This window comes from Cheilinus undulatus, linkage group 21 (assembly GCF_018320785.1).
Source record: "Cheilinus undulatus linkage group 21, ASM1832078v1, whole genome shotgun sequence".
NCBI classification, from domain to species: Eukaryota; Metazoa; Chordata; class Actinopteri; order Labriformes; family Labridae; genus Cheilinus; species Cheilinus undulatus.
This window is the reverse complement of record NC_054885.1, coordinates 30684516-30751929: the sequence shown is the minus strand read 5'-3', so window position 1 is coordinate 30751929 and position 67414 is coordinate 30684516. Positions and strand designations below refer to the sequence as shown.

The 67414-nt window shown below is 39.2% G+C and overlaps 6 protein-coding genes and 1 pseudogene across 9 annotated transcripts; 3 read left to right on the top strand and 4 right to left on the bottom strand.

The window, feature by feature from the left end:
- Positions 1-1739: 1739 nt before the first annotated feature.
- LOC121529487 (galectin-3-binding protein A-like) lies at positions 1740-12885 on the bottom strand. Of its 2 annotated transcripts, none has more exons than XM_041817387.1 (6): positions 12808-12885; positions 12571-12678; positions 10031-10243; positions 8793-8927; positions 8421-8712; positions 1740-4579 (listed from the first exon to the last, which is right to left on the bottom strand). In XM_041817387.1, the coding sequence occupies exons 2-6, from the start codon at positions 12653-12655 to the stop codon at positions 3535-3537; spliced, it is 1770 nt and encodes a 589-aa protein (XP_041673321.1). In that variant the 5' UTR covers positions 12656-12678; positions 12808-12885; the 3' UTR covers positions 1740-3534. The 2 variants fall into 2 exon arrangements, with proteins under 2 accessions (XP_041673321.1, XP_041673322.1); XM_041817388.1 differs by having other exon boundaries at positions 8796-8927.
- A 2240-nt stretch (positions 12886-15125) lies between these two features.
- LOC121529489 lies at positions 15126-22873 on the bottom strand (annotated as a pseudogene).
- Positions 22874-23005: 132 nt separating this feature from the next.
- Positions 23006-34787, bottom strand: cant1a (calcium activated nucleotidase 1a). Of its 2 annotated transcripts, none has more exons than XM_041817390.1 (4): positions 34657-34787; positions 25434-26102; positions 23986-24189; positions 23006-23904 (listed from the first exon to the last, which is right to left on the bottom strand). In XM_041817390.1, exons 2-4 carry the CDS (start codon positions 26077-26079, stop codon positions 23534-23536), a joined length of 1221 nt encoding a protein of 406 aa, XP_041673324.1. In that variant the 5' UTR covers positions 26080-26102; positions 34657-34787; the 3' UTR covers positions 23006-23533. The 2 variants fall into 2 exon arrangements, with proteins under 2 accessions (XP_041673324.1, XP_041673323.1); XM_041817389.1 differs by lacking the exon at positions 34657-34787 and adding an exon at positions 30742-30895.
- Positions 34788-35533: 746 nt separating this feature from the next.
- syngr2a (synaptogyrin 2a) lies at positions 35534-38837 on the bottom strand. The gene is made up of 4 exons (XM_041778619.1): positions 38613-38837; positions 37171-37408; positions 36902-37035; positions 35534-36795 (listed from the first exon to the last, which is right to left on the bottom strand). Exons 1-4 carry the CDS (start codon positions 38709-38711, stop codon positions 36601-36603), a joined length of 666 nt encoding a protein of 221 aa, XP_041634553.1. The 5' UTR covers positions 38712-38837; the 3' UTR covers positions 35534-36600.
- A 1777-nt stretch (positions 38838-40614) lies between these two features.
- On the top strand, positions 40615-56991 carry LOC121503782 (transmembrane channel-like protein 6). 2 transcript variants are annotated; one of them, XM_041778337.1, is made up of 20 exons: positions 40630-40865; positions 42319-42413; positions 43388-43519; positions 43595-43744; positions 43830-43938; positions 44014-44101; positions 44180-44449; positions 46398-46618; positions 46952-47096; positions 47513-47656; positions 47935-48092; positions 51073-51163; positions 51343-51440; positions 51524-51619; positions 51694-51769; positions 51857-51990; positions 53826-54002; positions 54142-54220; positions 56403-56484; positions 56622-56991. In XM_041778337.1, exons 1-19 carry the CDS (start codon positions 40810-40812, stop codon positions 56481-56483), a joined length of 2400 nt encoding a protein of 799 aa, XP_041634271.1. In that variant the 5' UTR covers positions 40630-40809; the 3' UTR covers position 56484; positions 56622-56991. The 2 variants fall into 2 exon arrangements, with proteins under 2 accessions (XP_041634272.1, XP_041634271.1); XM_041778338.1 differs by lacking the exons at positions 54142-54220; positions 56403-56484; positions 56622-56991 and having other exon boundaries at positions 40615-40865; positions 51862-51990; positions 53826-53964.
- A 2472-nt stretch (positions 56992-59463) lies between these two features.
- LOC121503939 (heterogeneous nuclear ribonucleoprotein A0) lies at positions 59464-60209 on the top strand. The gene is made up of 4 exons (XM_041778561.1): positions 59464-59550; positions 59640-59735; positions 59853-59996; positions 60084-60209. The coding sequence occupies exons 1-4, from the start codon at positions 59464-59466 to the stop codon at positions 60207-60209; spliced, it is 453 nt and encodes a 150-aa protein (XP_041634495.1).
- Positions 60210-62041: 1832 nt separating this feature from the next.
- On the top strand, positions 62042-66663 carry cenpx (centromere protein X). The gene is made up of 5 exons (XM_041778014.1): positions 62042-62100; positions 63235-63286; positions 63381-63434; positions 63510-63598; positions 65329-66663. Exons 1-5 carry the CDS (start codon positions 62065-62067, stop codon positions 65341-65343), a joined length of 246 nt encoding a protein of 81 aa, XP_041633948.1. The 5' UTR covers positions 62042-62064; the 3' UTR covers positions 65344-66663.
- Positions 66664-67414: the final 751 nt, after the last annotated feature.

Sequence of the window (67414 nt, the reverse complement as noted above, 5' to 3'; positions counted from 1 at the left end):
TGCAACCCTTGGCGGCAACAACTGCAATCAGATTACTGGCATTGAGTCTTCCGAATCACTGTGGAGGAATTTTGGCCCACTCCCCTTTGCAGGATTGTTTCAGTTCAGCCACATTGGAAGGTTTTTCAGCATGAACGGCCTGTTTAAGGTCATGCAGCATCTCAACTGCTGATGTGTTTGGATCATTGTCCTACTATTTAAACCAAGTGTGCTTGATCTTGTGGTCACGGACTAATGGCCGGACATTCCTGTTCAGGATTTTCCAGTGGAGAGCAGAATTCATGGCATCTAGGTCCAGAAGCACCAAAGCAGCCTAGACCATCACACTCCCTGCACCATGTTTGACTGTTGGTATGATGTTCTCTTCATGAGATACTGTTAGTTTTATGCCAGATTTAACGGGACACCACCTCCCAAACAGTTTAACTTTTGTCACAACAGGCCACAGAATATTTCCCCAAAAGTCATGGGGATCATCAAGATGTCTTTTCTTTTTTGTCAAATTTGAGATGAGCCTTTGTGTTCTTTTTGGTCAGCAGTGGTTTTGGCCTTGGAGCTCTCCTATGGAGTCTTTCTTACTGCTGAATCATGAACACTGACCTTAACTGAGTCAAGTGAGGCCTGCAGGTCTTTAGATGTTGTTCTGGGTTCTTTTGTGACCTCCTGGAAGTGTTGTTGATGCTCCAGGCCACTCCTGGGAAAGTTCACCACTGTTCAGAGTTTTCTCTGTTTGTGGATAATGGCTCTCACCAGTTTCCTGGAATCCCTCAGAAGTTGCTCTGTAACCCTTTCCAGACTGATAGATGTCACTGAGTCTGTTTCTCATCTGTTCTTACATTTCTTAAGATTGCAGCATGAAGTGTTAGTTTCTGAGATCTTCTAGCCTACTTCACTTTGTCAGACAGGTTTTAGTTAAGGGTTTACTTGATTCAGCAGGTCTGGCAGTGATTTAGCAAGGAGGGCAATTCACTTTTTTTTGATGACCTGAAATGTGTAAATGTTACCAATATGTGAAAAAAAATGGAAAAAAGAAAGAAAACAATATAAGAATGTTAATACAATGACATTATGCTAGGATTAAGATAATTATATTATTACAATGTTCAGCTAAAAAAACAGCAATATGGTTAAATTGATATTTTTTAATAGGGGCATAAACCATTATGCCATAATGCTGCTATTCATCCTATCTTTATGTTTTTTAGATCTATTTTGTTTCAAGGTAATCCTGTCAAAATATTAATCTTAGAATTACTTACCTGGAATAATACCACTTTCATATTTTTCAGTGCATTGTTTGGCTGTTAAAGTAGATGTTTAATATAGATTTAGCATAGCTTAGCAAAAATATTGTACGCAAAGGGAAACACCTCTGTCTTCATAACATGCCATACATTTTAATGGGAGACAGGTCTGGGCTGCGTGCAGGCCAGTCTAGTACCTGCACTCTTTTATTGTGCAGCCATGCTGTTGTAACTCAAACAGAACGTGGCTTGACATTATCTTGCTGAAATAAGTCAGGTAAGTCATTTATTTTAAGTGTTCTGTTTTTCTGCCCACAAAATAAATTTTGGTTGTTTTCTCAAGATCTTGATTTAAAATAAATACACTGAGTTATTAAGAAAACAACTGAAATTGACCCCAAAACAGCAAAAAATAAAATGTATAAGTGCATGTCCTTGTAAATGAATATAAAATCAGAAGATTGTAAAAACAAAAATTAAAGCAAACACAAAATATTCTTGAAAGCATCTTTATTATTTGTAAAAGCAGAAACATGGCATGTAAACATGATAATCAACCAGAATTTGGTGTTTTGCTTGCTAAATTGTAAAATTAAGATATCTGCAAAATCTCTGTAAAATTTTAAAAGATCAGGTAGAGCACCTTCACCTAATTTGAGGGTGCTGAGATTAGATTTAGGGATGCTCCAGCACTCCTAAAAAAGGTCTAAAATCACCAATGGTGAGAACTAAAGTAAAGGAGGTGAAACATCTAAAAATGATCTTTATGTCCACACACATGTTGAATCATTAAAGTGAGATAATTCTGTTTAAAACTGATTCCTACTGCAAATGGCTAATATAGGGCAAATGCAACCATGAAGTGAGTTTTGAAATTCATTAAAATTATAAATGCCCCTTTAAAACGGTAAGTCTGTAGCTGGAAGTAATTATTAATCTGATTTTTTTTATCAGTAATATTAAAAAAGTAAATCTAAGGAATTCTACAAAAAGAGCATCTGTAGTTCCTAATGTTGCGATTTTTCAGAGAAGATCTTCATTAAAAAATCAAAGTTGTAGAATTAGTCGGTATGTTTACATGCACAGTTTAGTCGAGCTATTGTTGTGGCTCAATGAAGATATTTTATTGGACGGTTGTCCTTTATGTCAGAGGGCCTAGACAGAAGTCTCACCTCAGTGCAAAGCACACAGAGATTTCTGTAAACTCCGAGCAAGCTTTCATGCATTTTGCAGCGAGGTAGGCTTCTGTCTAGCCACTCTGCCATATAGCCTAGATCAGTGGAGGGCTGCAGGGATGGAACTTTGTCTCATCTCCACACAGGATCTCTGGAGCTCAGTCAGAGCGACTATCAGGTTCTGGGTCACCTCTCTTAAGCCGAGCATACACTGTGAATCCAGTTCAGCCACAGATTTTGAGTCCCACGACTCACTTGGAAGTTGTGTATTGTGCTGTGTACAGAGGGATACAACAGCCAACCATGACCGGACTACGGCCAGACCAGATGCTCCTGTCGGGCCGGATGGATGTCTGGCATGTTTGACATTTTGGTTGTAAGACGCCAGACAACCCCCACAGCGCAGCGAGCAGAATCCTCAACTTTGGAGTATAATTGCAAGGGATGTGTGCAGTTAAATGCTTACATTTGTTGATCAAATTAGCCGGCGCAGTACAACTGAACTAATTGCTCATCATTTTTTATATGCAGGGGCTTGAAATCCCGGTCTAATGCTCTTTAAAAATGTAATGAACCTCCCGCCACTAGAGGCCGCTGTAGCTTTGCATAATGGCTGCTGCCTTCCTGTCCCTTACTGGGCATAAACACGAGAAGTTTAGCAGTTAGTGTGTTGTAGGAACAGCACAGTATTACCATTTTTAAGTTGTAAATGAAAATAAAGTGGTATGTACGCTGACGTGGTTTGAATTCTTGTATAACTACTCAACCGATGTGCAAAGAGGCCACATATCTTCAAAGGGGACCAAAAGCTGGCAGAGCTAATTGCTACTGTTAGCCATGCTCTACAGAGTATATCAGGCTCATATCATACCTGCTGACGGAATGACGCTGCAGGTAATGACATCCCTAATATTTTCCTATTCATACTGCTAGATAGCATCTTCCCTCATCTGACAACAGCATGATTTACTTTAAACTACATTATCTTGGTGTTTTCTGCCAGAATACATAATAACTCGCCTTCTCTACCTGCATGTAAATGTACCGATTGTGATCTATTGGATAATAAGCACATAAATTGATTAGGTGTGATTCATGCCAGCTCTGGTAATGGATCAGATGTACTCTGGTCTCACTACAAAGCGGTATGTGTATTGGTCATCGGGACAGGGATAAGCATTCTCGGTCCCATTCCTGATATAAGCCACATTGTCTTTGAAGTCTTGAACCTGACAGATGTACTTGCCCTGGCACATTAGCAGGAGTCGGTTACGGGAGAGGATTTTGTACTGCTGGAAGTAGTGGTTGTTGTCGTTTACCAGCCGCGCCGCAGGAAATGATGCACACCTCACACCTCTGTTTGAACACTCAGATTGACTCATGAGGACATGCGCATACCAGGTAATCCTGAAGTCCTTGAAAATCAGATTTTGGTGGATAGGTGTGGTGAAGGATGAAGAAAAGTAAGGGTCCCCATAGCTATAGCCATAACGCTGCCTCTCTCTGTACTGAGTTGGATTTGAGGGAGTGAAAGCGGCGCTCCATGTTGGAGAGGTGTAGATTCTGGGTTTGTAATCATCTGCGTCTTGGTTAAAGTTTGGGTTGGACCTAAGTTTGCTCAGACTGAAAACATTAAACTGGAACGCTTTCAACATGTTTTCATGATACAGGTCTTTAAAGGTGCTGTAGAGGGAGGAGTTGACCTCCAGATCATAGAGTTTGTCAGCTGGGATCATTGGAAATCGAATGTGGCTCAAGAGGTCAACCTTGGTTTCCAGACTGGTTGAGTTGCCCTTCTCGTTGATCCAGCTCTCGACAGTCTGAAGAAGGACATACTCGTCTTCAACCACCACGTCTGAGCGAGACAGAATGGCTCTGAGAAGCTTACTAGGGAGGGTGGTCCAAGCAGGGGATGTGGTCAGATTTTCATAGTTCCAGGCCAGATACTGGATACAGTTCTCTTGGAGCACCAGGTCTCCAGTCTCCTCTGCGTATTTGTACAGGGACAGCTGGGTCTGAAATGAGGCGTCTTCTGGGAGGATCTTAGTGAAGACTCGGCCTGCGTCCTCCTTCAGCTGCTTCATCCCAAACTCAGACGCCCACCAGTGGATGCACTGAGCCGAGCTGAAGGTCACACTGATCTTGCGAGTGTAAACGTACCTATGAAGGACCAGATTACAGAATGGGTATTTGACTTCCAGAGATTTTTTTTCTCCAACGGTTTTGCTTTACATTTACTTTTCCAGGAATGCCTGTGCAATACAACCTTGATCCATAAAGACTGGGGCAAATTTAAATAAAAACAGAATGCAATGATTTGCTATTTTAATAATCCCATTCTTCATTCACAGTACAGCACAAACAACATATCAGATGTTAAACTCAGACATTTTTACCATTTTATGAAAAACACTGGCTCATTCTGAATTTGATGGCAGCAACACATCTCAAAAAAGTAGGGACAGGGCCATGAATACCATTGTTGAATCCCCTCTTCTGTAACAACAGTCTGTAAACATCTGGAAAGTCAGGAGACCAGTTCCTGTATATTTTTGGAGGGGAATGTTGTCCCATTCTTGTATGAAGTAAGACTCAAGCTGCTCAACAGTCCTGGGTCTTTTTTGCCAGATTTTTCATTTGTTTAGGCACCAAATGTTTTCTATCGGTGAAAGGTCTGGACTGAAGGAACCCAAACTCTTTTACTGGGAAGCCTTCATTGTCTTGCTGAAATCTGCAAGGCCTACTCTTAAAGAGACTGGATGAGAGCATATGTTGCCCTAAAGCCTCTATATATTCTTCAGCATTGATAGTGTCTTTTCTGATGTGTAAGCTACCCACGCTGTAGGCACTAATGTAACCCCATACCATCAGAGATGCAGGCTTTGAACTGCGTGCTGAACAAGCTGGATGGTCTCCTCTTTAGTCTGCAGGACACAACGTCAACACAAACGTGGTTTCCAAAAAGAATTTCAAATTTTGATTCATCTGACCACAGAACAGTTTTCCATTCTGCCTCATTTTAAATTAGCTTTGGCCCAGTTAAGCCAGTGGCGTTTCAGTATTGTGTTCACATATGGCGTCTTCTTTGCATGACACAGCTTTAACTTGCTTTATTGGATGACACAGCCAAATGTATTGACAGACGATGATTTTGGAAGTGTTCCTGAGCCCATGCAGTTATTTCCAGGACAGAATCCTGCCTGTTTTTAATGCAGTGCCATCCAAGGGTCCAAAGATCATGAGCATCCAGCACTGACCGCCAGCCTTGCCCCTTGCTCACAGAGATTTCTCCAGATTCTCTGAATCTTTCGATGATATTATGAACTATAAGTGGTGGGACATTCAGTCTTCACAATCGCAATTGGCAACACTTTTGAGTATCAGTTTTCCTCAGAAAGGTGAGCCTCTCCAGTGTTTATTTCTGAGAGACTCTGCCTCTCTAAAATGCTATTTTTATACCAAGTGATGTTACTGACCTGTTGCTCATTAACCTAATTAGTTGCAAAATGCTCTTCCAAGCTGTTTTACATCAGTATCACTTACTTTTCCAGCCTGTTGTTGCCTTGTCTTTACTTTTTTTTTTAAGATTTGTCGTTGCCATTTAATTCTAAATGAGCTAATATTTTTCGTGAAATGGTAAAATGTCTCAGGTTCAACATCTGATATGTTATTTATGTTCTACTGTGAATAAAATATGGGTTTATGAGATTTGCAAATCAATGCATTCTGTTTTCATTTACATTTTGCACATTGCCCCAGCTTATTTAGAATAGAGCTTGTACATGTATGACTGAAAAGTGAATAAAAGGGAGAATTTGTGTTTTTGTGTGTATAAATAGGGATACTCCAAAGCAAAAAGTTTCAGGCACAAAAGAGGTTAGTCAGCAAAATAGGAGTTGAACAGACCAGACATGGCAAAGGGCCTAGTTTTGGCAGTTTTTTAAAGAAATTTTTTCAGTTTTCTTGACCTGAAGACCCAAATAGACTCTTCCCATTTCCACTGCGTGGGGTGGTATCTTCCTCATCCAAGACCAGCCCAGTCCCCTCTACAAACAGGGGTAATGCTGACAGTCATCTAGTCTGTGTAGTACGCTTAACATTAATACAGAGCCTGCAAAGAATTACCCCTCTGAATGTTTTACACTTAAAGTGATTTTATACATCGGTCATGGTCAACATAATCTGTTTTTTTCTGACAAAAAAAATACAAAAAGCCCCCCCTCCTTAATGTCAAAGTGAAAACAGATTTCTACAAAGTAATGCCAATTAAATGACTGAAAATTTTTCACCCTCTTCAAGTCAGTAGTAGATGTACTGCAATCACAGCACTGAGTCTGTGTGGACAGGTCTCAATCAGGCTTGCACATCTGGACAATTTTACTCCATTCTTCTTCGGAAAACTCTCATGTTCTGTCAGGTTGCTCAGGGATCAGGCATGAACAGCCCTTTTCAAGTCCAGCCACAAAATCTCTGTTGGATTGTGGTCTGGGCTTCGACTTGGCCACTCCAGAACATTCAGCTTGTGATCTTTAAACCATTTCTGTGTAGCTTTTGCTGTATGCTTCCGGTCATTGTCTTGCTGGAAAATAAATCTCTTGCAGACTGAATAAGATTGTCCTCCAGGATTTCCCTATATTTTGCTGCATTCATTTTACCCTCTACATTTACAAGCCTTTCTCAGGCTGAGAAGCATCCCCACAGCATGATGCTGCCACCACCATGCTTCACAGTGGGGATGGTGGTGTTTTGTGGTGATCAGCAGTGTTTGGTGTCCACATAGCATGGCCACCACACATGATGGCCAAAGCATCATTTTGGTCTCATCAGACCAAAGAACTTTCTTCCACGTGATCATGGAGTGTTCCACATGCCTCTTGGCAAACTCTTGTCCAGATTTAACAAGTTTTCTTCAGCAGTGGCTTTCTCTTTGCCACTCTCCCATAAAGCTTGACTTGTTACAAACCTGGGCAACAGCTGTTGTATGTAGTCTCTCCCATCCAGGGTTGCCAGGTCTGCTGTTTTCCCACAAAACTGGGCAACTTTTATGTACTGCTGCGGGTAGATTTTTTTGTCCACTGGTTAAGCGGACTCTTTTTTGATGTCTTTTGTATGTGTATTTAATATCCAAAGCAGAATAAACTACTTTATTTGCCCTTAAATGGAACTAAATCACCCAGCAGAGAAGCAGGAAAACATCCAAAGATCTGCTGTGCCACACTGGGACATAGACATACACATCACACACAGAAGCAGCACACCTGCAGGCATACAAACAGTATATGTGGTGTGGCAGAGGTTTTACTGACATGTTGAATTTCAGCGCTGGGCTTGGTTTTGGGCTGGTTTTTATTGGCCATTGGGCTACATTTGTCACCCAGTCCTGGCAGCCCTGCTCCAATCTGAGCTGCTGAAGCTTGTAAATCCTTCAGAGTAGTCACAGGTGTCATGGTGGCCTCTCTCACTAGTCTCCTTCTTGTACAGTCACTCCTTTTGTGAGGACGGCCTATTCTAGTCAGATTTGCACATGTGCCATATTCCTTCCATTTCTTTCTGATGGATTTAACTGAACTCTGGGGGTGTTCAGTGCCTTGGAAATGTTTTTGGACCCATCTCCTGACTTATACTTTTCAATTACCATGTCTCTGAGCTGCTTTGTGTGTTCTTTTGTCTTTATGGTGTAATGGTAGCCAGGAATACTGATTAACCACGGAGTAACTTTAAAGGGGGTGAATAGTTATGTAATCACTTATTTTACTTTACATAATTTTGATTTAATAATATCACTATGTAGAAATCTGTTTTCACTTTAACATTTAAAAGGGTTTTTTCTTTTTTTTGGTCAAAAAAGCCAAACTATTTTGGGACCATAACTGATTTTAAAAATCAATTAAAGGGTAAAATATCCAAGGGGGTGAATACTCTTTATAGGCACTGTTAGTACCTGAGACAACCCCCGTCAAAAAGAAGAGCTCTAGTTCTAATAATATGAGTAAAGGTTTACCTGATGAAGGAGGTGAAATATGGCTGGCAGGGTCGGCTGATCCTCACTGTGACATTTGCGGCCTCATCTGAAGCATTGAAGGGAGGAAACTGTGAGAGGATCATTCTGTGTGTACAAATTTGTGTCTCACTTATCTCCAGGGTCCCATCCTCATTTCTGTTTCCAGTGGCACTCTGGACCACCACCAGGAAATCACAGCCCTTCCCACTGTCAAACATTTGGCCGAGCTCATCAGACAAACTCATGCTGTGGTCAAGCGGGTGCGTAGAATCATCGCCAGTTGTATTTGTGTCTACAATCACAAAAAGTTTGAGAAAGTTGTCATCACTGTGTGAGATATCTATCTTCATGGACACGTGTTCAGATACCCACCACCTGTTTCACAAATAACTCCAACGTCCTCCTTGTGAGAGCAGTCAGTTTGTCCCCAGCCACCAAAAGAGCATGATGACAGAGCGTCTTCTGCGCCTCCGCAGCTAAGGTCATCCATCCAAATAGGTCCAGGTGCTGTGGGGTAACATTAAAGTCATGAATGCAATATTTACACGAACAGAGAATTATCTTAGGAGGTATATTTTTCTCATTTCTGGTCAAAAAATTTTATTACATTCTAAGAAGAGCTGTTAGCATTAAAATCTTTAACTACATAGGATTAGTTAAGGAAACTATTGATCATGTTGCTTAGCTAAAGGTCTCACAAACAGATATCAAATATGATAGAGTTGGCTTTAAAGGGTTAACTAAGTAATTTAGATATAGAAAACGCCATTTTGTACTTACCCTCCTGCCCTCCCCAATGTATAAGAGACAGGGATGGAAAGGCTCTAAATACATTTACTCAAATTACTGTAATTGAGTGTTTTTTGGCATACCTTTTGAAATAAGTAACTTTTACTCAAGTAAATTCTTGCCAGAGTTAATGTATTTTTACTTGAACAGTCATGTGCTTTTTTCTACCTCTGATAAGAGCATTAAACACTGTATATCACAGCAAATGCACTTTGAAACTGGCTCTGATCTCTTAGTCAGCTCAACATTAATTCAAATGATAGATCTAAACGTCAAAATCAGTGCATTTCTTTACAGTATGTAATTCAAAAATAAGAAAAACTGATGAGAATTGCTTAACACAGACAGTATGATCTTGAAATTTTTGTTTTAAAGTGCAAGATAAATCAAATCTTGCTTGAAATAGCAATAAATCAGAACTAAACTGCCTTACTTTGATGATTAATTACAGTTAAAATATATAATCATTTTGAAGCCTAAGTTCTTGGTAAAAGTATCTGCCAATATGATTTAATTTGTTGTGCTCTTAATGGGATAGACTGTGAATTTTTTGTCTCATTTCAAGATACTCCACAATTAACTTTGCTTCCTGCATCTTACATGCTTTTACTCATCATATGATATTTAGCCCTTATTTTTTTAGTTCTAGAAATGAGATAGTTTTCTAGACTTTTCAGATGTAATGAGATATTTTAAACTACGAGCTGGAAAAATGCCCTTGCTATGATATGAGTCTTTGCAGTGGAGTTTAAGCAGGTCTCTTCACTCAGTACAAATGTTTCACTGCCCCCTGCTGGAGGTTAAATGGAAGTGGTAGGCACCTTGTCCATAGTCCTTCCCAATAACCACAGATTTGGCCCCGGGGAATTTGAGCTGACGACACACCACCTGGGCCTCAGCTATGTCCCAGCGATCATCACACACTGTTCCCCATCTCCCATCATAGAAGACCTCCACACGGCCCTCTGAGGCGCTCTCTGAGCCAGTCAGCCGCACATCGCCATCCTTCACCTTGTTGTTCTCAGGGGTTAAAACTGTGGGAATAACAACCCAACCAGGGTCAAAATATAGGGGTTATACAAACATTTGGATAAGCTATAGTATGTTTTGAGTAAATCAGTGATAAGGACATGAACAAGACTGTTTCAAAAAAAGATGGGCAATGTGTAAAGTACATTAAAACAGATATATAACATTTGAAATCCTGTATTGAATTAATAACAGCACAAAGACAAAACAGATTATTTTTCATTTATTGACCCCATTTTTTTAGGTTTGAATCATTTCACTTGATATCAGAAGCACATTCTAAAAAAGTTGGGACACGGTCATGTTTACCATCTTGGATGCTTTTCATGAAATAACCACATGTCAAACGTTACAGACTAAAAAGCATTTCATAAATACGTAAAGACCCATTTTAAAAGTAAAAACATAAGGGTTTCTTGCTTTAGTTTCATTAGCTTTAGTTAAAACTAAAATAGCTACATAACTAACCCAACTACATAAGCCAATGTAGCCAAGTTAGCCTAAGCTACAGGAGTTTAAGCAAATATAGCTAAAGCTAACTTTGCTACACAGATAACGTACTGATGTAGCTTACATAGCTTCTTTGTGACCTTAGATTTAGCTACCTTGGCTACTTTAGCTGCATTATCTATAGCAGTTAACTTTAGCAACATGAGCTTGAGCAAATGTAGCTAAAGTTAACTTAGCTACACAGACAACATAGATACATAGCTTATGTAGCTGCTTTGTGAGTTTAGCTTTTGCTCTGTCAGCTATATAGCTCTGGTATCTGCATAGCTTACCTAGCTAACAGAGCTACATGAGCTGTGTTTTCATGGTGGATGAGCTTTTTCCTGTAAGCAGACTGTTTACTTGGCTTTATTAAATGTTCTTTTATTTGGTTTTGCAGGTCATATTTTTCACTTTTAACTTTCGGTATCCTAACCTTGACCTCAACCCTCACCCTAAATGGCAGTTTAATCTGATTTTATCTCTAAAGTCTTAGTGTGTACTTCCTTTCTGAGATTTACAGCATCTCAGATTTATGGTCTGTGAGAGTTTCCATCAGAAATGAACAGTCTGCAGCCAGACTGTCTTTGGAGAACGGGGTGCCTAAGTATTTCAAAACAAAGCTATATTGTGACTCCTAATGCCAAGGATAGTTTTCCACATTGCCTTCCTCCTTTTTGACCTCACTTAGTCTCAGTGAAGGCAGCAGTGTGTCTGGATCTGTTTTACACCATTTTCTCTTTGCACGGACATAGCAGTGAACTGTGTTCACAGATAGAGGCTTCTAAAAGTTTCCCTGAGTCCATGCAGCAACGTCTACTCCAGGGTGATGCGGGGATAGCCTAACCTTGCAAAGCAGATGGAAACGCCCGTTTCCTTATTTGTCACTGGCGAATCCATCTTGCAAAGCTCCCGTCTGAACTGTTTGGGCCCGGTTAGAAAGTGACAGGACCAATCAGCAACAAGGGGCAGTACTTTCAGGCACGGCAGAGTCATGACGTTTGCAAGTAACAACAAGAGGCTGGCAATTATGGAGGAAGAGATTAGCGTGGATGCTGCTAAAGCGCCAGTTTTATCAGAACTTAACATTTCTTCATTGAAAGAAGAACAAAGAACAGCAGCAGTTAGTTGTTCTCTTTTCAGAAACGACAAAAGTCATGTACTAACATGTCTATAGTCGCCATGGTTCACCTTATGCAGTTTTCTATGGAGCTTACTCCTTTGGTATATGCTCAGTAGCAGCAACGAAGTCACATGTTTTGTTTCTCTGATTGGCCCGTAAAGATATGACAGACAGAACGTTCATCCAGACACACTCCAATTTCTTTCAAATCCTCTGCCCTTTCCCAGGCGCTTAGTATTGAAGGTTTTCCAGATGGATGTGTGAAACATGTCCATCTAGTGTGTCAGGGATAGCCATTAATAATGGGAACTGAGGAAAGTTAGAACTTTACATCTCTAGATGGACTTGTACGCTGCAAATTTCATCCAAATTCTACATACATGAAATATGATCCCTACACTTTTCAAAAAAGTGATTTAGTTAATTTACCTGACATGGAGGCAGTCAGTATTACAAAATACTCAGTCCTGCAGACCTTCTATCATTGTCCAGACCAATGAAGGGAGACAATAGTCTTGAGGAGTCTTGTACTGAGTTAAGAGGTTAGGTGAGTCCATTTAACATATACAGTACAAAAGTACAGTACAATCACATCCTGTTTTTATTCTTTTTTACTTTTGACAAAAACGTCCCAACATTTTATGTGTGAGGCGGAGGTTATCATATAAACATTTCTTATACACCAGAAACTATAAAAAAAATGGGCTTCAGATTACTCACGAAACATCTTAAAAGAGCTAGCCCTTCCAGACACATGGAGAAGTAGCAGCAGCCACAGACTGCTTAAGTTTCGATGTGTGAGCATTTCCAAACACCAGGGTCAGGACTCTGTTAAAAAAAGACACAAACAACAATGTGAGACACGATCATGCGCCACTGCATAAAATTCAAGATAAGACTGCTTTGGATGGCATTGAAAATGTGCTAAATTTCCATTACATAAAGTGAAAAAGTTACCTTCTTCTGCTGGTTGTGTTTAAATGTGCTTCTCCGTTGGATAAGCAGTGACAAATATCAGACCCTTCTAAAGGGGGGTGGGGGCTCAGTGTGTGTTCACCTCCCCACATGCTGCTTTCCCTAAGTTTCGTTTCACATAAAAGGCAAAAACAAGGGAAGTTTCACAAGTGTGGGGTCCAGTTGCGACTTGTCTGAGGACAGTGTTTACTTTCTGTTGGACTGGTTCCATGAAGAGGCCCATGTTTAAATGAGGCATCAGGACCTTAGAAACAAGAATCAAGGTTTTACTTAGATAAACATTGCTGGCAAAGAGAAACAGCACCTTTGTCTTTATAATGGGCCACACATTTACAGGGGGGACAGGTCTAAACTGCATGCAGGCCAGTCTGGTACCTGCACTCTTCTACTGACTCCAAAGAGGTTTTCCTGGTAAAATAGAATTAAATAAATAAATAACATAACATGGCTTGACATTATCTTGCTGAAATAATTTAAGTCAGGTTAAGTGTAAATATTTGGATTTCCTGTCAAACATACTCCTAATGACAGGAAAAGAGGGTCAAATATAATGTACTGTATAAATTCATGTCCTTTTAGGGCTAATTGTATCTTAAACAAGAATATTGTAGAAATATTGATTAGTGACATAAAAAAAAAATTAAAGCACACACAAAATATTCTTGAATTCACCTTTAATATTTTATATTTTTGTAAAGCCAGGAAAAGAAATCACCTAGAGGTGTTTTTATGATCAGACCTGGTAACTGAAGTATGTCTTAAGCCCGAAACATGCCGGCCTGTCAACGGTTAAACTCCCCACCAGCCACTGCGTGGTCAGGCGCTTGATACCAGAGCAAAGCCAGCTCATGGATTGCTGCACTAGGTCAGTGAAAAAAACGATAGGAGCAGTGATATTTAGTGTTGCCACCTTTTATGCATAAAATATGAGACGCTCCACACTCTTCGAGGCCACAGCCACCACAGGCCAGTGCCAGGTCTACTATTACTGCTCTCTTTAGCTTTTTCTGTGTAGGCCTACAAGCCCTTTTTCAGTGTTTTCAAAACCACGGATTTTAATCAAGTATTTTTTGAGTGTTGGGGAAATTTCCAATATTCCTTATATTTCTGCACACCTGTGTCTCCACAGAGATTCTGATAAGTTACTTCAGGTCAAAATGTTCTGTCAGGAGTGAAAACTCTAGGCATCTCTCCTCTTCTCCTGGGTTGGTAGTCTAAACTCACATTCTTGAGTTTGATAAAATGCTGTTTATCCCTGCAGTCAACATTATCTCCTCAAAGCTTATGTGTCTGTGAACCTGGAGCAGTCTGGCTCCAGTATGTGTCAAATGTAATTGAAAATGTTTTAATAGTGCGCAGATATTGTTTCTTCTGAAATCAAGTGAATATGTATGATTATTGTATTTAGTGACACACCAGACAAAATGTACACTTAAAACAATATTGGTCCATCAGTACAACTATTTCATGAAACTTTTCACCATCTGCCAGCCTAAAGAGCTTTGCTTTGGCTGTGCTCCAAGAATCACATAAAGATGCAGCCGCTGTGCACTCTTGTGTTGATGTGGATTTGCCCAAAGTTACGACAGAGCGCTTGTATGAAGATACATTGCTATTTTTTGTTTGTGATGATGTGAATGTTCTGGGTAGCTGGCATTAAACTGGTGGCATGAAAGATGCTGAAATGCCCCTTCAGATTCCCTGTCTTGCAAAAAGTCACAGCGTGAGTGCATACCAAGCATGTACATTGGTTTAAAATTGGCATGATCCATCCATGGGGGTCCCAGAGCCTGTACCAGCTGTCACTGGGCAACAAGCGGTACACCCTGGACTGGTTGCCAGTCAATCGCAGGGCTGATATAGAGACAGACAACCAGGCACGCTCACACCTACGGCCAATTCAGAGTCACCCGTTAACCTAATGAGCATGTTTTTGGTGGTGGAAGGAAGCCAGAGTACCTGGAGAGAACCCACGCATGCATGGTGAGCACATGCAGTAAAAGAAAAAACTGCTCAGTCCAGGCAGTTTTACACTGTGTCTGTGGCTTTAAATGTTGATAAGCTGTCTGACTCCACCCCTGATCCGCCCTTCTCAGGAAATGGACATTGCTTAATGAACATGGAAGTGAAAGGTGCAACATTTTTGGATTTTTTGAAAATCTCTGCATATTTATGTTTTTTATGGCACCAGTTTTGAACCAGTTCATCTGAGAAGTCTTCTGAGTGGTATAAAGGATAACTGGATTAATGGTGTGGTGTGCAACTCAAGACAGACACGCTGCTAGTTATAGTAATAACATAAATGCATAAGTCAATCAATCTCCTAGTTTATTATCTTGGTGTTTTCTGCCAGAATAAAAGAAAAATTTATTTTCTAACTCTGTTCTGAGTTGGATTTGAGGGAGTGAAAGCGGTGCTCCATGTTGGAGAGGTATAGATTCTGGGTTTGTAATCATCTGCGTCTTGGTTAAAGTTTGGGTTGGACCTAAGTTTGCTCAGACTGAAAACATTAAACTGCAATGCCCTCAACATGTTTTCATGATACAGGTCTTTAAAGGTCCTATAGAGGGAGGAGTTGTCCTCCAGACCATAGAGTTTGTCAGCTGGGATCATTGGGAATCGAATACAACTCAAGAGGTCAACCTTGGTTTCCAGACTGGTTGAGTTGCCCTTCTCGTTGATCCAGCTCTCGACGGTCTGAAGAAGGACATACTCGTCTTCAACCACCACGTCTGAGCAGGACAGAATAGCTCCGAGAAGCTTACTAGGGAGGGCAGTCCAAGCAGGGGATGTGGTCAGATTTTCATAGTTCCAGGCCAGATACTGGATACAGTTCTCTTGGAGCACCAGGTCTCCAGTCTCCTCTGCGTATTTGTACAGGGACAGCTGGGTCTGAAATGAGGCGTCTTCTGGGAGGATCTTAGTGAAGAGTCGGCCGGCGTCCTCCTTCAGCTGCTTCATCCCAAACTCAGACGCCCACCAGTGGATGCACTGAGCCGAGCTGAAGGTCACACTGATCTTGTGGGTGTAAATGTACCTATGAAGGACCAGATTACAGAATGTTTATTTGACTTTTGAACATGTACTCCCACAGATTTTGCTTCATGTTTACTTTCTAGGAAATGCACTCGTAATGTCTATTTGATAAAATCTGGATAGTTTTATTTCTTGGAGATGATATTAAGTGTACTATACATGAAAAGGTGAAAGTCAGTAAAGCCCTCATTCCAGACACGTGCAGTGATAAACTGTTAATTTCAGATTTTAAAAGTCTCTGTACTTTGAAAGAACTTTCTCAAACATACTAAGGCAGCTTTCAGTTTATCAGCCGACTGATAAACATACAGTGCTATGAAAAGTACTAGTCCCCTCCTTGAGTTCTTTTTTTTTTTTTTTTTTTTTTTTTTTTTTTGGGATATTTGTCACACTTAAAGTAGAGAGTTGGGGGAGACATCAAAAGAAGTCCACTGAAGTGGAAGTGTTCATACATGGCTCCTTGCCCCATAGATAAACAGATGTGCTAAATGTCATGATAAGTTTTGGTTGCATGGGAATTCTGGCAATTACTTCATTAGCGTGAAAAAAATGCTCATTAACCCTTTAAAGCCTACGGGATCGCCGGTGCTTCCATTTGCATATCTATTTGCAACCGTGCGTAGAACTGTAACCAAATGAGATAGAGCAATAACTCTTTTTGCATATAAAACCAGAGGAGTAACACCAACATATCACACATTCAATGTGTTCCAGAGTACCATTTCCTTCTAGAAATATCCTTCCTTCTTTTGCAGAAATAATATAATATGTAATAATCCTGGCTATAAATGTGTTGTTTTCTTGCAGGTTTGAGTCTCACTTGTTAGTGTTTCAGCATGGTCTTCTGCAAACACGTGTATGCAAAAATGTATCTGGCACACTTAGAGATTTGATTTCACTCCTGTAAATAGTTTTTCTTCTAAAATGCTGTCTTTTTTTGCAAATTGTGCACAATTTCATTTTATTTTCGTTTTTGCCACAGTTTATAAAGATAAGTGTGTTTCAAAAATGAGGTTATAACCATGCTTAAAATATTTTTTTTGTGGTTTGAAATGAGCAATATAATTAGTTACTATAGACTTATATCATTAAAACATGGGTTCTAAGGGTTGAATTGATGTAAAGCCAATTAAAATAAATTTAAAGATATGCTCTTGCGGATTTGTTCTATTGTAGGTCATAAAGGGTGAAGGGATGTGATATGTCCTCCTTTTTTTTTTCTTTTCCAGCTTTTTATTTTATTTTATATTTACCAGAACCAAGGAATATATAGGCTCCATAAGAGCAAGATGTCAACATATACAAACACATTTCTGTTGTTCTAGTGTCCAACCCTGACAAAACATACAAGAATTAAGAAAAAAACAACCATGTCCTCTTTTTTAAGACTTGCATCATCTTGCAAGCAATACTGCGGGCATTGTCTTGCCTAATAACTCAATATCATGTAGGATAATAGCATCATATAGTGTAGTTAGATGGTGCAACAGGCATTAAAGAGTGATCCAATGGTATATTTACAAATTTAGTGACATTTTCAAGGTATTAATAGAAAAATACATATATTTCTTAGTAAATGTTCTTACCTTCCAAGAGTTTTATTATACTTATGTGGTCAATATCAGTTTGTCTGCTACTGTGAGCCTTGTTTTTGCTCATATTAATGCAAATATTCAATATTTGTTGGTTTTTAGGTTTTCTCATAGAACTATATGGAAAAATAAACAGTATAAATACAGAAATTCATGTGATGTTAGTGAGTTTTACAGCTGTATAACTGTCTTTTTTAGATTATTGTTTTGGGCTTTTTGCCTTTATTCAACATGACAGCTGAAGAAAGAGAGGAAACATGGGGAAAAAGAGTGGGGAAAGACATCCCGTGATCCTGTGACCAGTGCATCGAGGACTACAGCCTTTGCCTACTGAGCTAAACTGGTGCCCAGTAAAACTTTTTTTATTGAATTGCATATATCCATTTTTTATTTTATTGTGAACCCTATCACTTCTTAAATTCATTCAGTAATTTAACATTTGGGTTTTTTTTTTTTAGATTTCCTGTTGGAATTTAAAAAAAGGTGGTACCACTATCACTTATGCACTATCCTGAAGCCTGTCACGTCTTGCCTGCAAGGGTCTTAGGTTTCCAGAGGCAGCCTAACCAACTCTGAAGCCATGTTGATCCCTCTTAAAAGTTTAATCATGAACCTGAAATATAACTTTATGTATAAAATAAGTATTATGTGTGCCATCTGTGCCTGACCTGCTGTTTTTAGTGGCTGCATCCTGTGCATCCCGCATGTGCAGGACTACAGAGCTTAGTTTCTTTGTAGAAACTCTGTAAAAATACTGTTCTAGCTCTAGTAGTTCAAGTTTACCTGATGAAAGAGGTGAAATATGGCTGGCAGGACCGGCTGATCCTCACAGTGACATGTGTGACCTCATCTGAAGCACTGAAGAGTGGAAACTGTGAGAGGATCATTCTGTGTGTACTAATTTGTGTCTCATTCACCTCCAGGGTCCCATCCTCATTTCTGTTTCCAGTGGCACTCTGGACCACCACCAGGAAATCACAGCCCTTTCCACTGTCAAACATTTGGCCAAACTTATCAGAGAAACTGAAGCTGTGGTCAAGCAGGTGCGTAGACTCATCCATGTCTAGATTTGACAAAACTTGGAATTAGCGGTCTTCACAGACTGAGTTATTCATCTTTATAAAATCACACAAGTTTAGATACCATCTGTTTCACATATAACTCCAGCGTCCTCTTTGTGAGAGCAGTCAGTTTTCCCCCAGCCTCTGAAAGAGCATGATGACAGAGCGGCCTCTGTGCCTCTGCAGTTAAGGTCATCCATCCAAACAGGTCCAGGTGCTGTGGATTAAACTGAAAGTCATAATTTTAATTTTAATTTAATTTAATTTATTTGATCAGGGACAATGCACAAAAAAAACATTAATCAAATACAATGATAATGTGTTATGTGCCAGGTTTTAGCAAAAATGCTAGTTTCCACCTGCAGTCCCTGGACAGGTTGATGTCACATTTACACAAATAAAGAAGCATTTATACTGATTGAACAGTTCAGTTTCATAAAACAATCACTCTTACAATGTTATTTAAAAAGGGGCCACACTGTCTCTCACACACACCTACACATTACCACATGCACTCTGTTTTGACTAGACTGGCTTAAAATGTATGTAATGAGATATTTTAAATGACAAAGTGGAAAATGGTATGATTTTTGCAGTGCAGTGACCATTTTTGTAGCTGAATTTGAAGTCTGCCTATGTTTAAGCAAGTCTCCTCACTCAGTAAAAATGTTTCACTCCCCCCTAGTGGAGATTAAATGGAAGCAGTAGGCACCTTCCATAGTCCTTCCCTATAACCACAGATTTGGCCCTGGTGAATTTGAGCTGATATCCCAGCCATCGTCACACACTGTTCCCCATCTCCCATCATAGAAGACTTCCACACGGCCCTCTGAGGTGCTCTCTGAGCCAGTCAGCCGCACATCACCATCCTTCACACCATTCTTCTAGGGGACTGGTACCGTGTGAAGACAAAGGCATGACGACCCAATCGTGGCCAAAATACAGAGAGATTAAACAAACATTTGCATAAGCTATAGCTTATTTTGAGTAAATCGGTGATCAGAACATGTACAAGACTGTTTCTGAAAAAGGGGGATTATTCTCATAACATTTGAAACCCTGTATTTATTTAATGACAGCACAAAGACAATGAATCAAATCTTGAGAATGAAACCTTTTTTTTGTTGCAGGCTTTAATTGCATTTGATGAAGCCACAGGATGAAGGGCGGGGTTGGTTGTCACAGGGGTTGGTTGTCACACCCATTTTATCCTGCCACCAAAGGACGCTGTTTCTCAAAATTTGGAATGGAAATTTCCAGAATTGGGACCAAAGCTCACCTACATAGTCTTCTCTAGTGTATGACAGCTGTACTTGAGGTGAGAGGACTTTTTGTGTTTTTCATGTCAAATTGTAAAATTTCAGCTCCTCAGATTTTTTTTCTAGGCTTTTGCACAGTGGGTTTATTACAAAACAATTGCTACCCTTAAAAACTGTGAAGGGAAAGCTATAGTTCAGATTGTTGTTAGCTAGCTAACCAGCTGTAAGTCAGCTGTTAGCCTCAATGCTAGCAAGTAATTCCAGTTGGGGTTGGTTGTCACGGCTGTTCAGGGGAGGTATAGGGGAAGTGTTGGATGTGCAACTAGTGGGCACACAAGCTTTGCTTAGTTGGAGTGCATGGACCCTACATTAGCTTTGACTGTAACTCTGATAGTGAATGTGTGTAGCCAAGCAGGCTGTTTATCGTTAGGCCTATATGTTTTGTTCATAAGTTGCAATAGGCTGGCCTAAAGAGTTTCCTGTTCATGTTCTGTGTTCATTTTGTGTTAAGAGGCATTAGGCTATGTATTTTTCAACTTGTCAATGCAACTAAAGTTTCAAATTCAGTTCTTTTCCCATTAAAGTAACATTGTGACATCCAACCTCATAGTGTGTGACAATCATCCCCATGATGGAGTTGGTTGTTACAGTGTGTCAGAGTGTCTTTGTTAATTAATTACCTCTTTGTTTCACATTCCAAGTCAACACCTGAAGCTTCAATTTAATGTAGGAATGACTACTGGCATATGTCTTGATGATGAGCACTTCACACTAGATTAAAAAGTGACAACCAGCCCCGCTCTCTCTTACTTGTAGTAAAGTTAATTTCCTCAGTTTTAATATCTGACTTTGTCTTGGTGCTATTTCAAATGAAATATAGAGTTTCAACATTTCACTGAAAGTCGCATTCTGTTTTTATTTAATTTCAAAAAATGTCTCAACTTTTAAACAATGTGTAAGTGAGGGGGATGGGGAAATAATATAAACATATCTTACACATCAGAAACTAGGTAAGAATTCATAATGACCTTTTTCCTGAATTATTTGTGAAATTCTGAAATCTTCTAATCCTTAACATAGAGTATATGGTTACAATCCCTCACAGAGAATGTTATTGGTGCTAGCCCTTCCAGACACATGGAGAAGTAGCAGAAGCCACAGAGCGCTTAAGTTTTGGTGTGTGAGCATCTCCAAACACCAGGGATTAGACTCTGATAGGAAGACAAAAACCAAAACATAAGAGTTATAATCGCTCCGAAAAATAAAAATTAATGACAAGGATTTTTCTTGCTTTGATGCTAATCAAGAACAGAGTCAAGCATTAGCACTGTTTTCTGCAGGCTTGCTTATCTTACAACAATAATTGGTGGCATGTCTGTAGGTCTTGATGTGCACGCCACACTGATGCTCCACTTGATCTTGGAACATGAGTCTGTTTTTTCTTTTTAACTCAGAGAGAAAGTGACAGAGCTGGATAAAACTGGACTTTGTTGCAATACGCTCACAAGGAAACATATTTGGCACGCCTATATGTGACGATACACCTTCTCCACGATCCCTGATCAAAGTAAGTTCTCTTTAAATCTCCATGCACATATAAAACAAGATAACACATAAGATATGTGTTATAAGAGATAAGAGATATGAGATAAGTTATCTATTTGCTTCAATTTGCCAGCCGTAGTTGGCAGTGCTGCGTAAAAATGTTTGAATATGTGTCCGTCTGCAGTGCATGCTCTAAAACTTGCAAATAAGTCAAAACCTCTTCAAAATCTCAGATTTTTCATGTTGTAGGCCAATCATCGCACATACACACTGGTGTGTAGAGACACTGCGCCATTATGCAGTTGTGCACTAAGTATCTAAGTAATGCACTAAGTATCTAATGATGTGGGTGGTAATAGCATGGCATAAATACAATAAAGATTAGTCTACTGTTTGTGAAAGCTGATGGAAGTGCACTCAGGTTTTTGTGATGCACAGACTTTCCAGAGATCGGAAAACAATTCCACCTCTATATGACTTAAAAATAAATCAGGATAAATTTAGGGTATATACGTTCAGTTGACCTAGCTATTACGAGGTCATAACCAGGAGTTAAATCAGTCTGAGGCTGTCAGCTACAGTTTTTTTATCAACATGTGGCACCTACCTATGACAAAGGATGTGGTTGTATTCTTAGGGTTTCCTTCATCCAAGGAGGAAACTTTGTCAAGGTGGTGCTTAAGTGAACACCTTATATTGACATTCTTTTGATTAAATGCACTGTTAGGTATTCTGAATATTTCACATGGATTTGGATAAGCTATAGCTTATTTTGAGAATCTGTGCGGAATGCAGGCGGGGGTGGACAGCGTGCTCTGCAGGGACGGGAGCACGAAAAGAGTCCCGCACAGGACTCCAATATAAATTAATGCAGATGCTGCCAGCATTTATACTGTGATTTCTCAAAGAATGGCTCTGAAATGCCTCCTTGTGGGCATGTTAGAACAAAGTCCAGTCGTTTCCCAGCTCTGTGGATTACTCTTTTGAGCTTGTAGCAAACGGAACTCATTCAACTTGGGTGTGACACCATTTCCAGTTCCAACATTCAACTTTCAAGGCAAATGAAACAGCAATAGTCCCCGAATGCTGACTAGGAAGAACATCTTGGGATTTTATAGAAACTCTGTACATATTTACAATATTTTTCATGGCACCAGTTTTGAATCAGTACACCCAATAAGTCTTCTGGGAGGTATCAAGGACAATTGGAGCAGCAGTGTGGCATGCCAATTGGTACAGACGTGTTGCCAATTATAGTAGCAAAATAGTAATATTTAAGATATAAGGTCGTGCCCCGGCCTGCGGTTCTTTCACTATGTCTATCCTATGCTCTGTCATCCCTGTTCTAACTCTACCCACTGTCCTATCGCTCCATCCAGGCACAAAAGCTCCAAAATAAATCTTTATTAAAAGAAACTGTGCTAAATGTGCATAATATCATGGAAAAAGTTACCTTCTCCTGCTGGTCGTCTTCAAATGTGCTTCCCCGTTCAGAAGGCAGTAACAAATATCTGCCAAAAGAAGGGAGGGCTGATATCCCAAAAGGGTTGTTTCACATAAAAGGCCAATAAACTTTAAAGTTGCACAAGTGCTGGGTTCAAATGCGACTTGAGGACAATGTCTAATTTCTGCTGGACTAGTGCCACATTGTGGCCCACATTTGAATGAAGCATCAAGACCCAAGAAATAAGAATCAAGGTTTTACTTAGCCATCCCACCAAAAACATACCATACAGAATGATTAGTTGTCACAACATTGTCCTTCAATGATTGCTGAGATTTAGGAAGAATAAAAACAGACCTTTAGTTATTCCGTGTTCAAACATGTTTGGCATGTACAGAGTGATGTTTAAATGGAGCAAACAGGGAAGACCACCTAGCTTTTGAGAGTGTACAGTATGTGCATGAAAATCTATGCCTCAGGAGGAAATAGTCACAGTCTGATAAATCATTTTTGTACATTCATTTTAGAAAAGGCTACAGTGCTGTTGAGAATCACATTGGGAAGGAGATGATCCACCGCAAGATATTGCTGGCATTGATGATTTTGTTCTGCATCCTGAAACCCATATTTTCAAGTCTCAGTTCATACTTCTTTACACAGAAGACAACCCTTAAAATGTTGGAGTTATGTCTCTAGGAGGAAGCAGCAGGTGCTCAACAGTGACTGTATTGTAAACAAAAAGGAGCAGTGCCTCAAGAGCGTTTCTCTCATCTATATGAACTCCAAGCCCTCGTATTTCACGTCCCCGATCTTTGTTTCAGGTAAAAGTATGCGTCCATCAAGTGTAAAAGCCATGATGTACGTGGCAATTTTTCCAGCGTCCTCCTCTGACTTCAGAGCTAGAACGATTTGATCGTCTGTGTTGGGCACAAACTTGAAGGAGGAGAAACCGTGAGTGGGGTTCAGCTCTCCCACTCGGCTTACTCTGATGTCCATAAAATCTGGTGGGCAGGTGAGGATGAGGTTGGTGCCCCGGCGCTCGTCTGCCGTCTCCTCATAGTGCTCCTTGCTGGCGCGACGGGGGAGGAAGAACCAGCGCTGCAGGGTGTCGCTCCAGGCGGCTGATTCATGGATTAAATACCCTGTAAAAATTCAGAGGATTATAGTAGGAAGTAAATAAAGAAACGAGGCAATCCTGAGCAAAGATAGATATCCATTCTCACCTGGAGGCTGTATCCCTGCTGCAGACTTTAAAGATTTGTATTTTGGAACCCAGTTCTCATGTTGTACATCGCCTCTGTGGCCCACCACCTTCACCCACTCTGGATTGTTGTTGACGAAAACGCCTTCTGTTGTGGTCCACTCTTTACCCAGACCGCCGACATACAGGTGCTTGTCCTTCACTGCCATCCATTCAGCTTTAAATCCTGTCAGACCAAAGTACACAGGTGATTCATATTTTAAAGGAATATTTCGGTATTTTTAATTGGATTTGATAAGGTACGAGGAAATAACAGTTACATTAGTCTCCAGATAATTTAGTGTGCAATGACCCTTTAAGAAGAGCTATGAAGCTAGACTACAAAGCCTAACAGACGGGTGCAGTTTCTCCATGTAATGGAGTGAGTTTAAGTTACAAATGGGTCAAAAATGTGGCTCAAATGTACTCTACACTGAAATTTTTTTAAGCGGTATAATCTTCCCTAAAAGCATCTGTGTATGACTCTATTTTGCGATGTATCTTGCAGCTAGGTGTTCCTCCACCTCAGCATGTCGCCGTCTCCTGATCAGCTCTTTTGGTCTGCAGTCTAAACTAAAACAAAACTAAAAATTTGGGTCCTGGAGTACACAGAGGAACGATTTCTGTCAGCAGGCCGACAGAGAGAGAAGAATCTTGGGGACTGGTGGGCAGGAGAGATCCCAAGTTACCTGGTGGTGTAGGGGTTTAAACTGTGAACTAATGCCCAAAAAACATGAAGAGCTTCTGCTGTCAGGAGTGGAACTTAATTACAACACTACTTTAGGACATATCTGATGAGAGAAAAGTGGTTCACATATGCCTGCAGCCTGCATCACTCCCATCCTGAGTTCCCTGCCTTCTTCAATTTCTGACTAAAAATTGGAAAGGAAGAGCTTAAGGGAAAGTTGTAATTCAAGTACAGCGCTGTGAAAAGTACTTGCCCCCATCCTGATATTGGACAATTAGTTGTATTTGATGAAATCATGGGTTCTGAGATGTTGCAGCATGACCTTGCTCAAAAAACCCTCCAATGTGACTGAATTAAAACAATTATGCAAAGAAGAGTGGGCCAAAATTCCTCAACACTCGTTGCTAGTGGCCCAACCAGTTGTTAGGTATAGGTGGCAATTACTTTTTTAGCAAAGGACCAGGTAGGTTTGGATGGCTTTATATCACTTAATAAATACAAATAAAATGTTTATTATGATCTGAAACACTCAGAAGTGACAAAGTGGGTAATACTTCTTTGTGCTTTACTCATATACTTTTATATCTCAGTGTGACAAGCAAATAGTAAAGGGAGGTGTCAAATGAATGCAGTAAATGTATTTTTTTTCTCTTTGACATGCTGAAAGGAGCAGAAAGCAGAATAAAATGGAAGTAATGAATTAAAATGTTAAATTGCAGCTTGTATACCAGGGTAATACCCACCTTTGGCAACACTGCCGTCTCCGTCAGTGAGGATGACCCAGGGCACAGCCTTGTCCCCGTCAATGTGGTAGACGATGCCTGTTCTGTCATCAACGCTGTAGAGCTTCCCATTAAAGACCACCAGTTCAGACAGCTCCATACCCCTGCCCTTCTCCGACAGGTGGCTTTCCAGCACCACTCTGTCCGCATCCCATTCCACTGCCACCTTATCCCCGCTTTGGGACACTAGCAGGTACCCCCGTCGCATGTAGCTGAACCACGTCTGCTTCTTCTCGCTACGAGAGTTTGTGTCCAGATCGGCAATGACCCCAATGCGGTAGCGGGTGCCTTGTGGCGTGCGCTCAGGTGGGCTTAGAGGGTAGGTGTCATTGTAACTTGACTCAAACATCTGGAAGTCATCGCGACTCATTTTCCAGCTGTGGGAGGCGTAAGAATGGGAGCGGATGCCTGAGCCCAAGTGCATGAAGAGCACCAGAAGCAAGGCCAGGGAGATGGCCACCGCTACTATAGGCTTCCATTTAAGGCGGAAACGGGGGTCTGTGGTGTTGGCCATGGAAGCCAACATAGGGAGGCCTCCTACAGAGATACGCAGATTATTCATGGGCTCATCCTGCTCTAGTCGAGTGAAGCCCGAGGTAGCAGGCATGGAGGACGGAGGCCTGGTCTGACCTAGAAAAAGAACAGACAGGCAGTAAATATGTGTGGTTGAACATCATCACAGACAGAGATGGTCGGAGAGACAGATAAAGCATCATTCAAGTTCAACCATGATGATAAACCTTTTGTTTGATTAGGGATGGATTTAAGTTTTTACTAGTCTGGATACTGAAGTCCAACAAGAACCCTACATGGACATATTGTTCTACTGTTGAACATACAGCAAAAACATGATATTTCTGTTATTCAAGACACATAAAAGTTCCTTAGAAGTTCTTTCCCAGTGAAATAAAGAGTTCTAAAGACATACCAGAAAAATATTGACATAAGCATTCAGACCCTTTGAAAAAACACTTGAAATTTAGCTCAGGTTCCTCCAGTTTCTCATGATCTCTGCTGAGATGTTCCTACACTTTGATTGGAGTCCATCTTTTTTGATGTATTTTAAGTCAAAGCAAGTTACGAAGAAATGCTAATCCTCTTCAATGAAGCAGCTGATATCAAATTTGCAATATGAGCAAAAATAATTGCAATTAGATATTTTCTTTATATTGTTTTACCTTACTTCATTCTATTTATTACTGATGAAGCTTAGCGTTAGTTTCGGGTAGTCATACGCCCAGCCATGATCGCCTGACAGCTAGCTGATCCCAACTATTACCTCCCAGTATGCATTAATGCTGATGCACCATGCTGCAGCTGCTGGCAAAGCTTCACCACCTCCACCCCAGCCTCCTCCTTTATAGCTTAAAGTTTGTTGCACCTTCATATTCAGATTTATGCTCCTTTGGATTGTGTGCTTCCGAAATAATTTCGTTGTTTTCAACACAGGATGCCGTAAATGTATCTATCCATGGGGTTTCTAGCCATGGGCACCCTGGAAAGTCAAAGTATGCTGCTTGAATAACTCAGTCAAGTCTTTGAGCAGAGCCTTCACCACCAGGTAAAACTGTATTTGCAATAAAATGTTTAAATATATGATTAGAGTTTTCCTGACTGGATGTAGGTCATTATATAGGCTAGAGTGATTTGTTGCTTGTATTTGTTGAAAAAATAAATACACAAGATGGGAAACATAATAATAATTGCATATTAAATTGCAATAGTGGGGGGAAAAATGCAATTAGATTATTTTTGCAAATCCTTCAGCCCTTTTAGGTATCATGCCAATAACAGTTTGCATCCCTAATATTTTGGTCTCTTATGCCTTTATTGTACAAAGGACAGTGGATGGATGGAGATGGAAACTATGGAGAGAGAGTGGCATGAGGGAAAGGAACCAAAAACTTGAATAATGGCAACACACTGGAAAATATGTTTTGTTTGTAGCCTGATTTTTGATCTTAAAATAGCAGCTGACTTAATATCAGGGTTCCTATTAACAGCATACAAACCAAGCAAGAGCTAGCTCGTAGCTTAGCATTAGATAAACTCAACACTTATCTCCAGCTCCACAATCCTGTCTAAATATTTTCCCCCTAAGGACAAGCAGCAGGGAGCCAAAATGCAAAATTCAAAGCTTCACAACTGACGTCCATTACACAGTTGGTGGTTATATCCACCTATAAGAAGAGTTGTAGTATCATATTACTTCACTCCAGTTTAACAATGTCTTTGGCTCAGTTTCAAAGGTTATCACCACACAAACAAAGACTTTGTTTCTGAAATTTTCCATGAACCCTGTATCACACTTAAGTGAGCCAACTGTATGAACTATGAGGTCTAATGGTTTCCAGCAGTGTATGATACTTCTGTGAAATAAGTGAAAAAGTCTTTCAACATTCTGACAGCAAATCTCAATCCAGACCAACTCACATACTCTCTGAAGCAGACTCAAATCCTCAGAGTAAGTAGGAAGTTCCCTCTGGTTCATTCAGCTTGTTCTTTAATTTCAGGTCAGAGCTCACACAGGTGAGTGTATGTCGGGTTAACCAACATAATAAAAGACACAGGAAGTCCTCCTGCTCTATCAGGTGGACACCCTTGGGCCTTGTCAATGTTGAGTCTGGGTGGAGCATAAAGGGACAATAAAAAGGGGCTGCACCTGTGAGCAGGTAAATCAGGAAATACACAACCAGCAGGCTGATGGAGCTCATACCATTGTGACAGGGACGGCTCTGCTTTGTTACATAAGAATGCTGCAAGGATTTGTCCAGCCAGCAGAACTGTCATCAAACAGCTCTCTGTATTTTTAGCTTTGCATCTTCATCAAATGAAATTTGGCTGTCAGTCAGCCAGTACGGGGTATTTGAAGATGACTGGCTGGATTGTTTTCCTTTTGGTTAGATGTATTTTCAGGGCTTTTTGCTTTTATTCAGGTACAACAGGACAGTAGATTTGAAGAAGGTAGACTGGGGATGACGTGGGAAATGAGCAATCTGCCCCTGTGTTGGATAGTTCGACAACTTTTGACACTTAAAAGAGCAAAAAGTTAATCATTTACTAATAGAATGATCAGCAGATTAATCATTAACTGGATTAAGTGTGTTTCGATCATGAAAGGTCACACCTTTTCAATGTTCGTGAGTATAAACCTTTAAGACCGGAAAGAACACTAGTGTGCCCATACATTTAAGACCTGATGTGACGCCAGTGCCAGTGTTTTAAGGGCATGTGGATGCAGAACTGCAATGTGATTTACTAAAATGCATGCTGGGAGGTGAATAGAATTCAAGGTATTTTGGTTATAGACAACATTTGCAAAAGTTGATGGATGACAAAGGTTTAAAGTTGAGCAGTTACAAACCCTAGCAAGGGGAGTGACACAGAGTCAGGCTACTGCAGCATTTTATTTGCTGGCAATGACAATAAATCAGACGAGACCAACATAATTTAGACCAGTGGTTCTCAACCTTGGGGTCGGGACCCCCTTGGGGGTCGCAGGCACTGAAATGGGGTCTCAAGTTGCCCCCCAAAAAACTGAGACTATTTTTAAAATCACACTATTGCCACTTTACACCAACTTTGTGAAAAGTTTTACCCCTTTTCATCATTTTTCCCACCAATTTTAACATTTTTTTTTACCATTTAACACCTGTTTTTGTCACTTCTAAACCAATTCTTGCCACTTAAGCTTAAAGTTAACTCTGTTGACCTATTATTACTACTACAAACCCCTTTTTACACCAAGTTTTTTCCATGATACCTTTTAATATGCCCATTTCTGCTAGTTTAACCTATTTCTTCCACTATCTGCTTATTTTTTCTTTCTCAGTTCACCCATTTTTGCCAAGTTTAAGCAATATCAGCCACATTTTAACTCCTTTTTACCACTATTTATGCCCATTTTTGCGACTTTAACCCAGTTTTGCCTTTTTTTTGCCATGGTTTTGCTGGCCTCCACGGCCCCCCAGTTTGGCTGGGTGCCAGAAAGCTCTCCCATTTATCCCCCTTTATGGACGGCCTTGTCTGCTCATGACTATTCCAAATTGTGCATGGCTGTGTTCAACCACCTTCAGGTACAGTGGGGGTCCCCGGTCAATGGCCCCTTGATTTCGCAGGCCAGGGGTCGCAGGCCAAAAAGGTTGAGAACCACTGGTTAAGACAATGACCCAAGAGACAAACTAGTCAAGGCTAGATGGATGTGGGACATGTTTCAAGAGGAGGATATTTACATTTTTGATTTGATTGACAGAAGATTTCAATTATTTACAGTTAAAGCCAGGGGATAAAGAAGATTAATACTTTTAGCCAGGGAAAATAAGGTTGGTTTGCAAAAAATGTTTAAGTGGGTGATCTGGTAGCCCAGATGTTACAGAACTGGGCTAGTGTTTACAACATCACAGAGTTTATTAAATCACAGTGAGTCAGACAAAATCAGAGAGGGGTCTGGAGTCCTCCTCCAGGAAATGTAGAACATTCAACACTAAATACCCTGATTAAGGAGACTATTTATGCAACAATTTGTATGGGAAGATAAATAAAGTTGTATAAGGTTAGGTAAAAACAAGGTATGTGCTCTAATTACCTGCTAAAATGTAAAAAAAGAAAAATAAACAGATCTTTTAAAGACTTTTTATGGATTTAAATTTCAAATTTGCAATTTAAGACTAATAAACACTTTTCAAGGATCTACAGGAACCCTGGATAAAGAAGAAAAGAAAACAATAAAATATAAAAAGGTGATCAGAAAAAATACAATTACACCAAAGCAGGTCTCAATAGTAGTGATTTGAGCCTAAGGGAGTATATTTATGTTTAGTACCTGAAATCTGGACTTATCAAACACTTCACAAGCGCATAAATCAGATTTTAAGAATGCTGAACACAGGCTGGTACTGAAAATTTTATCACAACCCTGGATAATAGTGCACTGATGCATGCTTTACCACCCGATGTGACCCTATCTGAATCCACCAGGCTCTTGAATGTAGAGTGTAATCTTCTGCAAACCACATTCCAGGGGGAACCTCTAAATTCGGCCTCAGGAGCGTCACTCTCCAGGGCCTAAACATGGCTGCATTTCTCTGACAGAGGAGCTCAAAGACCCTTTTATAGGAGGGCCTCCAGCCAAACAGCAGTCCATTATGGCACCAACACCAGGGCCGTAATATAGAAACATACTCCCTCTTTACCTGCTCAAAGCTTCTAAATGTAAAAAGCTGATTTTTCCCACAGTAGCAGGTACAAAAAAATAATCAAACAGGCTTACCCCTCCGTCTCCTCCTGCCAGAATTCTGACTTTGCGTCATTAAATGTACGTTTCTGTCCTCATTGTGGACCTGCACAATCACTCCACAGCTCTTTATGTTCTCTCTGATCACACATTAGTAGCTGTGTAACCATGACTAGAGTTTGTTTCAATGAACTTTAACAACACTTGGAGGATTATCATCCAAGTCCAAAGGGTCAAACCTGACAGGAGACCAGTCATAACATTTTCATTCATGAAGCTAACCTTTGAACAGGCAGGTACAATAGGCGAGGGATGCTTTTATTACCTGAACAATAACTCAGGGAAAAGCAGCGAATCCTGCAGGCTTTGTAAATGTTAAAAACAAACATGCAGTCATTTCAAGGGTTTGTATACTGGGGGTGTTCCTGTGATGTAATCAGAGCTCTGTGACTGGACCGAGGCCAGAGATCAGCGTGATTACAACAGCAGAGCAGCTGCTACGTCAACAGGGACGCTACTGTACAGGAGGCTAAAAGGACTTTTAATTGAAGGACAGAAATGTGAGCTCTTTCTGGGCTAAAGAGGAGAGGAGCATTTGAAAGTTCTCTCTAAATTAAGTAGCTTACATTTAGAATAATGCATGAAGAAATAACTTGATATGAGGTATGGGGATATGAAATTACCATCCCTCACAGACTGTAATAAATGTGTCAATATGCTTGATATCCTTGGTTGCGTAACACTTTTATGGGAATGAGTACAGTAACATCTTATCAGAATGTTGTATCTGATAGTTTGTAGAACACTAATAGTTAAGTTCTTTTATTTCTAGGGCTCATAGTATGAGATTTCATTAATATCACCCAACACAGAAATTCATTGAGTACTAATATGACAGCTGATATAGCTATTTCTTTTATGCAAAAAGAAAATTACCCATTTTATAACATGGATTTGGCAGGAATATGGTTTCGCAAACATACTGAGAACATAGAACATGGAACAACATAGAACATGCATTAATGCATTTTATTTACCCTGTTTTCCTGAGGTAATGACTGGATTTTAGCTGTCCTTATCAAGGTTTAAACTTTATTTTCCTCATGTTTCCTTAGAAACCATTTTCCCATGCATTTCTCTCCATGCAATTATGCTTTTAAGCAATTTTTGCCACTTTTTAACCACTCTTCACCCTTTTTCCCCACCCAATTTGTCATACTTTTTGAACTTTAAACCAATTTTTGCCACTTTTAACAAATTTTTGTCACTTTTTCCTCAGCTTTTCAACATTGCAACCACCCTTTTTTGCCTGTTTGAGGCCTATCATCAGACATTTTTCCACTTTAAACCAACTTTTGAAGCTTTTTACCCATATTTGTCACTTTTTAACTGCTTTTCACCATTTTTCTGAAAGCACTGATAGCATCTCCTAGAAACTGCTCCGTTCAGTACTATGCTCTAGAACATGGGGATAAAGTTGCACATAAGCTGTGTCAGATTAAAACCAACCAAAGCATTTTCTCTACTTTAGACTATTTGCTTTAAATTGTTTTGTTTAATAATTCACCTAGGAAAACTGCTACTGAAGATGACTGAGGAATTTACTAGTTATCACAAGAAAACTGTTACATCAAGATAATACCATCTGTATGCCAACGGCTATCAAGGAGAAAGATCAAAACAAAATGCATGGACATGTGTCCCTTCAGGGTTTCTGTAGAAGACAGCACGAAGAGGATTTAACCAGCACTCTCTGCTGGTTAAACTAAGTGATGACACCATTTCTAGATCCCCTCGTGAACTATCAGCACAACACGTGCTCTGTTAAAAGATCTGCAGACAAAGGAAGAGGAGTGCACACACTGATCAGATCCCAAAGGGCTTCCTGAGACAGATCTTCTATATCAAAAGTTTTCTATCTGAATAAAGCTGCCCTCTGGGAGCTGAACATCATGCTGACTTCTCTGTTTTTTTCTTCAGTTAGTGATGTTATTGTCCTGCACCTGTGTAAACTTTGTCTGCATGCACAAACACAAGCTATCTCAAAACAAAAAGAATCTGCCCATAGTTAGTAAAATAACAATTTCATCAAGAAAGTAGATATAATTTACAAGAGAAAACCTCCAGAAACTGTAATTTTTGAAATCCTTTGCATTAAAACTTCGATTACATTAAACTTGAACAAGCCCACAGAATCAGTTGAGCCTGTAAAAAACTCAGAGAATGGGCCGTCCCCAGTTGTGGTTAATTGAAAATATCAATGGATGTGTACTGGATCAGCAGCACTGGTGCTAGCATCCTGGCTAACAGTTAACCTACTTCACTTTGGAGGTGAAAAGTATGCCAAGCTATTGTTGGGTTGTGATGTTGAAATAACTTCTTTGAGCCACCTTTTAAACCCCTTTTCAGCATTGTTTCCAACTTTCCACCCATTTCTGTCATATTTTTGCAAACCCATTTTTGCCACTTTTCAACAGCTTTTCACCCTTTTCCCCACCTTAAACCCAATTTTTGCCACTGTTAAACTGCTTTTCACTAATTCCCCACACAATTTGTCACGGCTATTGCACTTTTAACCCATTATGCCACTTTTTAAACACTCCTCGCCATGTTCCTACCCATTTTGGCTGCATTTCCACCATTTTGCCACTTAAAACAAATTTTGCCACTTTAAACTTTGTTGTAATGCAGTTTGTCCATTTTTGTTCACTTTGTTCTAATTCTCCATCCATTTTTTCCTTTTTTGCCTTTCTTAACACATTTTTGCAGCTCTTATCCTACTTTGCCACATTTAACCAATTTTCGCCACTTTATAAATACACTTTTCACCATTTCCCCATCCATTTTTGCATGTTTTATGCCACTTTTCAACCATTTTTGCTACCTTTTCACCAATCTATGCCACCTTATAACCACTTTTCACCTTTTCCCTGCCCATTTTTTCGTACTTTTTTGCCTTTCTGCACCCATTTTTAATTTTGTATCCCAATTAGCCAGTTCAACTCATTTTTGCCTCTCTGTAACCCCTTTATTACACTTTTAGTCAGGCAGTTTTTGCCATTTTACTGATTTTTGCCAATTTTTGACTTTTTACTTTTTGCAATTATTTTATTATTTTCCCCTTAAAGTTATTTCAGTTCTTTTACTTTATTCCCTGGCACCATGACTATTGTGTAGATCACTGCTTAGCTATGAAGTTTAACATTACTTTCCAAATGTTTTAGCCGAAGCGCCCATCCACAGAGAAGCGTTCTTAAAAAGGATATATTGTACTACAGCATAAAAAAAGAAAACATTGTTGTTGTTTTTTAAAGAATGGTCATTATTCAGGTTAAATACAAATTATGGTTATTACAGCTTAATTGTACATGGATCATGATTTTCCTGATCTTCATGGCCCCCCATTCGGCAGGTTCCCAGAAAACTCTCCCCTTTATCCCCCATTATGGACGGCCTTGGTGATGAATAAAGAAACTCCGCTCCAGCTATGAATGAATTAGTAAAGGGGTTGTTCCTCTGCTCTGTAGCACCATAAAGGTTGGCATCTGGAAGGTGTGCTTCAAAGGAAACCCATCAAGGAGACTGAAAGTGAGCATGAGGATCATAAATAGTTCACTTTTAGCTGTAAGGCAGATTCCCAAACTTCTGCAGGTCAAGAGCCCCAAAACAGATGTGCAGTATTTAGGCACCTTAGCACAGAGCTTTACCGGTGACACTAATTAAATTCACAGCAATAACCCGTTTATTTTTAGGGATATTCGGGTAAATATGGCTACTCCAAGTGCCCTCACATAAACAGATACGTCATTTGTATTTAGGTGAGTTTGACTGCGTTAGCTCTTGCCCCCTTCCTGCCAGCAGCGCAGAGGTTAACACAGATGCCATCACAAACCGCTGCGTTCACAAACATTTTTGACCTCACGGTCTCTCATTATTTCCTTATTCACTCACCACAGGAGTTAGACTTTCAGCTCTCGGTCCACTGCTGGTTGGGGCTCGGTTGACATTGTTGCGTTGTTGTCCTCTTCGGCTCTTTTTTGCTCCGTTCCCCGTTGACCAGAGAGCCGAGCATTACTTCCTGTATGTACTGATGACGACAGCAACGTGACGTGTAGCGCTCGGTGGATGTGAGAGGGTTTGTGAAGCGGTGCCTTTGATGCTGTCGGAAATTCGAGAACTACGACTCGATACGTATTTCTCTCCAGCCAGGTGGAAAAAAGTACACGACTATTGTACTCAAGTAAAGTTACTTCGGTTAAAATTTACTCAAGTGAAAGTATTAGTAGTACAAAGATAATCTAAAATGTACTCTAATCTAAAGTTCACTCTAAGCTTCCGAGGATCTTTACGGTAAAATACAATATTTCCTTATGGGAAAAAACTAGAGAATAGGTCTCCAATCAGGTTGTTCCGGTAAAAACACGTTTAATAACCTGAAAGTGACAGTGTTAAATTAACTCATACGGAGTAAAACTTAACGCTTTAAAAGTGCGGACAAGAACCATACTGTATGACATTTATTTATTTATAACACTGCAATGAGGAACTGTAAGATCTAGGGATTACATTCCTTTAACGAATGCAGATGTAACACCAGAAAAGGGAAGATTGAGACACTTACTGTCCTTTTCCCTACATGTCTTTTAGTTCTTTTGTTTAACTTTGCAGATATTTTATTGTCTTATCACAGTGCTGTCTTCAGAGTTCACTAGCTCCTCCACAGTCATCAACACAACCACCAGTCAAATATTTGCAAAGCAAGCTCCACCCTACACCAAGTCCGGCTTTGTCTTCAGAAGAGGACACAAACCATTCGCTGAGTCATCAGTTTAAAACAAAAAAAGGTCTTTTTATTTGGCAAACCCTGTGTGATACAGAATACTGTAAAAGGCACTTAAATGGGAAGTCATGTAAAGCCACTGAGTACAACAGTGAAACTGCAACATATGGAAAAGGAGGAACTACAGTGTGATCATAGTGGAGTCAGCTGGAAAGTAACACAGGAAAAAGTGTGGTTTGATTGTCCAGACAATAAATATGTTTTTTTCTTATCCCAAAGTCTCCAAATTTCTGACAAGTCTATGGCATAATTGGATATTTCCGATAAAAATAAACTGTCAACTGCACTCAAGAAAGGCACTTAGACCTACAACAGAGGTAGCTGATACAGATAAATGGTTTGGCTACCTTAAACAAAATCTTTTTTAAAATATAAAAATTTAACTAGTAGGAACTGAAAGAATAAAATTAACTATCTTCAATCAGATATTGGCGATCAACTACCCAAAGAAACACACTTTTTTTCAGTGCATAAAAGCATTTTTTCAGTGGTTGATTATTAAAAAGAAAAATGACTTTGCATTACAGTAGTAAAAGGGAATACATTCAATGCACCCTGATTAAATATTTTTTGTGGTCAAATTACAAAACATTCCTAAGTGCATCAATCCTGCACTGTTTTACATGAACCTGAAAGTAATGGCAATGTGTTTATATGCACTGAACAGTAACAGATTCAAAATTAACTATCCAACTTAGCAATTTAAAGCAGATTTCCCTGCAACAAAATAAATGGTATTAAAATGCTCACTTAACCAAAAAAGGGCACTGAAATAACCTGTTGGCACATTCCTACTTTCTCTTATCAGGAACACTTCCAAACATAAAATATCACTTTAAAGCTGCTGTGTGTAAGCAACATGGCAAACTCCCATCAAACTATCTCCAAAAATGAAATGGACTCATTAAAAACATAAAACCATCAGTGCACCCAAAACAAGCTCTGCAGGAAGAAATGTGGAGTGCAGTGAACAGTTCAAGATGTATATAGAACCGTTGGTATGCATCTTTCCTTAAAACTTCCCTGTTGGATTCATGTGTTTGAATCTTAGTCCATCAATAAGCTGGAGGTTGGTACTCCCCTGGCTGATCCTGGCCGTGGGAGAAAGGCGACTGCTGGTAGCCTGGAGGGCCGCTGCTGCTGGGATATGACGCAGGAGGGAATTGGTCATTTGCAGGGTCTCTGTACTCCTGGCCAAAGTCACTGACGCCTTGGCGATACCGTCCGTAAGCAAAGTAGGAAAGAAGAGCCTGTGGAGTCAACCAGTAAGTGGAGCTTTTAGATGGCACACTAGGGAAAGTGCAGTGTTATCATATGATTTTGTTAGTCAAATTCACAAAGTAGTGAGAGTCTCACCCAGGTGATAATTGAGAAGAAGGAGAAGGCAATGACAGCCCGTGCAGCATCACCGGTGACAGAAGAGCTACTGGTTTTGGACCACTGGTTGGCCAGAACGCAGAAGCAGATGAACCACAGGAATGTCCAGGCAGCTGTTTGAAATGTCACAATTGGAAGCAGTAAAATAAATAATCAAGACAAAGTATGCAACTATGCCGCAGTTCCTGTTTTTGGGCACACTTCCTTAATCCAAGCTTGAACAACGACAAGTCAAATCCAGATCTTACCTGAGAAGACTAAATCTGCAGTAACAATGTATTTTCTCTCTTTGGCATTGCTGATTTGTGGGAAGTAGGCATCCAGTATGAGGAAGACCACACAAGCCAAGAAGGCCAAGACTCCAATTCCCACCCCATAGCTGCAGGCACTGTCATTTTCATTAAACATGCACTTGACGTCTTGCTTGGTCACTGGGTTAACATAGCCCTCTGCAGTGATGGTTGCAAAGACCACTATGGCAAATAACTGCAAAGAAGGGACACAAAGGGTTAATGGCAATTGGGAGGGTGTGAAAAATGCATGCTTTAAGTCGAGTGTCGTGTGGGACCACATGATTCTGATCACATGATTCACATCACAAGAATGTTTTCACCATAAAAAGACAAATTATATAATGGCATAACAGAACATCTGCTAATTTAAAAGTGAGGCTGGACAAAAATGTTGAATCCCTGATCTATCAAAAAAGCTACTTCTTCTGTTCCTGATCCACAAAACTAGAAAGCAGTGACATAACTAATCAGCTGATTAGGTATGTGATAAATGTCTGGTCTTACTATCTATTCAGTTACAGCGCTGCCTCTCTAAGGTGTGCCCTATTTTGAACTTAATGTTTTCTATAAGGGTGGTTGATTGCATCAAACCAGACCTATTTAGCATGCAACCCTGCCTCATCAGAAACTATTTCATTTACTTACTTCCATTTTTAAGATATGATAAATGCTGAAATCAGCTGCTAGTTACATTGTACACACATATTTCACTTATCTGGCGTCTCTGCTTTGGTTTCCAATTGCCTTCAGATATGACAAAAATCTTAAGGAGTACATTATGGACACTTTTAACTGCCTCAGGACCCCACACATATTCAAAGATCCTCAGGTGTCCACAAAAGTGACAAACATTTTATAATGGAGCTTAAAATGTGTGATGGCCTATCAGAATAGACAAGGGTAGCAGACACCAGTCGTCTTTGAGGAGTGCAGAAAAAGTAGGGCACGCTTAAGCATACTTTCGTGCAATGTTTAACATTATAAAGCTGCAAATTAAGTTCAAACCGGTGCCGTAAAAAATATGAAGAAGTTAATAAACTTCTAAAACTAAAGTAAATCTGTGTAAAACAGAGGTATTCTTTGTTGAGCTTTCAGGCAACCGTGGCTAACAAACGTATCAAAGAAGTTGGAAAACTAGCAGGTACTGTGACACAGCACGGGGTATGCTAACAAACGTTAGCTCAGAAAATAACATTAAAGTCCAGTTGTTGGTGCATTTATGTCTAATTGTAATGACACACACAGTTCGAGATCACTGTTCACTGTCAATAAAGCTTAAAACCTGCATCACTCACTTATCTGTGTAGACCCTGGCAGCCCACATCTGTTAACATAAACCTTGTGATGTGACAGCTGCTAGCTTTGAGGCTAACCAACGTTTCCGTGTGCTCACTCACCCAGCTCAGGCAGCGCAAAATGGTCTGTGGCTGCTTGATAAAACTCTCTAAATCAAAGGCACCGCCAGCCAATGAGGCCCCGTAGGCACTGCTCTGCATTTTCCACCAAAAAGTGAGAACAGTTGAAAAAAACTGCTACGAGACGGTCCTCTCGTCAAAGTTAGGACAGTTTCGTTTTGTGACAGAGCTTCCTGAAAACTTTTCAAAGACCGCCCCTGCTCTGAAGCGTCCACGCGCTCCCAGACCTGCGAGAGCACAGATCAGTAAATACAGGTGCGTTTAAGGGGATGTCGGAATTGGAAAAGTGAGTCGCTGACATGGAAATCTCGCACGACGACTTCTTCAAGTCGGGACAACAGCTGATAACGTCGAAGAGCTTCTTTGAACCGGATTTGTCAAATTTGCAGAACTGATGCACCAAGCTGTCGTTGATTTAACTGTCGAAAGATTTTAATCCATTCTAGAGTAGCAAATATTTTCGCTCCAAATAAATAGTTTTCGCCAAAAAGGGCTGTAAAAGATAGTTACTACCAATTTAGAACCAATTATTGTAGTTTTAAAATGTAAAATCAAATACACATTTAGTTTCCTAACGCATGGGTCGAAAGGCCGACGTTCACAAATGAAAACTCCGAGCATTCAAAGGAGCACGTGAACGCAAGGAAAAGTACCTACAAGACAGCGAGGGTGGTTTACCAGGAAGGAGCAAGCAAAAATGATCTAGATGCAAAAGAGGATATTGGCCTTAAGAACACATTTTTACTCCTATTTACCATTTTCCACAAATCTAGCAATATTAGTTGGTTATTATTTTAATTAATAAACTAATAAATTAATAACTGCCGAACAACTAAAATATGCCTGTCAGAGGTTAGCCCCTCTTTTGGCAATCTGCTTTATTGGTTTCATGATTCACGGATTATTACCTGACTCAATATTGTCTGTACTATTGGTTCCAGTTGTTAAAGATGAGGCTGGTAAGCTGTGCAGTGTAAATAACTACAGGCCTATTGCCTTAGCCAGCATCCTGTCTAAAGTTTTGGAGAAAATCTTGTTGGAGAGGCTACATGACTTTATTAAGCATCAAATAGTTTATGAGTTAATCCCCAACTACATTTTCCAGTTGGCTTATTTTTTGAATATTTTCTGATTAAGTCTTCCTCGACATGTCATTAAAACTGCAGGGTAACTATAGGATCAAATTAGGACCAACTTAATTTGTAGCTAACCAAAGTTTAACCACTTTGGGCCTCATTCACATGTTCAAACGATTTTTCTTAAACATGTTCTTAAGAAAATCTCCAAGTGAAACCTGCGTGGGATTAACGACACATTTTTAAAGTGCTAAATTGTTCACACCTGTGTTCTTAATTTGCCAAAAGAAAACTCTGGTGAATGTCAGAATATTGTCAAAGCGTTTTAAGAACAAATTTCCTCTTTAGAACTGTTACTAAATGAGATGATTTGTTTCTGAAATAAATTTCCATATTTTTATTCTTCCTATCTTTGGCCACTAGATGTCAGTAATTAATCATCGGTATGAAAAGAGATGACAAATCCCACTTTTTACAATGTAAGATTTTCTCTTTCTTTCATTTTACAACCAAATTTGTCTGGCATATGTCTCCCGGATTAATAAATTAGGATGGTTGCAATTTATTTATCCTATTTGATTTAATTAACCAGTTTTCAAGCAGTGTTTTTACTAGTGAAGCAGGTTTGACACTGGTTAATTCTAGACTGTATACATCTATGGTTAATTCACGCACTGTTGTAATGCCTCGTGTGGCCACAAGGAGGAGATACACACTCATACATCTGAGCTCACACAAGCAAACTATCTCCTTTAAGTGCCTTTGGGACACACATCACCAGCATTGTGATAAGTAAAAAAACAAAGAAGGAAAGGGAAAAAAAAGGACAGTGAGGTGCTTTTTATTGCCATGACCCTATGGACGCACTACAAAAATAACCCACATCAAACATCTTTACTGGACTGCGTAGGATGCAGCTTCACAAAATGCAAATAAGGCACAGCTGTGCAGAGAGAGTGAGAAAGAACGATAGAGGAAGTGTTAATGTACTTAAACTGTTAAGATCACAGTGATGCAGTACCCAATGTAACCCTCTGCTGTGAAGACTATTATGTGATGTTTCATACAGAAGCTAACGGAGAGCATCAAGAATATCAGCAGTCATGGCACACAGTGTGGGCTCTAAGGTCAACATTTCTCAAACGGACTCAGACTATGAGTAAGTCGACGTGTTTTACTTTTATTTAGGAATAGTACAGCAGCTTTACTTTTACTCTTGATGATTAAGGACATTTGCTCTCTTTGACCATATAGTGATGGATTAAGTGCTTAATTATCCTTACATTAGATCACTTACGAATAGGACTGTCTGCTAGTTTCAAGAATTAACTAGTTCCTCTGCGGATGATGCAACTCTCTTCAGAAAGCATCCATGTTCCTACTATGTGGAGAAACCTTTTCAGAATTTCCTGCATGTGAAGCTTGTATGATGTTGGCCTGATTCACCGTTTAATGCACAAACATTGAGGGTTGCATTTTACATTTTAAGTATTCAAGTTTACTAAGTTAAGGGGAGAGTGGGGTGAATTGTGCCAGTTTTTTTTCCCTCAAAATGACTTTAAAGTGAGGCCATGACAGCAGTGCCCCCAAATTAAGTATGTACATATATTTCAGGATGTGGTGCATTCCTGGGAACAATAACTTTGGATCTGAAATAATCTGTTTAAGAAATATAGCTTTCAGAAAAAAAGTGGTCTCATGGCAAAACTTGCCCCCAGAGCGAGGTAGGTTGTGCCTTTCGGGAGAATACACCAGGGTAAATTGTGCCAGTGATAATTGAAGTAAAACAGAACATTTTAATCTGATAAACTGTAAAGCAAGACAAATCAATACAAAATTACTCATTTAAGGTTTATTTAGATATCACCCTATTAAACTATTGGCATAAGTCATGTTTTCTAGTTTTTGGGAAAACAAAAAACTGAAATACTGAATATATGATATTTGTGAATCATTTCAGGCAAAAAAGGCTCTGGCAATAGATAACATATAAGAATGAAATGTCTTAAGCCAATTTCTGAACATCCCATTGTGACTTAGGCCACTTAAAAACTTAGCGGGTCTGGATTTGTGGATATTTGGGTCTGGCTGTGTGGGTTAAGTTGTGCCACTGGCACAGGCCCTTTGGCACAAATCACCCCAGCCCCACCATTTTGAAAAACTAGCATGATCCAGCAGTTTAGCGCTAACAACATGCTGACTATATAGATTCATTGTGTAGCCTACTAAAGCACTGAAACATGTGTGAAATGTTTTCAAACTTATCTATAATTGTTCAGACACAACAATAAAAAAAACCCTGATCATAGAAGTTTTACTTTGAAAGGCAAAAAACAGTTTTTTGAGCTAAAATGTGCTTGCCTCTCATGCCACGTGTCTCTTTTCTTTGCATGATGAGTAAAATGGATGGCTCTTCAAAAATATGTGGTCACATGACCAATTTCTTCCATGGTTTTCTAGAAACAAAGGGTGGCACTACTTCACCCCCTGGCACAAATCTCCCCACTCTCCCTACTTCCTTTACTGTGTCTGCTGCTGTAGTTAGGGTGCTCAAAGCAATGCCTTTGGGGACTCTGGATAATTATTTCTTCTGGTGGATTACTCTCCATCAGGAACTTGGGAGAAGATGAACCAAGTCAGGATTCAACAACCAGCACCCAGAGGTGTCCTGAAACCATACAGATGGACGATTTCAGGGAATGCACAGGTGCACTTTCTTTCCACTTTACTTCAATGTATAGATTTAAGTAAAGAGTTTATTCATGCAGCACCGTCCATACACAAACTGTTTTAAAGAGTTTACAGAGTTTAAACAAACTTTTTAGACCATTTAAAGACAGTTCATACTGAAAAAAACAAAAACATAAAAACAATGGATTTAAATAACCTTAAATTGAGTTCCAATTGTGCCTTACAGTGGTACAGTGCTCTGCAATCAGAAACTACAGTTTTACCTTTCTGATGGACACAGTTTACCATCTGGTCTTGACTAAATGAACATAAATGTTTAACAGTCCACCTTGGAGGATTGGTGTCATTCACCAATAATTCTTTAAAGTTTTATTCTTAAAACTCACTGACATGGTCTTTGAGAAGACTGATCTAATGGAGCAAAAATGTGTAATTTATTATTTATCAGCACTCAAATATGCTAATTTAAAAAAAGCACAATAACATAATTTAAATAATCTTTTACTGCATTTTCATACTTTAGTGCCCACATCATAGGCACTAAAGCAACCCTATACCATCAGAGATGCAGGCTTTCGAACTGTGTACTGATAACAAGCTGGATGATCCATCTCCTCTTTAGTCCAAAAGAAACGGCACCCATGGTTTCCAAATTTTTGATCCATCTGTCCACAGAACAGTTTTACATTTAGCCTCAGTGGAATTTAAATGAGCTTTGGTGCAAAGCTGAGTGTGACTTTTCATCTTACATGTTGCTTATGCTGTTATGGGAATAAAACATGGATTTATGAGATTTGCAAATCATTAGATTCTGTTTTTTTTAAAAGATTTTACACAGCACAGCACCCCAACTTTTTGGGAATTAGGGTTGTACTTTACAAACATGCAACATTTTCTTCTGAGTATTAAATTCCTTTCAATGTAATTTGTTTTGGGTCAAGGATTAAAGAGAATAATCTGGTCTGAGAGGTTCTTTCATGTATATTTAAGACACTTCATCAACTGCGACGAGCCACACAAGAGAGGAGTCGGCTTCCATGATGCAAACAAGCTCTCTGCAGAGGCACTGCTGGTCAGCTGCGACCCTAAAAGTTCTCTCCTCCATGCCCAGTCGCACTGCCGGTAAAATAAAAATCTCTCCCTTCTGTCCTCACTCTTGTTCACACCTGCTTCAACTAAAAGTCCTTATCCACTCAGGACCTAGCAGTGCTGCAGTTATTTCCCAGAATGCCAGAAACTCATCTCAGCTGCACAGACATCGAACCACCTTCCAAGATTCCTCTCAGCCCTCCAGAACTATCCAGGATAACTTTGTCCTCACAGACATGGAGGAAATATGTGCTGAAGGTGAGAAGTAGAATGCTAAGCTTCTAATATATTTAACTGGAATGATTCCTTGCATTGAAAATATTCTAACTTTTTGTGTTTGCAGAAAACAGGATGGAGGAGGTGGCGTCTAACCTTAGAGACCTTTCAGTTAATGACCGGATTCGCAAGCTGCGAGCTATGCCACTTAGCCTGACAGATAAGATGGAAGTCAGGTATATATGCTGAAACCACTAACGACTTGTAAAATAAAAACATTTTGAATAACATCTTCAAATATCTTGTCTTAGGCGTCTTGCTTTCCATGACATTGCTGAAAGTTCACTCTTAAGCAGAAATATTCCATGCTACAGTCGTCTGCGTGTGTACGTTTCCAGGGTTAGTACACACTCTATGCTGCATGATCAACCCAATAATGTTTGTATTGATCTAACTCTGATGCTGTTTCCTTTTCAGACTTGGCGCAGCTGCTGGTTCAGCTGCCTCCCTGTCCTCGCTTCCCTTCAGTTGTGGCATTCACCCATGAAGAAGCTGAGTGGACGTTTTGGAACCGGAGTCCTCTCCTACTTCTTGTTTCTACGTACCCTTCTGCTCTTCAACCTCCTCCTCTTCATCATCAATGGCCTGTTCCTGGTCTTCCCTCAAGCAGTCAACCCTCCCTCTCCTTCTTCTCTTTATGACTCCCATGTCAGCACTTTCACTGGTCTCGAGCTTCTTGCAGGAACGGTAAGATAGCCATACATTACATTAGAGAAGCAAGTACAATACTAATGTGAGCTGACAAATAACACAGTATTGTTGCAATAAACAGTCATGTGCGTAAGTTTTAGTCATGTAGGGTACTAAAGATTCATGGAGCCCTATGCCACAACCCAGGCCTGGAGAGAGGGGGAGGGCAGCCGGAGTCAAGCTCAACACATGTCGACACACACGTCTGTTGCTCTGCAGCCAAGGCCGAAATCAATGGCACTTCTTTTGTTCGTACCTTTCACCCCTTGTAATACCTAGAAACCTCTGGCATTTTATGTGCCCCTGGAACATCCACAGCACAACAAGGAGGGCATGGCACCCCTACTACCCACCTGAACAGTACCCTAGGCCATGCTTACTTGCTAAATCCACCCTGCACACCACCCTAGAGGGTAGAATAATATAGTGAGCCAGCAAATAACACAATATTGTTGCAATATCCATCCCTTACATCACCCTAAAGATGCAGAAGTTATTTTTTCAACAGATTATTTTCCCATGCCCCTGGTAATATGCAAGGACACCCAGAGAGCACATACAGCAGGTATATATTAAGTGAAAATATAGGTTTTTTAAAAGAATTAAAGTCTCAAATGCAAGACAAAAAGTCTTATTTTTTTATGCTGTTTCAGTTGTTTATATTCATTAGAAGGGTTTTAGCTTTGTTTTTCTGCCTTTGGAGAAAGAGAGAGAGAGAGATTCATTTTGATTTTACTTTAGGCTTCTTAAGTAAAAAATCAGAGCTTACACTGTCAGCTACAAAATCAGCATCTTTTTCTTAGTGTCTAATCTCAAAATGCTTCAAGGAAGCTACAGTAAGTAGTACTATATGCATTTTCTTTCTGTTTTGTAACATTTTTATCTTAGAACAAAATTTATAAAAGTGTGGTGCTAAAGGAATGGGTTAGGAATTGAAGACGTGATAGGGTCTTAAATCATATATAAAGGGTCTTGCTCAGTTTGTGAGGACGGCCTGATTCAGGCAGATTTACACATGTGCCATATTCCTTCCATTTCTTGGTGATGGATTTAACTAATGTTCAGTGCCTTGGAGATTTTTGTGTATCCATCCCCTGACTTTTACTTTTCAATAACATTTTCTCTGAGTTGCTTGGAGTGTTCTTTTGTTTTTATGGTGTAATGGTAGCCAGGAATACTGACTAACCAGTGACTGGACCTTCCAGACAGTGGTGTCCTTATACTACAATCACTTGAGACACATTCACTGCACCCAGGTGATCCTCATTTCGTTAATTGTGAGACTATTAGCACCATTTGGTTGGACCTCTGTTGAATACAGTCAGCCACTTTAAAGGGGTTAAATATTTATGCAGTCACTTAGGCTGCATTCACTCTGCAGTTAAAAGATCAGAATTGAGCATCAAGGCCTGCAGTGTGAACGTAGCCTTATTTTTACCTTACATGTTTTTCTTTAAATTAATTTGTAGAAATCTGTTTTCATTTTCACATTAAAGAGGTTTTTTTGTTGTTGTATTTTTCCTTCTAAAAGCAAAATTATTTTGACCTTGATTGATTTAAAATCAACAAAAGGTAAAACATTCAAGATGGTGAATGCTTTTATGGGAACTGTGAATTATTTTTGGCTTAAAGTTATGGATAAATTTGCTTCACTGGCAGCATAGGTGATTTTTTGACAGGTGAGCACATTGTAGCTGTTTGGCAGGAGGCTTAAGGTCCTCTTCAACCCTACCTTTTTGTGTGTAAGCAAGGAAAGGTTATGTGGAGATTGCATTTTCATGGCATTTCCAGTCTCTGGAATTTCCATGAGAAAAGCTTGACATTTTGCTCCTGCAATAGCACAATGCTATGTCTTTTGTGTGTGTTTTTTTTTGTCTTCCATTGCATAGATGTTTATCTTAATGGCACTTTCTTGAACCAGATCTTCACCTTTTGTCCCTGGCAGGGTTTCCTCACTCAGAGTTTGATGTTTTATGGTTACTACACCAACACCTTTATGCACACCTGTCAAGTTGTTGATCCAAGCAGCCGCTCCCCTGCTGAATCTCCTAACCTGCCAGTCTGTGATACAGATGAACCTCAGATAGTGCTGTACAGCATCCCTGCTGCCTACTTCTTCACCATCCCCATCGCCTTCTTCATCATCTGCATCATCCTAGTGTACAGGTTGGACAATAAGTGGATAACTTCTGTGTTAATTTAATCTGACAACATCTTTGCTGCATAGTTACCTCCAACAAGGAGGTTATGTGATTGGCAGCGTTTGTTTGTTTGTTAGCAACATAACTCAAAAAGTTATGGATGGATTTTGATGAAATTTTCAGGAAATGTCCCAAATGGCATAAAGAAGAACTAATTGGATTTTGGGAGTGATCCGGGTCACCGTCTGGATCCAGGAATTTTTTAAAGGATTCTGTACTATTGGGAGATAGGGCTAATGGCAGAGGTCTGCACTCTCCGAGTGCTTTTCTAGTTTTATCATGTGACTCTCTCCTGCAGTGTGTCAAAGTCCTTCAGTAGGAGTTTTCAAGTCCTCAAGTCCAGTGGCAATCTGGCTGTGAAAGTTTTCTGCTCCTGGGACTTTAAAGTCAGCAAGAAGACGTCTGTGGGACTGCAGTCTGAGAAAATCAGCACTGAGCTCAAAGTATGCCATCATTTGAATATTCTTACCCTCCTATTGAAGCATGGATATGTTTTTTAATGACTGTCAAATTATTCTCTAGTTTTTTCCCAATGGCGAGATCAGCTTGATCATTTTCAATGTGATCAAACTGACTGTACAGTTCATTATAAGTGCTAGACATCTGCTTCTTCACACTATTGAAGTGCTATTTTAGTTTGTGCTCGGCTAGTTCACACTCACAGGAAGCCGTAGAAGATGCATTTAACACCCTATGTGACTCTTCACAGTATGACCTCAAACACAAAAATAAGCTACAGAAGGCATTTTTTTGTGTGACAATAGAAAATCTGCTTTAAAATTAAATCAATGGCCAGTGATCAAATGTTTAACACTATAAGCCTTTTAATGTAGCTCAACCATCAAACTTTCCCCCCCAGGAGCTGTTGTCTGAAATGATCAGTGGAGAAGATGAGAAGAGCTGCACGCAGCGACTTTGCGGCTTCATAGTGCATCTGTTAGTGTGGACATCATCTCTGGTCAGCATTTTTCTGGGCACCATGGCAGTCCATTTCCTGTCAGAGGTTAGAGAAAACAACACAACACCCTTGTTCAGAGCAGCTATAGTCATTTTCTCAAGAATGTACTGCAGCAGTAACTGATAACAAAGGATCTCACAGCAGTAACTTCTCCTTTTTGTTTCCTGGCAGATGTTTCACATGGTTGATTTTAATTTTATGCTTGACATTCATACAGATCATTTCATAAAAAAGTTTTAAATCTATGAGTTACCACCAGTCTTTTAGGTATCGCTTTTAAGAGATTGGGCGACTTCACCTGACAAAGTATTTTTCCTTCACAGAGCGGCATAAAGCAGAGGAATTTTAAAGAGACTGAGCTGCTGCTCCTGTCTGCAGTGGTGTCTGGTGTTAACCTCTTGCTCCCTGGCTTCTTCAACTTGTGTGCATGGATAGAGAAGCATGACTCACCTGGTGTACGAGTCTATGTCTCCATCTTCAGGTGAGAAGGAGAATTATGTTTGTTGTTTTGTTTGTTTTATTTATTATTATTTCATTGTGCCATACACCAAAAGAGGTGCCCAGCCCTCACGGGCTTACAAGACACTGAAATACAAAACAAATAAGAGCAATCAAGCAAAGATGAGAGCAACTCATCACAGTACATATCAGACAGGAACAAATCAAGTGTTAACAAAATGTTGCTTATTAGCAATTACACTTTACACTTGTTATTAGACAGCAGCTTTAGTCAAATATAAAGTGTCCTCTTATGCTGTTGAAAAGCATTCAGCACAAATTGTGCAAGTTGAAACACTTTGTGAGTAAACAAAAATTTGAGTCTTTCTTCATCAGACATAGAAAACAAATCAGGACACTCTGCAGACATTTTATAGAAAAGCTGACATCTTAGATTGTGATATAGAGGACAATAGAATAAAAAGGGCATTTCATTTTCAACTTCACCCAAATCACACAACACACACGTTCGCTCTTCCTCAGATACAGCATGGAAGCGACCTGTTTCCAGAGCAAGAGGAAGGATGCCACATCTGAGCTGACAGACAGATCTCTGAGCCCTAGTTAGGTTTAGAGTAACATAGAGCTCTGGACTGTAAACTCTTTTAACCAGATTATAAGTTCTTAATTTAGGTTTACATACAACTTCCTCAGCCCAATTTTGTTTATACTTCTCAGAAAGTATTGATTTGATTTGGTTGACATGACACCTCAATTTATTCCTCTATATATATTGGAGACCAGCCTTATCAAATATTTTTGCTACTTCTCTTGCCCAGGTGTAACTATTGGACTCTGTATTTATCTTTAAAAAGCCTCCATGAGGCTGCAGGTCATTGTCTTGCTGGAAATTAATCTTCTCCTGAATCACAGTTCTCTTGTAGACTGAATAAAATTTTACTCACTACCTTTACAAGCCTTCCAAAGCCAGGTGCTCTGAGGCATCCCCACAGCATGATGCTGCCTCCACCATGCTTCACAGTGGGGATGGTGTGTTTGTGGTGATGTGCAGTGTTTGGTGTCTTGTCTGATGACCTATAAGCAACATTTTGTTCTCATCAGACAGAAGAACTTTCATCCACTTGACCATGGACTCTCACAGATGTGTTTTGGCAAACTCTAGTTAAGATTTAATGAGTTTCCTTCAACAGTGGCTTTCTCTTTGCCATTCTCCCATAAAGCTTTGACTGCTGAAGAACCCGGGGAACAGTTGTTGTATGCAGAGTCTCTCATCTCAGCTACTGAAGCTTATAACTCCTAGAGTAGTCACAGATGTCTTGGTGGCCTCTCTCACTAGTCTCCTTCTTGTACGGTCACTTAAATTGTAAGGACAGCCTGATCTAGGCAGATTTACACATGTGCCATATTTCTTCCATTTCTTGTTGATGGATTTAACTGAACTCTGGGGGATGTTCAGTGCCTTGGATTTTTTTAGTATCCATCCCCTGACTTATACTTTTTAATAACCTTTTTTTTTTAAGTTGCTTGGAGTGTTCTTTTGTTTTTATAGTGTAATGGCAGCCAAGGATACTGATTCACCAGTGACAGGGCCTTCCAGACACAGGTGTCTTTATACTACAGTTATTTGAGACTGCACACAGGTGATCCCCATTTCACTAACTGTAAGACTAGTAGCATCAATTGGCTGGATCCCTGTTGAATTAGGTCAGTCACTCTAAGGTGTGTGAATATTTCTGCAGTCACTTATTATACCGTACATGTTTTTGTACTAGTATAGCTGACATTACTTGGTAGAAATCTGTTTCTCTTTGACATTAAATAGTTTATTTTTATTAAATTTCAAATTGTTCTGGGGATTGTAATACACTGGGTTGATCCCTGAAAATGACACCACTTGCTTTCTGCTAACCAAACCACACATTTAACTCACTGATAAAATGTAAAAAGTCCTTCCGATTGTTACAGACCACGGCGGAACAGATTCATATGCCTGCCCACAGAAACGGCCGGGCCACTCACATGCCAAATGAATATGCCATCCCCTGATGTCATTTAATAATGTCAACACATGCATAGTGATTTGTAGCATTAGTACTAGAATCCTGGTTGACATGCACCTCCTGGGTCTGGCTCTAATCAGCATCAGAGCAGACAGAAAAAAGGTTGCAGGCCTTAGCATCGTTACGCACACTGGCATTTTTGTCCTAATCCAATGGGTCCGTTAATATTACAAAAATAAATGTTCATTTCATATCAAGAACAGGTTTACACTTTGAACCAGGCAACGATAAATCAAATATGTGTTTTAATTGGTAAATAATGACTATGTCCCGCGGATGGATGGATGACTATGTTGGTTTAAACTAAAAGCTCATTACAGCTTAATTGAAGGGTGGACCATGTCTTTGTAAACCTTAATGGGCCCCTCCATCACTCTGGGCCCCAGAAAGCTTTACCTTCAATTTAATGTTGCATAGGCTGACATTGTGGAATCATAAAAGACCAAAACATCTGTAGTCAGATCCAGCCATTTTAAAGGGTTTATACAGTATTGTCAGGCAAGGTCTTCATAGCTAGAGTTGTAAAACAGAAGGCATAATTACTTCCCCAAACACCTCTTTTTGAATGATAAATAATTTTTAAAAGGTGATTCCAATACTTTTTCATATAAAAATCTTCTCTTTGATTTCTTTTTATCATGGCATATACGTAAGTTTACGATGGATTTAGAGGATATAATGCCCATAATGTCAAGTTTTAGTATAATTTTCAAATCAGCAATATAGAAATTGGCATCCACAAAGAATGCTGTAGAAAAGAGACTATAGATCAATAAAATGGAAAAACCAGTCAACAATAGTTGCACACAGAAATTGCATAAACGACAGAGGTAACCAACAAACAAACAAAACTGTTATAACAGAATGTTCTGTCGTTCTATATAATGTAAGATTTGAACCATAGAGGCTAGTGTTAAAGGAATAATCTCATCATGTTCTTAGGAACCTGCTGCTGAAGGTCAGTATTGTTGCCGTGCTTTGTTTCCGTTGGCTGGGCAGAATTGCGGTAGAACCAGAAAGTCTTGGTTTACAGGTAAGAAGCCTTCTCATGTTTGAGCTTCTTGTAATTATAGCTGTGGGGCAACAATGAACTGTGCAATCTGTTAAAAATTTGCCCTTTGGATACAGTAAATGATTTCACATTTGGTTGTGAATTCCAGTCCTAAAAATGTCACCTAACCTTATTTTTGGGGATGTTCCTGTTGTCAACAGTGTTGGGAGGACTTTGTGGGCCAGGAGCTGTATCGCCTGCTCCTCATGGACTTTGTCTTCACTGTGCTTCAAACATTTTTGGGAGAATTTCTGTGGAGGCTAGTGGAGACTTTACACACAAATAATGCAGCTTTTAAGAGCAAGAAATGTATGTTAATCCAGAGTTATCTTCTCTCCGTAGGCTCTTCTCTAAGTGGGTGCTGGAAAGGAACAGGAAGCCGGTGTTTGACATTGCTCGTAATGTGCTCGAGCTCATATACGGTCAAAGTCTCACTTGGTAGTTTCACGTTGTGCTTTAAAAAATCTGATTTGGTTTTAAAAAAGTGGACTAAAATAAGTGTTTCCTCCCAGGCTTGGTGTTCTGTTCGCTCCACTCCTCCCAGCAGTCCAGATCATAAAACTGTTTGTTCTGTTTTACATGAAGAAGGTTGGTGCATCAGCAGGTGTCGTTTCAACATCCCAAATTGGGTCTGCTCAGATTTCATGATAACTTCAACATTCTTTCTCCTCCTAGAGCAGTCTTCTCCTCAACTGCCAGGCCTCCAGAAAGCCCTGGAGGGCCAGCCAGATGACAACTCTGTTCATCTTTCTTTTGTGCTTCCCCTCATTTCTCGGAGCTGCCGCGTCTGTCACTTATGCAATTTGGACGTGAGTGCAACAAACAATGTCCTCCTCTCTCTCAATGACTATGATGCTAACACAACGTTTTGACACTGAGAGGCATCTACAAATTCCTCGACTTCAGACTCACATATCTTTCTAAAAACACACTTTGAACACAGTGACAGGCTGGGATTGTGTTCAAGCATACTCACCATAAACCCAGTGTGTTAATTTAAATTAATATATGACTGTAATGTGACATTTCACTTGTAGTCTGAGTGTGCTCTCATACAATGGTAAAGAAAACATTCCTCTTACTTTTTCTTTGTAAGTGCAAGGTTTTTCTTTCTAAATTAAATATGTCAATGTTTGATTTAACAGACATTTGTCAGCATTCCCTCTGATGGAAAGTTATTTATTTGATAGTGTCCATTATTATAGGGTGGTAGGGCAGTGATTCTGCACAGCTGAACATTTTCATACTAAAAAGTAGTCCTGTACTTTTCTTCTAATAATTAACATGTTTGAAAAAATGCTACCAAAGTACATTTTTAGATACCATGCTGGTAGATGGATATGATGAAGTGCCCTTTAAGGTGCTCTCTAAACGGATAAAATTCAACTATGTGCCGTCAAAGTAGACAATATTTGACAGTGTACTGACTTAAGTGCCCTCTAAATTGACATTATTTGTTAAAGTGCTCTCTAAATTGCCAGATATTGACAATTTAAAGGGACAGATATTGTCAAAGTGGCCTCTGAATTGACATTATTTGGTAAAGTGCCCTCTCTAGCAGCTATAGTTGACAATATCTAACAAACTTCTCTCTCTCTCTAGTGCAGTGGTTTTCACTGCATTAGGTGGATTAGGTGTGCTTTGGGAAATTGTAAAACTACATGTCAATACAACAACTATACGACTAGAGATTAGGAATGCACTATATAATTTGCATAATATCAGTAATGGCAGATATTTGCTTAAAAATTTAATTATCAATAAAAGCAGGTAGGAAAATTTGCACTGATATTTACAAGATGTTGGTTGTAAATGCTGGCCTACATTGGCTGTAAATATCAGCCTGTATTTCATTAAAATGTTGGCATATATCTGCTCTAAAAAGCATCCTTTATCAGCTGTAAATATAGTCCTATTTAAACTGTAATTATCAGCCTGAAAGGGCTGTAAATATCAGCCCATATTGACTGACAAAATTGGCCTATATCAGCCTATACTTGTGTAAATATTGGCTTATATCAGCTATAAAAAACAGTCATACTGGCCACAAATATGGGCCTATGTCTGCTGTAATATTGTTTTTTTATGTCCAAATAAGTTTGCAGAGTTGGTCAGAATTTAAGTTTTACATCTGAAATATATGTTTTAATATTGATACTGGCTAAAATGAATTTGTAATAAACTGGCAAACTGGATACAGACAAAAATCCAATATTGTGCATCCCTACTAAAGATTAAGTGACATGTTGAAGTGACTGTTTTGCACAGATATGAATATGGTGTGCCTTGAGATTCTGGCTTGATCTTAGGTTAACCTTGCACAAAAAAAGTTTGAAAACCGCTGCTCTAGTGCCCTCTTAATTGACAATATTTGGCAAAGTGTTCTTTGATGTTTCCTCTAAATTGACAAATAAGGCAAGGTGAAGTTAAAGTTAACAGTTTTTAATGAAGTGCCCTTGAAAAATCACTAAAGTTTTCACGTTGCCGAATATTGCCCACTTCAGTTGACAAAATTTGGTAAATTGCACTCGTTAGTGTGCTCCTAGTATACAAAATTTGACACTGTGCCCTCTTTAGTGCTCTTTAAGGGGACAAGATGTGAATAAGTTTTCCCTGTACAGACTATGTTGTGCGTCGTCCTCAGGACTAAACCCTCGTCAGCATGCGGCCCTTTCAGGAATCTCACCACCATGTTTGAGTCGGGGCACCGGTGGGCTCAGGAGCTGAAAGACTCCCACCCCATCCTGTCGTGGCTCAGCTGGGCCTACAACACTCTGCTGGAGAACCCGCTGGTCTTATTCCTTGCTACAGGAGTATTTCTGTAAGCAGAGACATGGTTTTAACAATGTTTAAAGAAACCTTTGAATTATCCATTTAAGTTCATTCTGTATCTTTTATTTTCTAAGAATTGTGTTAAGTGTGTACTTGAAAACTATCTGTTGTGCTTTCTCCTTTTCCAGAATGGTGATTTACTTTCAAGCTCAAGTTGTTGACGGGCAGAAGAAAATCATCAGACAGTTAGAAAAGCAAATTGCAAATGTAAGTAATGCTAAAACTTTTTCACTAATATTTTGAGCTTTACATAAACTTGGTCTTAAAATATTGGCTGAAATGTTTTAAAAAATTGTCTGCCAAAAATGAAGGGGTGTCCCCTTTTATGGGCACCCTTGAATGGGTGGATGATGTTTACGGCTGCAAAGAAGTAAACTCACCGACCACTTTATTAGGTATACCTGTTCAGCTGCTCATTAACACAAATATCTAATCAGCCAATCGCATGGAAGCAACCAATGTAGACTTGTAGACATGATCAACACGATATGGTGACATTAAAACCGAGCATCAGAATGGGGAAGAAAGTTGATTGAAGTCAGTAGTTCCCAACTGTTCTTCTTTGTGCCACTCCAAGACCAACCTGCAAAAAAACAAGATTCATTGCGATCAAAAACTAATATCAATTTTAATTATTTTTTAATCATTTATTTCCCTACGAAAAGCCCTAAACACAAATGCTCCTACCAAAGACACTATTTGTAAGTATTTGTTTTGATATGTGCTATTTTAACCGTCTCAGAGCAGACCCGTCCCGCCCCCTCTGAAATCTCCGGTGCCCCCCTGATGGGGTCCTGGACCCTACGTTGGAAGCCAAGTATTTAAGTGACTTTGAATGAGCCATGGTTGTCTGTACCAAACGGTCTGGTCTGCTGCTGATCTACTGGAATTATCACACTTAACAATCTCGAGTACTTAAAGAAATAGGTGAGAAAAAGACAAAATATCTGGCCAGTTCTCAAAGTCACTTAAATTAATGGGTTTCAAAGTGGAGGTTGGGACCCCCTTGGGGGGTCTTGACACTGAGAGGAGGGTCCTAAGACACCTTCCAAAAACATTTTTTAAAACATATTTTCTTATGGTATATTTCTCCCATTATTGTAAAATGTATAATCTGCATCTAGCATTTCATACAATAGATCTCATCAGTGTGGCTCTGGAAGTAAAATTCATTCATTTTCTCTATTAGGGATTTGATTTTCAGGCAAGTTGTCAAATAAGTTTCCATCTTAGACTTCCCATCAGTCAATCAAACTATTTATATAGCACTTCTCATACATAGCAGCATAGATCGAAGTGCTTTAAAACAAATATATAAAAGGACATTAAAGAAAATATGACCCTACCCCATCCCACCCAACCCTCTATAACCCCCACTCCACAATCCATACACAATGTTGGCAAAACTCCCCAAAACATCATAAATATAAGACACCAAAAGAACAGGAATTTAATACTAAGTTAGTTAGTACAAGTACAAAGTGAGGAAACGCCATCTTAAAGGTTTACATCGAGAAAACACTTGAAGTTAGGTTAAAATGTAGAATAAAATATCAAATGAAATGAAAATAAATTTAAATTAAATATATTTGAATGAAAACGTGCTCAAATAAGAATAAAAAACACTAAAAGGTAACTCATTGAGCTACCTGAGCGTGAAACAATGATATATGCTCCTGAACAAGTTAAAAGTTCAAAAGATAACAACCTCTTTTCAAGAAAAAACAGTTTATCCATGATCCCAGCCAAAAATATTACAGTACCCCCAATCCTAGGGTGTCACAGGATGGCGAGTGTTCGATATGGAAATGTCTGTTGATGACATCAGTAAATGCTCCCGTAGTATGAAGAAGCATATACATAAAAATGATATATAACAACATTATCATTTAAAATCCAAAAAGTAAAATAAAGATGCATTAAAAAAGGTACATGTATGGTTTTAAACCTTGAAAAACCATTCCTAGGAATGGATAGAATTAAATGCAATGGATTGTGGGATATGGAGTTCCTTCATCCTTGTAAATCAGTAACACCCATCCGTGTAATTCCACTTTTTCTGATGCTCTCATTCCAGAAGTAAAATTTGCCATTCAAATCCTCCATAGACATTTTGAAATATCCTTATTACATCCATTTAAATGCCTGTACCAAGCTGACCAGCTACCTGAATACTTATGACCATAAATCAATTCAATCAGTGCAAGAAACTGCATTCGAGAACAGAGAAAAAGGCAGAAGTACAAGACTGTGTACTTATTTCCTTGTGTTGCTTTCCGCCATGTGATTGGCTGATTAGATATTTGTGTTTATGAGCAGTTTAACTGGTTTACCTAATAAAGTGGTCAGCCAATGTAGGTGTAATGTGTATATCTTTTTTTCTTTGCAGGAGGGTCTGGATAAAAAGTTCCTCGTCACCAATCTGCAAAATCTTCATGAACGCAGCAGTCTAGTTTCCCCTCGTAGTTAAGGTGGGTAATATTCACACTGTTTCTCTTTGTGTTTGACGGATTATTCCTTTATTTGCAGACAGTTTTATGACCCAATTTAAAAACCTGTGAAGACAAACTATCTTCCATTGAAATGTTTTTCCTCTTTTACCCCACAGTCTGGCTGAACAGCATTTACAACATACCAGAACAACTTGCAGATATTGTCTCGTCAGTGACAGGCATCTTCACTTTGATATGTTGAGCTAAATTGGCTGAAAACCTTCAGAAATGACATTTAACGAACTTAACCAATCACTGTAAAGTATTGTTTTCATATACTGTATATTGTAGGATATTTGGTGAGTACTGAATAAGGATTAATGTAGTGTGTCTGATTTATTGTGATGTGGAAATGACTATTTATTCAAACATAGAGCTCTTAAGTTTAGTCAGGAAATGTATTTTATGTGCTGATATTTTTATGAATAATTTTTTGATGTATGATCTTGAATCTTTTGAGACAAAAATAAATCTGTGATGGACTGATGGAGCTGTCAGCTATGCTGTTTGCCATTTTGACAGATAGCAGTCATCTTCGTATTCTTTATCTGATCGTCAAAAGCTTTTAAGTATTTTCAGGTGTAGTTCATCGGAACTATTCGGTTCAATTATGTAACACCTATGGTGCTGCAGTGTTAAGTACACTTTTAACTAGGGCTGTCAGCATTAATCACAATAAATTAGGGTCCAAAATTAGTTCAATATTTTTTTAGTGACATGCTTTATTGTCCCTGTCATAATGCTTTGGTTTAGTCACTGCAACATTTCACCGCAGTCACACTGATGTAGGATAAATACACTATGGCACCTTAATGTCTCATTTCACTTAAAAAAAAAAAAAAAAAAAAAAAAACCTAGACAAGTCAAATGTAATTCACACCTTTTGTCATCAAGTATTTCACTTTTTGGGAAAATTAGTTTTTACGTTGTATAATCACAGAGGAAAAAAACAGACAACACAATGGTGAATAAACTCCTAATGATGGTTATTTGAAATAAAACCCCTTCACTGGAGTAAGACTGATCCTATAGCATATTAGACAAGTGTTAGTGAACAGCTAGCGAGACGGTGCTCACAGTTTCTTGGAAACAAAGTGTGGAAAATTAAACTGACTATTTAGACCTGTGTCCTCTATTTGATCCAAAATAAAGGCAATTTGCAAACAAAATCAGCAAAATTTTAAAATGGCCCTGCTTAATTCTTACCAGTGCATCTTAAAAAAAATTGAATATCATGTTTGTTTGTTTGTTTCTTGATGAATACGGTCTACAATTCACAAAGATCAAAAATCCACCATCTCAAAATGTTAGGATGTTGTGGAAAATTTCCAAAGGTTTCCTGGGCCTTCATTCTCTCATTCTGGTTTATTACACAACCACAACCATGAGGAAGACTGCTGACTTGACTCTCGTCTAGAGGACATTCATTGTCTCCCTCGAGAAGGAGGGTAAGCCTCAGAAGGTCACTGCTGAATGGGCTGAGCTCAGCCTTCAGAGGATTGTCAGACAAAGCAGATTCAAGAACTTGGGGGAGCTTCACAAGGACTGAGGCTGGAGTCAGAGGATCAAGAGCTCCCACACAGAAAAATCCAGGTGATGGACTACAAGTGTCGTGTATTTATTGTGGAGCCACTCCTGAATATCAGATGTCATCAGCGTCTTACCTGGGCTAAGGAGAAAAATATCTGGGCCCTTCCTTGGTTGTCCAAAGTCCTGTTTTCAGATAAATGTACATTTTGAATTTCATTTTTAACTCAAGGTCCAGAGTCTTGATGCAGATCAGAGAGACACAGAATTCTTCAGTGCTTATAGTCCAGTGTTTTCGGTTTCCATGGTCAGTGATGGTTTAGTTGTCATGTCATCTGCTGCTGTTGGTCCACGGTGCTTTATCAAGTCCAGAGTCAACGCTGTCAGCCATCTACCAGGAGATTTTATAGCATTTCATGTACTTCCATCTGCTAAGGAGTTTTATAGAGATACTGATTTCCTTTTCCGGCAGGACTTGGCACCAGACCACAGTGAAGCCAAAACTAACAAACTGGTTTGCTGACCATGGTATTACTGTGTTTGATTGGCCAGCCAACTGGCCTGACCTGAACCCCATAGAGAATCTCTGAGTAAATGTCAAGAGGAAGATGAGAGAGTTGACAATACAGACGAGCTGAAGGCTGCTATCAGAGCAACCTGGCCTTCATAACTCCCCAGCAGTGCCACGGACTGATTGCCTTCACGCCACGTCACATAGATGCAGTCATTTTTGCAAATAGAGCTCCAACCAATTACTAGTCAATATTTCTGTATTATAAATCCTTTCTTGGACTGATGTTTTGTTGTAGTCTAATATTTTGAGAAAGTGGATTTTAGATTTTTCTGAGCTGAAGATTGAAACAAAAAGTCTTAAAATATTTAACTTTAACTTCTTGAATGAAATTGTATGCATGCTAAAAAATGACTGATCAGACAGAAACCAAAAACTAAACGGATGTCTTTTTCCAGTCTGTTATAACATGTCAGCTAACCAGTCCACTAATAGCATCTTATTGCTTCTAACATTTTTCTCTCTGGCTGCAAACAAGTTGGGGGACATTTTGACCAGCTACACAAACTACTGCCTGTTTACCTCCCAAGAAAAACACAAGTAGGAGGAGATTTTCTTGTCATGACATAGCATGCCTCTATTTGAACCTACACCACTGGAGGTTACAGAGCAGTTACTTGGAACGGCGGGTTTTAGCAGCTTGGGAAATACCTTTGGTGAGTAACAGTATCTGATTTTATGTCCTATCTGATAAAATTAAAGTTATACATTTAAAATTCTGCTCTATATCACTGAAACATCCTACTTTAGACCCTTTAGGGCTGTATTTTGTCATATTTTCATCATTTTTTAACCAATTATCTGCATTTCTCTTTGCACAATGATCAAAAATCTTCTGACTTATCTTCCCTCCAGATAACATGGAAGTGAAGACAGCACCTACAAAAAGGGTTTACATCAGCATGCCAAAGAAATACTTTGCTGCTTTAGCTAAGAAATATGAACTGGTACATAATTGTTTGCCTTTGCCAGAAGCATTCCTTAATTTAAACTTGAAATTCTAATTTGATTCAGTAATTTTTTCATCATTTTACAGGACCATGGGCTGGTTATAAAAGACTTGAATCCCTATGTAAATGAAGGATATGTCCGAGCCTACTTTAGAGAATGGGGCACTGTTACAGCCTGTAAGGTAAAGAATAAAAAATACTGCTTCATTTCTGACATTTTTGTATCATATTTGTGCAAGTTAAGGTAGAAATATTTAAGATATTAGAAACTAATAAATCAACCTGTCAAATGGATCCAGATTAAGAAGAATCAGAGCTCAGGGGAGAACAAAGCTGTGGCGTATGTGAGATTCTCCACAGAGGACGAAGCAGACAGAGCAGAGTGGGCCGGTCCTCACTACATCGGAGGCGATGTGGAAGTGAAACGAGTAGTCAGTCCAAAGGTGAGCTTCCGTCTCTTATTTTATTTTTTTAAGAGTGAATTTAAATCTGCGTCTGCATCAGCTGACTGGAAGGAACCTATGTTTCAGATGGAGGATGATGCAGAGGAGGAGGTGGCTGCTGTTAATGCCAATAAGCCCCGCCCACGGCGTTCAATGGGTCTGGGTTACATACTGGAGGATGCCCAGTGGCTGGATGATGAGGATCAGGGATAAGCAGACAAAATGCTGCGTTTTTAAAATTTTAAATCATGTCTGAACATGTCTGAGAAAAAAAAAATACATATTTAAACGCAACAGTAATTTTCTTTTGATGAAAATATAATACAACTCAAAAATACAAAAATAAAATATTCATTAATATATTTTATATTCATTTTAGAGGATACCTCACTGTTTAGTTCTATGTTTTATATAAACATCTAGCTTGTAATGTTGCTGTACATCCATTCAGCTTTGGTTTTCACATTCATGCAGACCTGAGTATACTTAGGTCTAAGAGTTTTATCCACTAAATAAACTGTTGTTGTTTACAGCTCTCTGTCTGCTGCTTTATTCCAGTAAATTGTTCTTTTAACTGTTGTGGGTAACAGATTTCCAGAAGTGATAAGTAACTAAATTTACTAAAGTTATTCAAACTGAGTAGCTTTTTGGTGCACTTGTACTTTATGGAGTTTTTTGCTTCTACTTAAGTATACTTTTTTCTTTTTGAAGTATTGTACCTTTCTATAATTTAAACGGCATCACTTACCGAGTAAAAAATGAAATGACTAAAAGAGGTAATCCAAGCTTTCCGTCAACTGTGTGAAGCTGAAAGAGGCCATTTAAGTTACGTACATACAGTCTTTCAGTGGATTTAAACTCAAATAGATTTAAAAAAAAAAACTTGTGTGGTAATAAAATATGACAAAAAGAGACCAGCACTGCCCAACTCCACTGTTAACTTTTTGTCTTGTCTTCTTGTTTTCAGATAATTTAAAACATAAAACAGACTTTTTGTTTTCATTCTTGAATTTTTATTAATAGGGAGAAATACGCTTAGAAGGGCACTTCTGCATTCATGTTAGAAGTGGTCTTAGGATGGAAATGACACTAGAGCGCATATGCATCCTGATTACTTCCAGCATGAAGACGGAAGTGCACTTTTCAGTTCATTTCTCCCTCATTATAAGAAATGTATGATTGAAAAACAATATGAACTTTACTGCTTAGTAAACACGTAATATGAGGTGCTGTTTTAATTGAACAAAGTTCTCAATTTTAAAAAACGATAAGTATTAAGGCCACAGAGGTGGGCAGTGCTAAGAAATGCAGGTCTTAACACGCAACATAAGGCAGCTACCATGACACGTCCTGCTACAGTTACAAAAATTACAAATCTGTCTCTGAAAACTTGAGAAAATGTTTTAGATACAGTAAGACCTCAATAAGAAACATATAACAGGAAAATTCTACACATTGCATCTTAGATGGTCTTTTTTTATGTGTTGCTGACTGCTCAGCAGGATGTGAAAAGACAGAAAGGAGTGAAAATTAATATATTACCACAGCAGAAATTACACAGGAAGACTTTAATAAGTGCAATGAGATCTAGAAAGAGATGGAATAGTTAATGAAACACAGGAAAAAGACACCACCGACAAGAAACATGTTCAACAAGGTCCATTTGTTTTAAAATCTTTTTTAAAGTACGATATTTTTCATGCATTAAAAAATGTTTTTATAGTGTTGTTACCATCGAAAATGTAAAAAAAAAATGTTCCAAATGAGTGATTTCCTGAAAACTGACCCATTTTATGTAAATTAACCTTTACACTGGCGTTCATAAACATGTTTGCCCCCAATCAAAAACTAGTCATCCAAATGAATGTGAAAGAAATTTAAGAGAAATTGGTATTAAAGAAACACAAAAGGAAACCTTCAGTCATTTACAAAAGTAGCTGACTATGCTGACTGTCTCATTAAAACGGTCGCTTGGACAAACTTGAGTTTGTGTGTGGCGGAAATGACGTCACATGTCAAGAACCAATCCCAAAACAGAGCGCCAAGTTTCTTTCCCAGCGTCATAAACATGGCGGAGAAGGAGGCAGAAATTGCGTTTAAAAAGGTAGGAGAAATAATTTTACTCCCTTTACAATGACACTTTCACTTATACACTCACCTAAATCGTAAAATAAGAACTAATATTACATCCTTTTTACGTAAATTACGTTATCGTAGGTCCGTAAAGCACCCACGGTAGCACAGTGCATCTCGTATGTTGAGTGATTCAACTTTACGCCACACAGAAACCCAAATGTTTATCATTGAAATAATAACGCTGAATTAAAGAGCAATCAAAGTGACTCACATTTTGAGCGTCTAAGTCAGTATTGTTGGATTATATTTCGGCTGTTGACTAGAACTCAATAATAAGATCTTTTAAAAAGGTACGTAGGGGCGACCGGGGTTGGCTTTCGCTTTTTTTTTGTTTTTTTTTTTACACTCGCGTGCATCACTCAACACTGACATTAGGCTGAAGGTTCAAGTCTCGTGGCAAAATGCTTATCTTTTTTAATTCTAGTAAATTATTTTAACAGCTACTTATTAACCATAATTCATTCATTTTTAAAGACATAAAAACAGAAAAAGTATCCATACCCTTTATATTTTTTGAATAGTAAGTCCTGGGGCATTATGTGTCATTAGACTACTCGATTTCATGTTTTTGTGGGGCTGGATAAGTGAGAGGAGAGCAAGTGTGTTATCAAAATTGTTCAAAAGAAAACAAAGTATTTAACAGGGAGGCACGATATTGGTTAATTTCCGATATCTGTTATGCTGTCTTTTACAAATTTTATTTGGCCAATGCCAGTATCAATCCTGATATTTAGATGTAGCTCAGACCTCAAACTTCAGTTTTAAGAGCACACAACTTAAAGCTTGAGGATGAACAAGTTGGCAAATTTCAGTCCCTAAATACATTTTAAAGTTAAAGAAATGATAAATAAAGAAAAAGTCTTCAGCTGATGTAGACCTGTTGGTCCTCCCTAAAACTCCTCTAACTTATTTATTTGTATATACGGTATTTACAGGCAGATTTTATAGACAAAATATTGATAGTCAAGTCAATTATATATGCCATTCTGATAATTCACCTTTTAAGCTAAAATCTGTCAATATCATTATCATGCTGATAATATCGTGCATCCCTAAATAAAATCAAACTGTTGACCTAAGAGCTTCTCCTCCTCATTTACAGGAAACAGTAAACAAACTGTTGTCCACCTTCTTCAAGGAAGACAAAACCAAAGGTGAGCTGAATGATTCTTTTAATGACTGACCTCCTTATACATGTTCAATGTTTCCTTTGATATCTTAACTTTAATTTATCTCTTTGTGTTACAGTAAGTGGTGATGCTGTGCTGCTCATGGTAGAGATGCTCCGAGTGTTTGTGCAAGGTACGGTGTCCTATTTGGTTCAGTTGGATACAGACTGCTTGACGATGCAAGTGTAATTAATGATCTCATTTTCAGAGGCCGCTGTACGATCACTGAAACAAGCTGAATCTGAAGACTGTGACCAAGTAGACATCGAGCACTTTGAAAAGATCCTTCCTCAGCTGGTGCGTAGCCCAACTAAAATGATTTGGCAGCTTTAAGACGGTGTTTTGAAAGCATGTAACTGTATCATTTGCATAGGTGGAAAAAGTATCAGACTATTGTACTCAAGTAAAAGTAAAGCAACTCTAGTTAAAATTTACTTGAGTAGAAATAAAAGTAGTGGCCTATAAATCTGCTCAAGTAAAAGTAAAAAATAAGTCATTTAAAATACACTCTAAGTATTGAGTATCTACTTTTGATACCTAAGGGACTTTAACAGTGAAATATGGCATGTCCTCAATGTGCAATTACAACTAGAAACTATAGCTGCAAGCAGTGCTGAAGGGCCCTCGCACCCCAGCACATGTCAAGAGGTTTTCTTGTAGGTCTAGTGATGCAGAAAAAAAAAAAATCAAAAGCCCTATGTTGAAAGGTGTGTGAGGGCAGAATGCTTAAAGGTGTTTAAAAGAAAAAAATCACAATTCAGAAGAGGAAATCATCAATAAGAAGAAGGGGGTGCTGGGACATAGTGAGGAAATTGATGCATAAATCTAGTCAGTCAAATTGTGATCATCCATGTTAAGTTTTCTGATGATTGACATAAGCAATGTGGACTTATATAGAATCAAAATAGTTGGCACACTTAAAAAAATATGGAAAAATGTTTTCCAACTTTGGGCCACATTCACAGTCCTGCCTTATGGTGAAAACTCACAGTTTATACAACTTTAGATCTCCATCTTGTCTAGAGCACAAAAAATTGGGACACAATCTGAAGAAATCTATAGGCTGAGATCATTCAGATGTGACTACAGTGATACCACCCAAAACAGTCAATAACAGCCAAAATATACCCTTTAACTATTTGTAGTGTGTTTCCTGTACATATTAGAGGATGGTCGCAGGCGACATTTTATTTTGTCTAGATCTGATACATATGTGTACTGATTTTCATGCATGTTGCTCCTACCCAGTCCCCTGTGTCACTCTTGGGGTACCTGTGGGGCCTCTGTGCAATGGACTTGCACTGTTCCACCAAAACACAAAAATTGGGAACAATTTTCTGGGAGGTTTTTTGGACTTTTTAGACATGTCAAGGCCCCCCAAACAAGCCGCAAAGTGTCAGAAAAATATCTTGGCCCACAGATACAATAGTTCCCTTGCTCTAAGGTCAGTGCTTGGGTCCTAAATGTGGACCTCCAACCAGGTTATTACATGGAAATATGGACTCATTCTCTCGTTATGTGCATTACTGACTGTCATGTATTTTGAAAGCTTTTTAAAATGTATTTAAGTATAATACTTCATTCAAAATATACTCAATGGAGACCATTTCTGCTATCATTCCTATACTGGGTCGTTGATCATTTAGAACGATTTGTTCAATTTGTTGAAAGTTTTCTGAAGTTTTAGATGTGCATGGGCATCCAGAACATTCATCGTCTTGGACGTCCTCTAAAATCTTTTGTGCCATTCAAAAACGCATGCATGTGACATGCAGTGTTCCCCATACACCTCAGATAATGTACCAAAAGATTTGCCTCTTCTGATGCCTTAGCAAAGACGTGCACTTCAATTAGTAGCCAGAATTCCTACACGGTAGATTTAGTGCCTGTAGGCATTTGAGTTTAGTTTCTCTGAAATCCCATGTTGCTTATACAATAAGTGTTTTGTGTCTCAGCTGTTTACTACAATTTAAAAAGAAGTTACATTTCAAATATTGACCTCAGTGTTTATCTCTTTTCCATTGCAGCTAATGGACTTCTAGCACCTTAATGCCACTAGAGGGAGCCAGAGTGTTGCCTTCAATCTTCTTCAGTGTCTGCATTCACAAGTTTGGCTCTACTGAGGGTTACAGTTTCTGTGTAACTGCAATTTCATTTTACACTCAAATGTGTAATAACATTAAGATTCCCACTCTGTGTTTATTGGAGTTGTTTGATTTTAAGTGGAAAGCAGCAGTGCTGTCCACACGCCTCCCTGCTACCACCAATAAGGCCCACCTGTGCTCCTCTGTGCAACAACAGGTGCTTCCAGCATGCTCCATGGCGCCCTTCATCAAAGCCTCCTGGAGCAGTTGGAAGCAATTAGAGTAATAAGGGGAGCAGCCAGTCCCTTAGATGATGACAAGTGCCAGGAAAAAAGGAGTACCCCCTCCGGCCACTTTGAAGTTCCCTTTTGCTGTCCTGCGATGTTTAGTTAGAGGTGGGGGGAAGGGCAAAGGGGACCTCTGGCACAGGGGGAAAGTTGAATGGGAGTGTGCGTGCACAGATGCGTGCATGTGTTAGCCAAACACGGCCGGAGACCACACGCATAGATATTCTGTTTGAAAGGAAACATAACAAAACACATTGGAACATGGTCCAAGAAGAGCAGGGTGTAATTCTGAAGGTAAATAAACAAAAGAGGCGAGTAGTAGAGGTGCTTTCTCTCCTTTCATCACAGCAGAGGGGGAAGCTGGGCCTGCGAGGTAGAGGGTAATGTGGGGTTTTCTAACCCGAGCGCCTCTGATGGTTTTCCACCAGTGGTCTATCTCACCAACGTGTCTTCACTGTGAGTCAGCATAGCTGCACAACACCTCACACTATTTATTTGTGTGGCTCTTGGATGACTCACCATGCTTGCGAACCCAGCCTAAAATACAGCTGGAAGCAACTTAGGTGGAAGTCAACAGTCCAGACTCAGAAAGGTGCTCAAGGACAGAGCACCTGGAATTTGACCCAGCACCTTTTTAAGTAGGACCCAGACTGGATTTGTGTTTCCCAGGAGTCACTTTCACAGCAGGCCTTCAGAAGAAGGTGTGTTTAGTTTAATGATGCTATGAGAACAATTGGCACAAAAATCTTTGTGAATGTAATAAATTATTTAGTTAGTAATTAGAATGATTCATAACAGCATTTCATGCCCTTTCAAGGCCTTACATGTAACCAAATCCACCCTTCTTTTTATCATGATCAGAACAAATCTGTTGTAAGTTAAGGTTTTGGAAATGACAGGGGTCATATTTCTGTTGGTTTACTAGAGATAAAATGTATCATCTCCAAATGTCAGTCCTTACAGATGAAATAAAAACAATTATTCTGCTGAAGACCTCAGACTATTTTCCCCTTTTTTCCACAGTTTGAGTTGCTGGAAGGACTCCTTCCTGGCAGAGTAGTACACTACCGTACAACTTTTTCTCCTTATGCATCTTAGTGGAACAAATTACATCTGAAGGCAGTATTATTAAACATACGAAAGCAGTTAGGACAAGAATGGGGAGGGGCATTGAAGAGAGTAATGAGTTAAAGCTTTTCTTGATCATACATTAAAGGCAGGGAGTGTCGACAGCCGGTCCAGACGCTTTGGAGAAGCTCTGGAGTGAGAAGCTTTTCCCAGGAGACAGAGACTGATCCGTCTGCAGCCTTCTGGCTGCTCATTGGATGGCGCTGCACGTGGAGAAGGCCATCGATGCTTCAAGTCTGATTGAAGCTAAGGATTTTGGAGAAGCTCTAAAGGCTGCAGTGATGATTCTTGAGTGATTATTTGTAAATTAGGAACTGAAATAATCCTTTAATCAGTAGGATAGAGTTGTGTTGGGGCAAAGCTTGAACTGCTTTTGAATAGATGGCATCCTTGGCTTGTTTTTTTTTCCTTGAATCTCATCAATATGATGGATTAAATTGGAGATTAAATGCTTCTTTTAAGTTGTACATATACTTGCCTAGACTTACGTCTTTATCAGGGTTATCAGCAAGTCATTTAGGTTCAAAATGAGTCTATTAATTTTTGACCAATTGCATTGATTGCATTTTTTATTGTCCCTTTCAGCACACTTTGATTAAGCAATTGCAGCATCT

Coding starts and splice junctions, on each gene's coding strand:
- LOC121503782 (XM_041778337.1), top strand. CDS start 40,810: ATGGCACACAGTGTGGGCTCTAAGGTCAACATTTCTCAAACGGACTCA. Junction 43,939..44,013: donor ACAGATAAGATGGAAGTCAG/GTATATATGCTG, acceptor ATCTTGTCTTAG/GCGTCTTGCTTTCCATGACA. Junction 47,097..47,512: donor AAATCAGCACTGAGCTCAAA/GTATGCCATCAT, acceptor TTTCCCCCCCAG/GAGCTGTTGTCTGAAATGAT.
- cenpx (XM_041778014.1), top strand. CDS start 62,065: ATGGCGGAGAAGGAGGCAGAAATTGCGTTTAAAAAG. Junction 62,101..63,234: donor CAGAAATTGCGTTTAAAAAG/GTAGGAGAAATA, acceptor CCTCATTTACAG/GAAACAGTAAACAAACTGTT. Junction 63,435..63,509: donor GCTCCGAGTGTTTGTGCAAG/GTACGGTGTCCT, acceptor TCTCATTTTCAG/AGGCCGCTGTACGATCACTG.
- syngr2a (XM_041778619.1), bottom strand. CDS start 38,711: ATGCAGAGCAGTGCCTACGGGGCCTCATTGGCTGGCGGTGCCTTTGAT. Junction 37,409..38,612: donor TTTTGCGCTGCCTGAGCTGG/GTGAGTGAGCAC, acceptor CCTTCTTTGCAG/TTATTTGCCATAGTGGTCTT. Junction 37,036..37,170: donor TGCAGATTTAGTCTTCTCAG/GTAAGATCTGGA, acceptor CATTTCAAACAG/CTGCCTGGACATTCCTGTGG.
- cant1a (XM_041817389.1), bottom strand. CDS start 30,781: ATGACGCAAAGTCAGAATTCTGGCAGGAGGAGACGGAGGG. Junction 24,190..25,433: donor AGACGGCAGTGTTGCCAAAG/GTGGGTATTACC, acceptor TTGGTCTGACAG/GATTTAAAGCTGAATGGATG. Junction 23,905..23,985: donor AGCAGGGATACAGCCTCCAG/GTGAGAATGGAT, acceptor GAATTTTTACAG/GGTATTTAATCCATGAATCA.
- LOC121529487 (XM_041817387.1), bottom strand. CDS start 12,655: ATGCTCACACATCGAAACTTAAGCAGTCTGTGGCTGCTGCTACTTCTC. Junction 8,928..10,030: donor TGGGAAGGACTATGGACAAG/GTGCCTACCACT, acceptor GTTACCCCACAG/CACCTGGACCTATTTGGATG. Junction 4,580..8,420: donor TATTTCACCTCCTTCATCAG/GTAAACCTTTAC, acceptor GGTCCTTCATAG/GTACGTTTACACTCGCAAGA.
- LOC121503939 (XM_041778561.1), top strand. CDS start 59,464: ATGGAAGTGAAGACAGCACCTACAAAAAGGGTTTACATCAGCATGCCA. Junction 59,736..59,852: donor GCACTGTTACAGCCTGTAAG/GTAAAGAATAAA, acceptor AAATGGATCCAG/ATTAAGAAGAATCAGAGCTC. Junction 59,997..60,083: donor AACGAGTAGTCAGTCCAAAG/GTGAGCTTCCGT, acceptor CCTATGTTTCAG/ATGGAGGATGATGCAGAGGA.